Here is a 71911-nt window from a genome sequence, read left to right on the forward strand (position 1 = left end):
GGTTAGGGTTACAGTTAGGGTACGGGTTAGGGTACGGGTTAAGGATAGTGTTAGGGTTAGTGTTAGGATATGGGTTAGCAATAGGATTTGGGTAAGGGTTAGGTATAGTGTACGGGTTAGGGTTAGGGTTAGGGTACCTTTTAGGTTAGGGTTAGGGTAAGGCTACTGGGTAGGTTTAGGGTTACGGTTACGGTACGGGTTAGGGTTAAGGTTAGGGTACTGGTTAGGATTAGGGTTAGGGTACTGGTTAGGATTAGGGTACAGGTTAGGGTTAGGGTGAGTGTACGGGTTAGGTGTAGGGTTAGGTTTAGTGTTAGTTACAGTTGGGGTTTGGGCTGGGTACGGGATAGGGTACGGGTTACGGTATTGGTTAGGGTTAGGGTACGGGTTAGGGTTAGGGTTAGTGTTAGGGTAAGGGTTAGGGTGGGGTTAGGGTTAGGGTACTGGTTAGGGTTAGGGTTAGGGTACGGGTTAGGGTTAGGGTACGGTTAGGGTTAGGGTTAGGTTACGGGTTACGGTTAGGGTTAGGGTTAGGTTTAGGGTACGGTTTCGGGTGTTACGGTACTGGTTTGGTTTAGGTGAAGGGTAAGGGTACGCATTATGGTTAAGGTTAGGGTACGGGTTAAGGTACAGGTTAGGGTTTGGTTACTGGGTTAGTGTGAGGGTTAGGGTAGGGTTTAGGGTATTGGTTAGGGTTAGGTTTAGGGTACGTGTTAGGTTTAAGGTTAGGGTTAGGGTTAGGGTCAGGGTTAGGGTACGGGTTAGGGTACGGGTTAGGGTTAGGGTTAGGTACGTGTTACGGATAGGGTTAGGGTACGGGTTACGGTACCGGTAAAGGTTAGGATTAGGGTTAGGTTACGGGTTAGGGTTAGGGTACGGGTTAGCGTTAGGGTACGGTTTAGGGTTAGGGTGAGTGTATGGGTTAGGGGTATGGTACGGGTTAGGGTTAGGTTACGGGTTAGGGTTAGGGTTAGTGTTAAGGTTAGGGTTAGGGTCCGGGTGAGGGTTAGGGTTAGGGTACGGGTTAGGGTTAGGGTTAGGTATGTGTTAGGTATAGGGTTAGGGAACGGGTTACGGTACCGGTAAAGGTTAGGATTAGGGTTAGGTTATGGGTTAGGGTTAGGGTACGGGTTAGCGTTAGGGTACGGTTTAGTGTTAGGGTGAGTGTACGGGTTAGGGGTATGGTACGGGTTAGGGTTAGGTTACGGGTTAGGGTTAGTGTTAAGGTTAGGGTTAGGGTACGGGTAAGGGTTAGGGTTAGGGTAAGGGTATGGGTTAGGGTTAGGGTTAGGGTTAAGGATAGGGTTAGGGTTAAGGTACTGGCCAGGGTTCGGGTTAGGGTACAGGTTAGGGTTAGAGTAAGGGTTAGTGTTAGGGTACGCGTTAGGGTTAGGGTACTGGTTAGGGTTAGGGTGAGTGTCCGGGTTTGGGGTAGGTTTAGGGTTAGGGTTAGGTTACGGGTTAGGGTTAGGGCTGGGAACGAGTTAGGGTTAGGTTTAGGGTAAGGTTATGGGTTCGGGTTAGTGTAAAGGTTAGGGTTAGGGTACGGGTTAGGGTAAGAGTACGGCTTAGGGTAAGGGTGAGGGTATGGGATAGGTATAGTGTTAAGGTGAGGGTTAGGGTACGGATTAGGGTTAGAGTTTGTTTTACGTTACGGTTTAGGGTTAGGTTAGGGTATTGGTTACGGTACTGGTTAGGGTTAGGTTAAGGTTACGGGTTAGGGTTAGGATACGGGTTTCGGTACGGGTTAGGGTTAGGTTTAAGGAAATGGTTAGGGTTAGGTTTAGGGTACGGATTAGGGTTAGTGTTATGGTTAGGGTACGGGTTAGGATTAGGGTTAGGGTTATGGTTAGGGTTAGGGTTAGCGTTAGGGTCCCGTACAAGTTAGGGTTAGGGTTATGGTTAGGGTGAGGGAGAGGGTACGGGTTAGGGTTAGTTATAGGTTACGGGTTAGTGTTACGGTTAGGGTTAGGGTACGGTTTAGGGTTAGGGTTAGGTTTAGTGTTAGGGTACAGGTTTGGTTTACGTTTAGGGTAAAGGTGCGCATTAGTGTTAGGGTTAGGGTACGGGTTAGGGTTAGGTTTAGGGTTAGGGTACTGGTTAGGGTTAGGGTTAGGATAGGGGTTAGGGTTAGGGTTAGGGTTAAGTTTAGGGTATGGGTTAGGGTTAAGTTTAGGGTTAGGGTTAGGGTTAGCGTTAGGGTACACGGAAGGGTTACGGTTAGGGTACGGGTCAGGGTACGGGTCAGGTTACGGGTTAGGGTTAGTGGTAGGGTTAGGGTTAGGGTACGGGTTACCAATAGTGTTAGCGTTAGAGTTAGGTTTAGTGTACGGGTTTGGTTTAGGGTTAGGTTATGGTAGGGTTAGGGTTAGGGTAAGGTTACGGGTTAGGGTTAGGGTTAGGGTACTGGTTAGGGTTAAGGTAAGGGTACTGGTTAGGTTTAGTGTTAGAGTACGGGTTAGGGTTAGAGTAAGGGTTAGGGTTAGGGTACGTGTTAGGGTTAGGGTACGGGTTAGGGTTAGGGTGAGTGTACAGGTGAGGGGTAGGGTTAGTGTTAGGGTAAGGTTACGGGTTAGGTTTAGGCCTGGGTATGGGTTAGGGTTAGGTTTAGGGTAAGTGTACGGGAAAGGGTTAGGGTATGGGTTAGGGTTAGGGTACGGGTTAGGGTTAGGGTACGCGTTAGGGTTAGTGTAAGGGATAGGGTTAGGGTATGGGTAAGGGTTAGGGTAAGGTTTAGGGTTAAGGTTAGGTTTAGGGTTAGCTTTAGGGTTAGCGTTAGGGTACGGATAAGGGTTATGGTTAGGGTACGGGTTACGGTACGGTTTAGGGTTAGTGTTAGGTTACGGTTTAGCAATAGGGTTAGTGTTAGAGTTAGGTTTAGTGTAAGGGTTAGTGTTAGGTTTAGGGCACCGGTTAGGGTTACGGTTAGGGTAAGGGTACGGGTTAGGGTTAAGGTTAGGCTTATGGTTAGGGTACGGGTTAGGGTTATGTTTAGGGTTATGTTAGGGTACTGGTTAGGGTTAGGGTATGTGTTAGGGTTAGAGTAAGGGTTAGGGTTAAGGAACGGGTTGGGGTTGGGTACTGGTTAGGGTTCTGGTAAGTGTACGGGTTAGCAGTAGGGTTAGGGTTAGGGTTAGGTTACGGGTTAGGGTTAGGGCTGGGTACGGTTTAGGGTACAGGTTAGGGTACGTGTTATGGTTAGGGTATGGGTTAGGGTTGGGGTTAGGGTTAGGTTATGGGTTAGGGTTAGGATTAGGGTACGGGTAAGTGTTAGGGTTAGGGTTAGGGTACTGGTTAGGGTTAAGGTTAGGGTTAGGCTACGGGTTAGGGTTACGGTTAGTGTTAGGGTATGGGTTACGTTTAGGGTTAGGTTATGGGTTAGTGTTAGGGTTACGGTTAGGGTTACGGTTTGGATATGGTTTAAGATTAGGGTAGGGTTAGGGTTAGGGTACTGGTTTCATTTAGGGTTAGGGTTAGGGTTAGGTTTAGGTTCGGGTTAGGGTACGGGTTAGGGTTAGGGTTAGTGTACTGCTTAGGGTATGGGTTAGGGTCCGGGTAAGGTAGTGTTAGGGTTAGGTTTAGGGTACGGGTTAGCAATAGGGTGAGGGTTATGGTGAGTGAACGGGTTAGGGGTAAGGTTAGGGTTAGGGTTAGGTTGTGGGTTAGGGTTAGGGCTGGGTACTGGTTAGGGTATGGGTTAGGGTACGGGTCAGGGTTAGGGTACGGGTTAGGTTTAGTATTAGGCTTAGGGTACGGACTAGGGTTAGGGTTAGGGTTAGGGTACGGGTTAGGGCTAGGGTTAGGGTAGAACCCTGTGAAGAAGAGCTGAAATTTACATTACTTCAGTTACAGGAAAAAAACATGTGGTTACAGCTTAATATCCTAGAAAGCTCCACAATAGAATAAAAAGTGAGCCCAGGCCAAGGGCAGGAAGCCCCGAGGAGAATGAGAACAGAGTTCAATGCCCTTGTAGGCCCCATATAAAATGTAAACAGTACTTGGGGAATTGGGATCCCTGGGAGGTGCAGCGGTTTGGTGCCTGCCTCTGGCCCTAGGCGTTATGTGGGAGACTAGAGTTAGAATCCCACATCGGGCTCCTGGTGAATGGAGCCTGCTTCTCCCTCTCCCTATGTCTCTGCCTCTATCTCTCTCTCTCTGAGTATCATTAAAAAAATTAAAAAATTAGATAAAATAAATACGTAAAAAAAAAGACCTTGAGGAATTGCTCCAGCCCTTCTGGAGGTCTCTGAGACCAGCCCTTAAAACTAAGCTAAAACCTACCCCGGGGTCCAAGTCCCTGCTCCGCAGTGTCGGGTATACTTGGACACAAGCTCGAGCTTGCAAATAATCCCTCATGTGTTTGCATGCGTGTCGGCTTCTCGGTGGTTTCTCAGATTTGCAATCCTGGGTACAACAGTCTGAGATAAAAACACAAAACCAATAGAAGTACAGATGCAGGTAGAGTGACAGGGTTCTGAGAGAAGCGGTGGAGACCGGGAGGTTTGGGGGCTCTTATGTGGAGGTTCCTGCAGACTGGGGGGCGGGATGCTCAGCCCCAGAGCCAGAGGACCAGGCTTACCCACCTGCATCCCGCCCCTCAGCAGGGAATCTGAAGGAGTAGCACAGCGCCGCCCGCTGGAGACCAGAGGTGCTGATGCCCACCCGCCTCTGAACCCATAGGTGCACCTCCCAGGAAGATATGCACCTGACAATCAGCGCCAAGGCCCATCCCCAGACCCCGCACGGACACCTCGCTGCCATGAAGTTGTCGGACCACATAGGCTGCAGAGCTTCAGCTCTGCCTGGAAAGTAGGGTCTAGCTTCCTTTGTACTTTGTGCTTTATTTTCATTTATTTTCTTTGATTCTTTTTTTATTAATTGCCTTATTTAATTTTTAGGTATGTACCTAATATATTTCTTATTTTTACTTTCATGGCACATTGACTGTGTTTCTTAATTTGAGATTTCGAATTTTTTAACAAGCAGCCCAAAATAATCTGGTGCTTTTTTGGGGTGGGGGCAATTGTTATTGTTTTTCTTGGTTTTTCTTTTTTATTTTCCTTCTTTCTTTTCTTGAAAAAATAATGAGTTGGAGTAATTGACCTCCATAAAATAACATGAGGTAGTACTCACAGCCAGGAAGTTCATCAATACACATATATGAAGTCTAACTACAGTTTAAAACAATGATTATAAATATAGCAGCTGGGCTGGAAAAAGAGCACAGAAGAAAACTAGAGAATCCCTTACTGTAGAAATAAAAGGACTAAACTTGTCAGGCCAACGTTAAAAATGCAATAAGTGAGATGCAGTCCCAAGTGGAAGCCTCAAAACAAGAAATTTTAAGGACCACAGAGGCAGACTTAGGGAATGCAGCCACTTACTAAAACAATAACATTCATATCATAAGGGACTCAGAAGATGAAGGAGAGAAAAGGTGGGACTTGCTCAGCCATTAGAAATGGCAAATACCCACTATTTGCTTCAACGTGGATGGAAATGATAGGTATTATGCTTAGTGAAGTAAGTCATTCAGAGAGGAACAAACATTGTATGTTCTCATTCATTTGGGGAATACAGACAATAGTGAAACGGAATATAAGGTAAGGGAGAAGAAATGTGTGGGAAATATCCGAAAGGGAGACAGAACATAAAGACTCCTAATCCTGGGATAGGAACTAGGAGTGAAGGAATGGGAGGAGGGCAGGGGTGTTGGTGAATGGGTGGCCATCAATGAGGGGGTCACTTGATGGAATGAGCACTGGGTGTTATTCTGTATGTTGGCAAATTGAACACCAAAAAAAAAAATAAATTTATTATTAAAAAAAAGAACGAAAGGAAGAGAGAAGAAAGAAGAAAGGGTGACACCTGGGTGGCTCAGTCAGTTAAGATTCTGCCTTAGGCTCATATCACGAACCATGTCCCTAGGCAGGCTCCCTGTTCTCCCTCTCCCTCTGCCCCCCTCGCTCATGCTTTTTCTCTCCTCTCTCTCTCTCTCAAATACATAAATGACATTTTTGAAAAAGAAACAACCAAACAAACCAGAAGAACGAGAAATCTCCCATGTACAAGAATTTCAAACAATTTGTGCAGACATTCCACCCTCAAGTTCATGAGCATAGCTGCCCACTCTTATGTGTGGAATACACAAGGTAACTTACTTCTACAAAATATATTATGAAAAACATAAAATAATAATGATAATATAATAATAATAATAATAATAATAATAATAATAATAATAAACTATCACTTTAGCACGTAGAAAGCTGACCAACACTACCTCAACAAGATGATCGGATCGATACCAAGACTGATAAATTATGCTGATAGTATCTATCCTTTATATGTTATAATAAAAATGGCAGGATATCTCTCTCTATATTCCACAGAAACTATTCAATCATGAGATGAACAACAGACATGTCCCAACTGAGCGATATTTTACAAAATACTCTACTTCTCTAAGTGTTCCAGTTCAACACCAACAAGGAAAGCCTGAAAGACTCTCACAATCCAGAGTAGCCTAAGAAAACATGAGGACAAATGGAATGTGATATGAGGGATGGTAACTTAGCAAAAACTAAGGAAATCTGAATAAAGTATGGTCTTTGGTTAATGCGAATATTTTAGTATCAATTCATTAGCTAATATTTGTACCGTACTCATATAAGATATGAATAATTAGAGAAATTGATTGCAAGTGCATGAGAATTCTCTGTACTATCTTCTCAGTTTCCCTATAAATCTTTGGTTTTTTTCTAGCAAATAAGATTTATTTTGCAAATTGACTTCAATGAATCAGGTTCCAAGTGTGAAGACATTTAAAGAATAGTTGAATTAACTTTTGCCTTATTCTTAAAGAGTTCCTCCGATGGGAACAAAGTAAGAATTTTATATCAGAAGGAAAGAAAAACACTTATGAGCACGTATAATGCCTCCTCAACCTGAAAATCAGGAAAGGATAATAAATAGCAAAAATCAGATAAAAATACTTCTATTATAATAGACACCATATTGCAAGTGCATTTGAATTAGCAATGCCTAACATTTATTTCCTTGACACTTGTCTTCCAAAGAAATCACAGTGCTCAGTGTCAGTTAAAACAGGGGAAGAATCTCAGGGAAGAATACTTCATATTATAATAGGACCATTGCTGATAATGTCTCTCAGTTCTTTTGAAATCCATAAAGATGCATTTCCTGATGAGTGACTGAGCTGTGAAGAAAGAGATGAGAAACCCTCATCCCTCTGATAACTTGTGTCACAATATTTTAACCATAGTACTACAGAAGTAAATTATCTTATTAACAGGAAACACATCACAGATTGGAATCTGAGTAATCAGATGGGCAGGAAAAAAAATGCTTTGACTCGCTCTTCATCTTTTAAAGACAAAGGAGCGCATTTCTATGTACAGAGTCAGTTGTCAAGATAGTCTTAGGGAATAAGATTCTGCAGCAGAGAATCCCGCTGCACAGGCTGGATGCCGGGGCTCCCTGTCTTTCTGAACCCAAATCCCGGGGCGTGTCCCCCATCATAGGCTGCCACGCTGAAGTTATTTGCAATTGCTCTCTACAGAGCTCCGGGGAAGGGGGAAGGAGCTAGATAGGATGGGACGGGACGCGTGGAGGCTGAGAAAATTATGGCCATTCCACTTTAAGTTCAGAGTTAGCACACATCCAGCAATCCCACGCCCCTGTAAAGAAGAGCCGAAATTTACATTACTTCAGTTACAGGAAAAAAATAAAAGTTCACAGCTTAATTTCCTAGAAAGCCCAACAATAGAATAAAAACTGAGCGCAGTCCAAGGGCAGGAAGTCCCTATTCGGATGAGAACAGTGCTCAATGCCCTTGAAGGCCCCATATCAATATGTAAACAGAACCTGAGGAATTGCTCCAGTATTTCTGGAGGTCCCTGAGACAAGCCCTTTCAAATTGTTTGAAATTGTCCCTGAGACAAGATGAGTAAGGGGGGCGAAGTAAGGGGAGGAGGGCAGGGGGTGTCGGTGATTGAGTGACGGTCAATGAGGGCTTCAATTGACGGTCAATTGAGGGATTCAAAGCTAAAACTCACCTCGGGGTCCAAATCTCTGCTCCGCTGAGTTGGGTATACTTGGACACAAACTTGAGCTTGTAAATAAACCCTCGTGTGTTTGCACAGGTGTCGGCTTCTCGGTGGACTTTCGGATTTGCAATCTTGGGTACAACACTCTGAGATAAAAACACAAAACCAAAAGAAGCTCAGACACAGGCAGAGTGAAAGCAGGGTTGTGAGAGAAGCGGTGGAGACCCGGGGGCATGGGGGCTCTTCTGTGGAGGTTACTGCAGCCTGGGGGGCGGGATGCTGAGCGCCAGAGGCAGAGGACCAAGCATTCCCACCTGCATTCCGCCCATCAGCGCGGAATCTCAGGGAGCAGCACAGCACCGCCAGCTGGAGGCCAGAGGCACTGATGCACACCCTGCCTCTGACCCACAGGTGCATCTTCCAGGCAGATGTGCACCTGACAATCAGCACCAAGACCCATCACCAGACCCCACACAGAACACTCGCTGCCACAAAGTTATCGGACCACATAGGCTGCAGAGCTTCAGCTCTGCCTGAAAAGTTGGGTGTTGCTTCTTTTGTACTTTGTGCTTAATTTTCATTTAGTTTCTTTGATTCTTTTTTATTAATTGCCTTATTTTAATTTTTATGTATGTACCTAATATATTTCTTATTTTTACCTTCATGGTACTTTGATGGTGTTTCTTTTTTAAAATTTTTTTTAAACTTATTTATGATAGTCACAGAGAGAGAGAAAGAGAGGCATAGACACAGGCGGAGGGAGAAGCAGGCTCCAGGCACCGGGAGCCCAATGTGGGATTCGATCCCGGGTCTCCAGGATCGCGCCCCGGGCCAAAAGCAGGCACCAAACCGCTGCGCCACCCAGGGATCCCTTTGATGGTGTTTCTTAATTTGAGAATTCGAATCTTAAACAAGCAGCCCAAAATAATCTGGTGGGTTTTTGGGGGAGGCCAGTTGTTATTGTTTTCCTTGGTATTTCATTTTCTTCCTTCTTTCTTTTCTAGAAAAAATAATGAGTTGGAGAAAATGAACTCCATAAAATAACATGAGGTAGTACTCACAGCCAGGAAGTTCATCAATACACATAAATGTTGTCTAACTACAGTTTAAAACAATGATTATAAAGATAGCATTTGGGCTAGAAAAAGAGAACAGAAGAAAACTAGAGAATCCCTTACTGTAGAAAAAAAAGAACTAAAATCTGGTCAGGCCAATGTTAAAAATGCTATAAGTGAGATGCAGTCCCACAGGGAAGCCTTGAAAACAAGAAATTTTATGGACCAGAGGCCGACTTAGGGAACTCAGCCCTTATTAAAACAATAACATTCATATCGTAGGAGACTCAGAAGATGAAGGAGAGAAAAGTCGGGGCTTGCTAACCTGTTAGGAACGACAAATACCCACTATTTGCTTCAACGTGGATGGAACTGGAAGGTATTATGCTGAGTGAAGTAAGTCAATCAGAGAAGGATAAACATTGTATGTTCTCACTCATTTGGGGAATATAGATAATAGTGAAAGGGAATATAAGGGAAGGGAGAAGAAATGTGTGGGAAATATCATAAAGGGAGAGAGAACATAAAGACTCCTAACTCTGGGAAATGAACTAGGGGCGAAGTAAGGGGAGGAGGGCAGGGGGTGTGGGTGATTGAGTGACGGTCAATGAGGGCTTCAATTGACGGAATGAGCACTGGGTGTTATTCTGTATTTTGGCAAATTGAACACCAATAAACTAAATGTATTATTAAAAGAAAGAAAGAAAGAAAGAAAGAAAAGAAAGACATAAAAAGATTCACACCTGAGTGGCTCAGTCAATTAAGCTTCTACCTTAGGCTCAGATCATGATCCATGTCCCTAGGCAGGCTCCCTGTTCAGCAGGGAACCTGCTTCTCCCTCTCCCTCTGCCTCTGCCCCTCTCGCTCATGCTTTTTCTCTCCTGTCTCTCAAATAAATAAATAACATCTTGGAAAAAGAAACAACCAAACAAACCCAGATGGAAGAGATATGTAGAAGACATGTAGAAGAATTTCAAACAATTTGTGCAGACTTTCCACCCTAAGTTGATGAGCATAGTGTCCCACTCTTATGTGTGCAATACACAAAGTAACTTCCTTGTACAAAATATATTATGAAAAACGTAAAATAATAATGATAATATAATAATAATAATGATGATGATAATGATAATAATAATAATAAAGAATCAATTTGTTACGGAGAAACCTGACAAACACTACCTCAGCAAGATGATCACATCGATACCAAGACTGATAAATCATGCTGAGAGTATCTATCCCAATATGATATAATAAAAATGGCAGTATATCTCCGTATATAATCCACAGAAACTGTTCAATCATGAGATACACAACAGACATGTCCCAACTGAGCGACATTTTACAAAACACTCTACTTCTCAAAGTGTTCCAGTTCAACAACAATGCTGAAAGGCTAAAAGACTGTTACAATCCAGAGGAGCCTAAGAAAACATGAAGACAAATGGAATTTGATATGAGGGATGGTGACTTAGCAAAAACTAAGGAAATCTGAATAAACTATGGTCTTTGGTTAATGCGAATATTTTAATATCGACTCATTAGCTAATATTTGTACAGTACTAATATAAGATATCAATAATTGGAGAAATTGAGTGAAAGTGCATGAGAATTCTCTGTACTATCTTCTCATTTTCCCTATAAATCTTTGGTTTTTTTCTAGTAAATAAGATTTATTTTAAATTTGACTTAAATGAATCAGGCTACAAGTGTGAAGACATTTTAAGAATAGTTTAATTAACTTTTGTCTTATTCTTAAAGAGTTCCTTCGATGGGAACAAAGTAAGAATTTTATATCAGAAGGAAACAAAAACATGTATAAGGTCTTATAATGCCTCCTCAAGCTGAAAAGCCGGAAAGGATAATAAATAGCAAAAATCAGATAAAAATACTTGTATTATAATAGACACCATATTGCAAGTGCACTTGAAATTAGCAATGCCTAACATTTATTTCCTTGATATTTGTCTTCCAAAGAGTTCACAGTGCTTCAGTGTCAGTTGAAAAAGTGGAAGAATCCCAGTGAAGAATACTTCACATCATAATAGGACCATTGGTGATAATGCCTCCCAGTTCTTTTGAAATCCATAAAGATGCATTTCCTGATGAGTGACTGAGCTGTGAATAAAGAGATGAGAAACCCTCATCCCTCTGGTTACTTGTCTCAGATATTTTAACCATAATACTACAGATAGTAAATTATCGTTATTCACAGGAAATACATCTCAGATTGGAATCTGAGTAATCAGATGGTCAGGGAAAAAACACTTTGTCTCCTCATCTTTTAAAGACAAGGGAGGGATCCCTGGGTGGCGCAGCGGTTTGGCGCCTGCCTTTGGCCCGGGGCACGATCCTGGAGACCCGGGATCGAATCCCATGTCGGGCTCCCGGTGCATGGAGCCTGCTTCTCCCTCTGCCTGTGTCTCTGCCTCTCTGTCTCTCTCTGTGTGACTATCATGAATAAATAAATAAAATCTTAAAAAAAAATTTAAAGACAAGGGAGAGCATTTCTATGTACAGAGTCAGTTGTCAAGATACCCTTAGGGAATAAGAGTCTGCAGCATCGAATCCCACTCCACAGCCAGGACGCCCGCACTCCAGGTCTTTGTGAACCCACATCTCTGGGCCTGTCTCTCAAAACAGGGTGCCAGGCTGAAGTCATTTGCAATTGCTCTCTTAGGAGCTCCAGGGAAGGGGGAAGGAGCTAGATAGGATGGGAAGGGACAAGTGGAGGCCGAGAAAACTAGGCCATTCCACTTTAAGTTCAGCGTTAGCTCATGTCCAGCAATCCCAGGCCCCTGCGAAGAAGAGCTGAAATGTACTTTCCTTCAGTTACAGGAAAAAAAAACAAAAGTTTACAGCTTAATTTCCTAGAAAGCCCCACAAGAGAAGAAAAACTGAGCCCAGGCCAAGGGCAGGAAGTACCTATTAGAATGAGAAGAGAGCTCAATGCCCTTGAAGGCCCCATATCAATATGTAAACAGAACTTGAGGAATTGCTCCAGCCCCTCAGGAAGTCCTTGAGACCAGCCCTTAAAATAAGCTAAAACCCACCTCGGGGTCCAAGTCCCTGCTCTGCTGTGTTGGGTATATTTGGACACAAACTCGAGTTTGGAAATAAACCCTCATGTGTTTGCATGGGTGTCGGCTTCTCGGTGGTTTCTCGGATTCGCAATCTTGGGTACAACACTCAGATAAAAACACAGAACCAAAAGAATCTCAGATGCAGGCAGAGTGAACGCAGGATTCTGAGAGAGGTGGCAGAGACCCAGGGGCTTGGGGGCTCTTCTGTGGTGGTTCCAGCAGACTGGGGGGTGGGATGCTCAGCCCCAGAGCCAGAGGACCAGGCATAAGGACCCGCATCCCGCCCATCAGTGCTGAATCTCAGGGAACAGCACAGCGCCGCCTGCTGGAGGCCATAGGCGCTGACGCCCACCCCACCTCTGAATCCTCAGGTGCATCTCCCAGGCACATGTGCACCTGACAATCAGCACCAAGGCCCATTCCCAGACCCCGCACAGACCACCCGCTGCCAACAAGTTATCGGACCACAGAGGCTGCAGAGCTTCAGTGGTGCCTGGAAAGTAGGGTCTAGCTTCCTTTGTTCTTTGTGTTTTAGTTTCATTTATTTTCTTTGATTATTTTTATTAATTGTCTTATTTTAATTTTTATGTATGTACCTAATATATTTCTTATTTTTACTCTCATGGTACTTTGATGTTTTTCTTAATTTGAGATTTCGAATCTTTTGACAAGAAGGCCAAAATAATCTTGTGGGTTTTTTTGGGGAGGCCAGTTGTTATTGCCTTTCTTGTTTTTTTTTTTTCCTTCCTTCTTTCTTTTCTAGAAAAAATAATGAGTTGGAGAAATTGACCTCCAAAAAATAACATGAGGTAGTACTCACAGCCAGGAAGTTCATCAATACACATATATGAAGTTTAAAACAGTAGTTAGACAATGATTATAACGATAGCAGCTGGGCTGGAAAAAGAGCACTGAAGAAAACTAGAGAATCCCTTACTGTAGAACTAAAAGAACTAAAGTCTTGTCAGGCCAAAGTTAAAAATGCTATAAGTGAGATGCAGTCCCACATGGAAGCCTTGAAAACAAGAAATTTTATGGACCACAGAGGCAGACTTAGGGAACTCAGCCACTTATCAAAACAATAACATTCATATGATAGGAGATTCAGGAGATGAAGGATAGAAAAGTTGGGACTTGCTGAGCCATTAGAAATGACAAATACCGGGGATCCCTGGGTGGCGCAGCGGTTCGGCGCCTGCCTTTGGCCCAGGGCGCGATCCTGGAGACCTGGGATCGAATCCCACATCAGGCTCCCGGTGCATGGAGCCTGCTTCTCCCTCTGCCTGTGTCTCTGCCTCTCTCTCTCTCTCTGTGACTATCATAAATAAATAATAAAAAAATTAAAAAAAAACATTTAAAAAAGAAATGACAAATACCCACTATTTGCTTTAACGTGGATGGAACTGGAAGGTATTATGCTGAGAGAAGTAAGTCAATCAGAGAAGGACAAACGTTGTATGTTCTCATTCATTTGGGGAATACAGATAATATTGAAAGGGAATATAAGGGAAGGGAGAAGAAATATGTGGGAAATATCAGAAAGGGAGATACAACATACAGTCTCCTAACTCCGGGAAATGAACAAGGGGTGATGGAATGGGAGGAGGGCAGGGGGATGGGGTGATTGGATGAACGTCAATGAGGGTGTCACTTGACGGAATGAGCACTGGGTGTGATCCTGTATGTTGGCAAATTGAGCACCAATAAAATATAAATTCATTATTAAAATAAAGAACGAAAGAAAGAAAGAAGAAAGAAAGAAAGAAAGAAAGAAAGAAAGAAGAAAGAAAGAAAGAAAGAAAGAAAGAAAGAAAGAAAGAAAGAAAGAAAGGGTGGCACCTGGGTGGCTCAGTCAGTTAAGCTTATGCCTTAGGCTCAGTTCATGTTCCATGTCCCAAGGCAGGCTCCCTGTTCAGCAGGGAATGTGCTTCTCCCTCTCCCTCTGCCCCTCTCGCTCATGCTTTTTCTCTTCTCTCTGTTCTCAAATAAATAAATGACATCTTTGAAAAAGAAACAAGCAAACAATCCAGAAGGAAGAGAAATCTCCCATGTAGAAGAATTTCAAGGAATCGTGCAGACATTCCACCCTCATGTCGATGAGCATAGCTTCCCACTCTTATGTGTGGAATACTATCAGTAAATTCCTTCTCAAAATATATTATGAAAAACATAAAATAATAATTATAATATAATAATAATAATGTTAATAATAATCATAATCATAATAAAGAATCACTTTACAACAGAGAAAGCTAACAAACACTACCTCAACAAGATGATCACAGCGATACCAAGACTGATAAATCATGCTGATAGTATCGATCCTTAATATGATATAATAAAAATGGCAGTATATCTCCGTATGTACTCTACAGAAACTGTTCAATCATGAGATAAACAACAGACATGTCCCAACTGAGCGACATTTTAGAAAATACTCTACATCTCAAAGTGTTCCAGTTCAACAACAACAAGGAAAGCCTGAAAGACTGTCACAATCAAGAGGAGCCTCAGAAAACATGAGTACAAATGGAATGTGCTATGAAGGATGGTAACTTAAGAAAAATTATGGAAATCTGAATAAAGTATGGTCTTTGGTTAATGTGAATATTTTAGTATCGATTCATTAGCTAATATTTGTACCGTACTAATATAAGATATCAATAATTGGAGAAATTGAGTGCAAGTGCATGAGAATTCTCTGTACTATCTTCTCAATTTCCCTAGAAATCTTTGTTTTTTTCTAGTAAATAAGATTTATTTTGAAAATTGACTTAAATGAATCAGACTCCAAGTGTGAGGACATTTTAAGAAGGGTTTAATTAACCTTTGCCTACTTCTTAACGAGTGCCTTCGCTGGGAACCAAGTAAGAATTTTATATCAGAGGGAAAGAAAAACACTTATGAGTGCGTAAAATGCCTCCTCAACCTGAAAAGCAGGAAAGCATAATAAATAGCAAAAATCAGATAAAAATACTTGTATTATAACAGACACCATTATGCAAGTGCATTTGAAATTAGCAATGCCTAACATTTATTTCCTTGACTTTTGTCTTCCAAAGAGTTCACTGTTTCAGTGTCAGTTGAAACAGGGGAAGAATCTCAGGGAAGAATCCTTCACATAATACTAGGACCATTGGTGATAATGTCTCTCAGTTCTTTTGAAATCCATAAAGATGCATTTCCTGATGAGTGACTGAGCTGTGAAGAAAGAGATGAGAAACCCTCATCCCTCTGATTACTTGTGTCAGAATATTTTAACCACACTACTACGGATAGTAAATTTTCCTTATTAAGAGGAAGTAAATCTCAGATTGGAATATGAGTAATCAGATGTCCCGGGAAAAAACGCTTTGACTCACTCTTCATCTTTTAAAGACAAAGGAGAGCATTTCTATGTACAGAGGCAGTTGTCAAGATAGCCTTAGGAATAAGAGTCTGCAGCATAGAATCCCGCTGCACAGATGGGACGCCTGGGCACCACGTCTTCCTGATCCCAAATCCCTGGGCCTGTTCCCCAACATAGGATGACACGCTATGGTCTTTTGCAATTGCTCTCTTAGGAGCTCTGGGGAAGGGGGAAGGAGCTAGATAGGATGGGACGGGATGCGTGGAGGTCGAGAAAATTAAGGCCATTCCACTTTAAGTTCAGCATTAGCACATGTCCAGCAATCCCATGCCCCTGCGAAGAAGAGCTGAAATGTACATTACATCAGTTACACGAAAAAAAACAAACTTTACAGCTTAATTTTCTAGAAAGCCCCACAATAGGATAAAAATTGAGCCCTGGCCAAGGGCAGGAAGCACCTATTAGAATGAGAACACAGCTCAATGCCCTTGAAGGCCCCATTTCAATATGGAAACAACATTTGAGGAATTGCTCTAGCCCCTCTGGAGGTCGCTGAGTCCAGCCCTAAAATCTACACTAAAACCCAACTCAGGGTCCAAGTCCCTGCTCCGCTGTGTCAGCTATACTTGGACCCAAGCTCGAGTTTGTAAATCAACCCTCCTGTCCTTGCTTTGGTGTGGACTCCTTAGTTGTTTCTCAGATTTGCAATCTTTGGCACAAAACCCCCATGTCCCCTCCCCACCTGGGCTGACCCCCTGTGCCCTCCCTCCCAGGCAGACTCTCAGTCACCTCCCCGTCCACAGGAGCTGGTCAACGACCTCACAAAAGTCCCACAGGCATGTTGGGCACTCCCGCAGTCCCCGGCCGCCCAGGAAAAGGAAGGTTGTTTTCGCTGGACACACTCCCATGGTGGCCCGAGTGCTCCCTGCCCAGGATGGCAGCTGGTGACAGGTCGGGGTCAATGTCCCAGATGCGTGGGTCCTCGTCCCGGTTTTCTCGCAGAAAATGAAGGAGGAGGCACTGGTCTCCACCAGGGTCATCACGCAGATAGACCTTGATGTACAAAGGACATTTGGCAGCCACATTATGTTTTGGGACTACTACGGGGTCGGGTGAGGCTGAGGGGCCGGGGGGATCGGGCCATGTGAGAGGCCCGGGGACGTCTGGGTAGGGAACACGGGGCTTCTGAGCCTGAAGGAAGCAACAGCAGCCAACAACACCCCGCTATATGGTAAGATGCTGGTGATGACCCCCGTGCCCCCACCCCTCGGGCCTCGGGGATGAGGAGGCCACTAGGATCGGGCCTCCAGGGGTTGCCATGTGAGCTGAACCCCAGAGGGATGAGGGACGGCCCAATGAAAAGCAGGGGGCTGTGGTGGGGGCCGTCGGGGCAGTAAGGGGAAGTTCGGGCCAGACAGCATGTCCCTGGCTGCAGCAGGACACACATCGATCCGATAAGGGTCAGACGGGTCACGGTGACACCCACACGTGGTGCTTTATATATTTCGCCATTCTATGCATTGAATTTCTGACAATTTGCGATTTTAAACATACATCTTATGATGACCCCCAGATAATGCCCCTACTTCAGCCAGGGACATGCAATAATCATTAGGACCCCAGGGGCAAGTCTCACAGCAAACCCCAGACTGGGGTTGCCTTTATCTGTTGACGTCTCCGTGTGCATCTTAAAGAAAGGGGATGCCCTGTGTCCGCAGGACCCCCAGGCCATCCCCCTCATTCCCCACCCCCACACCACCCCCTACATCATATCCCCCAATGCATCACCCAACTCCATCCCCCTCACACCCACACTCCCCCACACAATCTCCACCAACACTATACCCCAACACCATCCTACCTACACCATCCCCCACTCACCACCACCATCATAACCCTGCCCCACAACATCCACCCCCACACCATCGCCCCCCAGAAATGAACTGGTACAGCTATCCCCTGTGGGACATGCTCAGCCTCCCCAGGCTTCTCTGAAAAACCTGCTCCCCTCAGAAGCACGGGTGTCCCATAGAGTACCCAGGGGTTGCAGAGAGGAGGCAAGGCAGGGAATCCCAGTCACGGTGGGTGCAGGTGATTGTTGCTGAGGACCCACTGTGCACAGTCTCCGCCACCTGTCTCTCCTGGAGGGTGGCACATCATGCACAGGACACCAGCCCCTAACCCAGGTGGACCTGGGCTGGCCTGGCCCCGGGCTCTGTGGGTGTTGGGGTGATTTGAGCCCCCCCCATGTCCAACACGAAGACTATTGGGATCCAGTCCCCCATGGCCCTGGCCAAACCTAGATTCTGGCCACGTGCTAAGTGAGCCCTCTCACAGCTGGATGTGGCCTCCTGGGCCCTGGGCGTGCCCCACAGATCCAGGTCGCTGACCTCGGGCAGCCCTGGGGCTCCTGGGACACCCCAGGGTGGGGAGATCAAGGATAGGCTGGGGGGCCCACCCTCACACACACCAGGAGGCAGGCTACAAATGGTGTTGGGGTGCCAGAGGGCCCTAGCACGGGGTCCAGTGCCCTGCGGGGGCTCAGTGCAGGAGCCCATGTGCTCAGGTCCAGGTCATCTCTGCTGTCCTCAGAACCATCTCTCAGGCTCAAACCTCAGGACACACGCCCTCACCCGGAGTCCACACATGCTCCCAGGTGGGGGACTCCAACACCCGACCCCCCACCCCGTGTGATTCTTGCTCTCCCCTAAAGGACAGAAAGTTCTCCCTTCCCAGGGGAAGGCGGGTACCCACGGCACTGAGACCCGTTTGCTGTAGAAAGTCAATAAGGGTTTGTGGTGTGAAAATGCACAACCAGTCGGTTTCTGTGTCTCCCAGAAGTCTGTGCAGAGGCCATGGAGAGAATCCCAGAGAGGAGGAGGGGGCCACCCAGGCCCCAACCTCGCCCTGCAGGGGTGCTGCCAGGCACACACAGCTGACGTCAAAACGTGCCTTCAAGGGGTGTTCAGACGTTAGGTTCAGGACACCACAGACTTTACTGGGACTCAGCCTTTGCACCACGGGCAAGGAGGGGCTCGGACAGAGTGATAGCCAGGGAGCCTCAAGTAACTAGGGTGTGCAAAGTGACCTGGGAAGTCTGTGCTCCATCTGTCCATAGGGCCGGGGCTGACCAGGTTCCGGGGCACATCCTCCCCTCCACGCATTCCCACGCCTGTGTGCCTGGTGCACAGAGGGCCTGTGGGGCGGCCAGTGTGGCCCTGAAAGCTATGTCAGGACAGCAGGCCCTTGTGTTGTTTCCAAGATTGCGAATCCGAGTAACCACCAAGGAGCCCATACCAATGAAATCTCCCAAGAGTTTCTACACAAGCTGGAGCTTGAGTCTAAGTGCACCCGACACAGCGGAGCAGGGACTTGGACCCCGAGACTAAGAGGCCTAGCAGCATTATAGGGGCCAGTGGCCCATGAGATATGTAGAAACTTGCACAGTCATGTCGGTCCACATGCAGGTGGCTGAGTGAATTATACCTTACCCTATAGTATGCACTGGAGCTGCCCTATTACTTTGGTCAGAATCGGCGTGCAGTTTTGGCGGGCACAAAGCAGGGTTACATTGTTATGAGCCGATTTCCCATTAAGGTGTGCCCAGCGGCCTGTCTAGGGTGGGGCAGCGCCATAAGCCATAAGCAGGTCATGTGTGAGTCATAGGGGAGGTGGCGGGTGTAGCACAAAATGGAATCAGTCCTGCTCAGCTTGTCATGGAGGAGCGGATTTTTGTTAAATTTCCTGGGTCCCACAGTTGCATCTCATGCACCAGGGCCACCCTCACGAGGTGCACTCAGTGTGCACACCTTGGGGTGTTGGAACTCTCACACCAGCGTGTGGAGGGACCCTTCTCGCCCAATGAGTAGGGGCTGGGTGAGCATTGGGCTCGGCCTGAAGGCCAGGCAGCACAGGGGACTGAGAAACCCAGCCCCGTTCCCAACATGATTCTCACACACAGGCAGCCCTAGGACTCCCCGCCATGGGCACCCGGCTCCACAAGAGCTCCCCCAAGGGCGGACCCGAGGTCTCGCTCCCTGCTGGATGGGCACTGGGGAGAAGAGACGCAGCCGGAGTTCGACAGAACCCACTGACAGACATGGGAATGTTGTCGAGCGGCACCTTCCATCTCAGCTGACACTCCAGCAGAAAGTCACTGCTCGAGCGAGCCCTGGGTCGGCCAGGAGAGCCGAGCCAGCTGCCCAGTGCCAGCACCAGAAATGATGTTGTGCCAACCATTTCGGCATTTGGGTGACCCAGCCAGAGAATCAGATAGCTGCACGTGATAGCTGCATGTGATAGACACACACACACCCCAAAACCATCAAAAGACGGAATACCCCCAATGTTGTCAAACAGCAGCCAGATGGTTACATACACAACGCGGTGGTCCCCAATAGGATACATGGAAGACGCTATAAACCACGACTGCACAGGTGCTCAACGCACCATGATGTGCCTGCTGGGTTCCAACAAGGAGCTCAGAGAGGTAGGAAGCATCCTACGAAGGGGGCGCCCCTCCTAGGAAAGGACACCAGGTCCCTTTGAAGGCTACGGATGGTGAAATCTGTCTTCCTCTCTTTCAGCTTCTGCTTTTCTTCCTAAAGGCCATTTTCCTCAATCATAATAGCAAACATTGATTTTATGTGTGTAAATTTCTTTTTATTGGAGTCCAATTTCTATGAATTCTTTCTTCAGCAAGAGTGTCATACAGTATAGAAGGAGAGTAAAGAGTTTCACAGACAGGCAAAATATAAAGGAGTTCATGACCACTAAACCAGTCCAGTAAGGAATTTTAAGCGGAACTCTTCTAGTGGGGGAAAAAAAGAGACCAAAAGCAACAAAGAATAGAAAGTACCAGAGAACGTCACCAGAAAAAACACCACTACCAGTAACACAAAGGAACTAAGTTCATATCTTTCAATAATCACTCTGAATGCTGATAGACTAAATGCTCCAATCAAAAGATATAGGGTATCAGAACGGCTTAAAAAACAGGATCCGGAATGCCTGGGTGGTTCAGGGGTTGAGCCTCTAACTTTGACTCAGGGCATGATCCTGGAGTTTGGGATCGAGTCCCATATTGAGCACCTGGTGAGGAGCCTGCTTCTCCCTCAGCCTAATTTTCTGCTTCTCTCTCTCTCTCTCTCTCTCTCTCTCTCTCTCTCTCATAAATAAAATCATTATTGAAAAACAACATCTAACTGTATGCTGCTCAAGATGCTCACCTAAGACCTATAGACACCAGCAGATTGAAAGTCAGGAGATGGAAAATCATCTATCACGCTAATGGATATCAAAAGAAAGCTGGAAGACCCATGCTTATATTAGACAAACAAGAGTTGAAACCAAATCCTGGGGGACACCTGGTGGCACAGTGGTTGAGCATCACCCTTCGGCCCAGGGTGTGATCCTGGGATCCCAGAATCAAGTCCCACATCGGCCTCACTTTGGGGAGCCTGCCTCTCCCTCTGCCTATGTTTATGCCTCAGCTTCTTTTTTTTTTTAATTTCTATTTATTTATGATAGTCACAGAGAGAGAGAGAGGCAGAGACACAGGCGGAGGGAAAAGCAGGCTCCATGCACCGAGAGCCTGATATGGGATTCGATCCCGGGTCTCCAGGATCTTGCCCTGGGCCAAAGGCAGGCGCCAAACCGCTGTGCCACCCAGGGATCCCTGCCTCTGCTTCTCTGTGTATCTCTCATGAATAAATAAATAAAATTTTGAAATTTCAAAACAAAAGAACAAATACTGAAAGAGGAGATGAAGAAGGGTATTATTTCATAATTAAAAAGATGCTCTATCAAGATAAAGCAACTAAATAATTTATGCTACCAACATGGGAGTACCTAAATATAGTAACCAATTAAACAATCGTACAGGAACTCACTGATTATAATACAATGACTGGGGATTTTCACACCCACTTATGACAATGGACCGATCGTCAATGCAGAAAATCAACAGTGGAACAGTATCCTTGACTAACTGGACCACAGGGACTCAACAGATATAGTCTGAACATTTCTTCCTAAAGCAAAATACACATTCTTTTCCAGGGCACATGGGACTTTCTCCAGAACAGATCATATCATGGGCCAAAAATCAGCCCTCAACAGGTACAAGAGGTACAATAAGGTTGACATCACACCCTGTACATTTTCAGACCACGATGCTATGAAACTCCAAGTCGACAGGAAGAAAAAATTTGGACAGACCAAAAAAAGTGGAGATGATGAACATCCTACGAGAGAATAAATGGAGCATCCAGGAAATTAAAGAGAAAATTTAAAACATATGAAAATGAAAACATGTTTCTCCAAACCTGTGGAATGTAGCAAAGGCAGACCTAAGAGGGAAGTACATAGCAATACAGGCCTACCTCAAGAAACAAGAAGTCTCCAATTCACATCCTAATCCTACACTTAAAGGAGCAGGAAAAGGAATAGCAAACAAAGCCTAATGCCTACAGAAGAAGGGAAAAAATAAAGATGAGTGCAGAAATAAACAATACAGAAACCACAAAACAGTCGAATGGAATAATGAAACTAAGAGCTCGTTCTTTAAAATAATTAATTAAATGGATCAAGCCCTAGCCAGCCTTATCAATGAGAAAAGAGAAAAGACCTAAATAAATAAACTCGCAAATGACAGAAGACAGATCACAAACAACACGAGAAAAAAATAAGACATAAATAAGGCAATACTATGAAAGATTATACGCTAACAAACTGGGAGACCTGGAAGAAATGGACAAATCTGCAAAGTGAAGGAAGCAACCAAAGCTAAAAGGCAACATACAAATTGAGAGGAGATATTTGTAAACAACACATCCAATAAAGAGTTAGTATCCAAAATACATAAAGCAAAAATAATCTCAGCATCCTAACACAAATTATCCAACTGCAGAGGGGCAGAAGACATGAATGGACTTTGTCTCTGACAAGACATCCAGATGGCTGCTAGACACACGAAAAGATACTCAGGGTCACCCATCATCAGGGAAATGCAAACCAAAAGCACAATGAGATGTCACCTGACAGCCATCAGAATGGCTAAAATTAACAACACAAGAAACAACAGGTGTCAGTGAGTCAATGGAAAAGGAGGAGCCCCCTTACACTCCTGGTGGGCATGCGAACAGGTGCAGCCACTGTGAAAAACATTGTGGAGGGTCCTCAGGAAGAAAAAATTAGGGGATCTCTGGGTGGCGCAGCGGTTTGGCGCCTGCCTTTGGCCCAAGGCACGATCCTGGAGACCCGGGATCCAATCCCATGTCGGGCTCCCCGTGCATGGAGCCTGCTTCTCCCCCTTCCTGTGTCTCTGCCTCTCTCTCTGTGAGTAACATAAAAAAAATGAAAAAAAATGAAGTTAAAAATAGAGCTACCCAACGATTCCAAAATTGCACAGCTTGGTATTTACCCCGAGGATACACAAGTAGTTTAGTAGATTCGAAGAGGGACACGCAGCCCAGTGTTTGTACAGCATTATCAAAAACAGCCAAACTGTGGATACAGCCCAGATGTCCATTGACAGATGAATGGGCAGAGACAATGTGGTAAATATACACACTGCGACATCACTCGGTCATCAGAAGGGATGAAATGAAGCCATTTACAACGACGTGGGAGAAGTGGAAAGGACTTATGCTAAAGGAACTCAGTCAAAGATACCAAATACCATACAATTGCATTCACATGTGTATTTTAAGATACCAAACAAACTGGCAAAGGGGAGGATGGGGGGATGAGAGAAGCAAACCAAGAAACACACTCCTCACCACAGAGAATAAACTAATAAATAGCAGAGGAAGGTCGGGGGGGATGGGGACTCATGGGATGGCGATAGTGGAGGGAACCTGTGACCAGTACCAGGCGTTGTATCCAAGGGTTGAGTCACTATGTGGTAAACCTGAAACTATATCATACTGTGGTTCCAAACAGGAATTTAAGTAAAACGTTAAAATAATAATTGGTAGTATTGATGAAACATGCGAGCCCACATCTTCCTGAAGCCTCACCGTGTGTCCCTAGGAGACCGGAGCTCCTGTCAGCGTGAACCCAGGCCAAGGTCCCCCTGAAGACTCCCCGCAGGTCCTGAGAAGGCTGTCCCTCATCAGCGTGGAGGTGTCTCCATGTCCTCCTCATGCCTCCCCAGCAAAGGCGGGCTCAGGTTAGTGCAGGCAGGGGAGGCCCACTGTGAATTCCTGCCCCCTGGGCGGGGCCTGGGCTCAGGGGCCAAATGCAGGAAGCTCAGGCACTGCAGGAGGCAATGCAGGAGGAGGCGTGCCCTAGCCTGGGACCACACCTGCCTCCTAACAGCCTCCAGCTGAGGCCTGTTAGCTTCGGAAACCTCTCACTGAAACGGAGGCAACACAGGGCTTCCCCAGAAACACTTAAGGACAAGGAATTGGAGCCCACAAGACGCGAAGTGAAATTTGGACCAGACTTTTACCACATCCTGCAAAACTCACTCAACCCTCTTCCACTGTGGGTGGGACAGTGGGCTGGTGCAGCTGCCCTGGAAACAGTGTGGAGGCTCCTCAGGACGTTACAAATAGAGCCGCCCTGCGACCAGCTGGTGTATGGCCTGGAGCTCATTCCGAAGATACAGATGCAGTGAGACTTGGGACACATGCACCCCAATGTCCACAGCAGCCAGGTCCAAAGTAGCCACACTGTGGGAGGAGCCTCAGTGCTCTTGGGCAGATGATGAATAAAGAGGATGGGAGACAGGTGATGGTCATAGAGACAGGAATGGTACTCAGCTATCAAAGAGAAGGAAATCTTGCCATTTGCAATGAGGTGGATAGAACTAGAGGGGTCATGTTAAGTGAAATAGGTCAGTCGGGAAAGAGAATGACCATGTGGTGTCATTCATAAGTGGAATAAAGAAGCAAAGAAGATGAACATCTATGAAGGGAAGGAAAAACAAATAAGATGAAAACAGATGCAGGAAATACAGACTCTTAATGATGGGAAACAAAGTGAGGGTCGCTGGAGGGGAGGGGCGGGGGAAGGGGATAACAGGGGACCTGCATGAAGGAGGGCACGTGATGTCAGGAGCACTGCTGTTATCTCCAACTGGTGAATCCCTGAATTCTTCCTTTGGAAATATAATACACTATACGTTAATTAAATGTGTTTAAATTAAATAAAGTTTAAAAAAATCAGGTGTATCAGAGCACATTTTTATTCTGGACTCTCTGTTCTGCTCCTTCAGCTTATGCCGGGACCAGCCCCCTTGCGTCTGGTTTGTTGAAGTATGCCCCATGCCTCGTCCATGGCCCAGCCCAGGGCTAGAACTCACGACGCCGAGATCAGGACCAGAGGGGTGGTCAGCAGTTGGATGCTTAACGGACGGAGCCAGCCGGGGGCCCAAGAAACACACTGCTTTATCCTGTGTCTGTGTGACATCGTTTGAAATAGGAAAGTGCGACGAACCACTCTGTCCTGCTACTCCATACTGATTAGATGTCCGGCGTCATTTGAGGGGGCGGATGGATGTTACGGTTTTTTTTTTTTTTCGTATATCTAAGATCTGCCACCATGATATTGATAGGAATGACATTGAATCTGAGGGCGGCTTGAGGAACTGCGGACATTTTCACAAGATGAGGCTCCCACCCCACAAACTCAGGACAGCCACCCAGAGCCTGGTATGGCTCATTGCACACATCTTGTGTTCCTTGGGTTCAGTCTCATTATTTATTTTCTGTGAGGCTCCTGAAAAGGGAATCACGTCATTCATTTCCTTCCTGTGCTGATGGTCGGGACACAGCAAGACGACTCTGCTCTGTCGGGTCAGTTTGTGTCCTGTGACCTTATTGAACTCACTCCTTAGTTCTATCAGATTTTGGTGGAGGCTCTCAGGTTTCCTGTTTCTAGTACCGAGTCTTCAGCAAATAGGGACAGTATGACTTCGCCCGTTCAGGTGTGGAACCTTAGTTATTTACAGCTTAATGTCCCAGAATGCCCCACAATAGAATAAAAACTGAGCCCAGGCCAAGCGCAGGGAGCCCCTATTAGAATGAGAACAGAGCTCAATGCCCTTGAAGGCCCCATATCAGAATGTAAACAGAAGTGGAGGAATTGCTCCAGCCCTTCTGGAGGTCCCCCACACCAGCCCTTAAAACGAAGCTAAAACCCACCTCCGAGTCCAACTCCCTATTCACTCTTTCGGTATACTTGGACACAAGCTCGAGCTTGTAAATAAACACTCGTGTGTTTGCAAGGGTGTCACCTCTCGGTGATCTCTCGGATTGGGAATCGTGGGTACAAAACTCTGAGGTAACAACACAAAACCAAAAGAAGCTCAGACGCAGGCAGAATGAACGCAGGTTTCTGAGAGAAGTGGTGGAGACCCGGGGGCTTGGGGGCTCTTCTGTGGAGGACCTGCAGACTGGGGGGCGTGATGCTCAGCCCCAAAGCCAGAGGACCCAGGGTCCCCTCCCACATCCTGCCCACCAGCACTGAATCTCAGGGATCAGCACAGCGGCGCCCGCTGGAGGCCAGAGTCACTGACGCCCACCCCAAATCTGACCCTGCAGGTGCGTCTACCAGGCAGATGAGCACCTGAAAATCAGTGCCAGGGTCCATACCCAGACCATGCACAGACCACTCGCTGCGACCAACTTGTTGAACCACGGAGGCTGCACAGCTTCAGCTCTGCCTGGATAGTAGGGTCTAGCTTCCTTTGTACTTTCTGCTTTATTTTCATTTATTTTCTTTGATTCTTTTTTATTAATTGCCTTGTTTTATTTTTTATGTATGTACCTAATATATTTCTAATTTTTACTTTCATGGTACTTTGATTGTGTTTCTTAATTTGAGATTTCTAGTCTTTTAACAAGCAGGCCAAAATAATCTGATGGTTTTTTGGTGGGGAGGGCAGTTGTTATTGTTTTTCTTGGTTTTCCTTTTCCTTCCTTCCTTCTTTTCTAGAAAATATAATGAGTTGGGGAAATTGACCTCCATAAAATAACATGAGGTAGTACCCACAGACAGGAAGATCATCAATACACATATTTGATATCTAGCTACAGTTTAAAACAATGATTATGAAGATAGCAGCTGGGCTAGAAAAGGAGCACAGAAGAAAACTAGAGAATCCCTTCCTGTAGAAATAAAAGAACTAAAATCCGGTCAGACCAACGTTACAAATGGTATAAGTCAGAGGCAGTCCCACATGGAGGCCTTAAAAACAAGAAATTTTATGGACCACAGAGGCCGTCTTAGGGAACTCAGGCACTTACTAAAACAATAACATTCATATCATAGGGGACTCAGAAGATGAAGGAGAGAAAATATGGACCTTGCTCGGCCATTAGAAATGACAAATACCCACTATTTGCTTCAACGTGAATGGAACTAGAAGGTATTATGCTGAGTGAAGTAAGTCAATCGGAGAAGGACAAACATTGTATGTTCTGATTAATTTGGGGAATATAGATAATAATGAAAGGGAATATAAGGGAAGGGGAAGAAATGTCTGGGAAATATCAGAAAGGGAGACAGAACATAAAGACTCCTAACTCTAGGAAACGAACTAGGGGTGAAGGAAGGGGAAGAGTGCATGGGGATGGGGTGTATGTGTGACCGTCAATGAGGGGGTTACTTGATGGAATGAGCACTGGGTGTCATTCTGTATGTTGGCAAATTGAACACCTATAAAAAATAAATTTATTATTAAAATGAAGAACAAAAGAAAGAAAGAAGAAAGAAAGAAAGAAAAGTTGGCACCTGGGAGGCTCAGTCAGTTAAGATTCTGCCTTAGGCTCAGATCATGATCCAGGTCCCTAAGGCAGGCTATCTGTTCAGCAGGGAACCTGCTTCTCCCTCTCCCTCTGCCCCTCTGCCCCTCTGGCTAATGCTTTTTCTCTCCTCTCTCTCTCAAATACATAAATGAGATCTTTGAAAAAGAAACAAACAAACAAACCCAGAAGGAAAAGAAATCTCCCATGTAGAAGAATTTCAAACAATTGGTGCAGACATTCCCCACTCATGTTGATGAGTATAGCGTCCCACTCCTATGTGTGGAATACACATAGTAACTTCTTCTACAAAATATATTATGAAAAACTTAAAAGAGTAATGATAATATAATAATAGTAATAATGATAATAATAATAATCACCTTAGTACAGAGCAAGCTGACCAACACTACCTTCAGCAAGATGATCAGATCGATACCAAGACTGATGAATCATGCTGAGAGTATGTATCCTTTATATGATATAATAAAAATGGCAGTATATCTCTACATATAATCCACAAAACTGTTCAATCATGAGATAAACAATAGACATATCCCAACTGAGCAACATTTTACAAAATACTCTACTTCTAAATGTGTTCCAGTAAAACAAGAATATGGAAATCCTGAAACACTGTCACAATCCAGAGGAGCCTCAGAAAAATTGAGGAAATGGAACGTGATATGAGGGATGGTAACTTAGGAAAAACTAAGGAAATCTGAATAAAGTATTGGCTTTGGTTAATGCGAATATTTCAATATGGATTCATTACCCAATATTTGTACCGTACTAATATAAGATATCAATAATTGGAGAAATTGAGTGCAAGTGCATGAGAATTCTCTGTACTATCTTCTCAATTTCCCTAGAAGTCTTTCTTTTCTTCTAGTACATAAGATTTATTTTCAAAATTGACGTAAATGAATTAGGCTCCAACTGTGAAGACATTTTAAGTATAGTTGAATTAAATTTGCCTTACTCTTAAAGACTTCCTTCGACGGGAACAAAGTAAGCTTTTATATCAGAAGGAAAGAAAAACACTTATGAGTGCGTAAAATGCCTCCTCAACCTGAAAAGCAGGAAAGGATAATAAATAGCAAAAACAAAACAAAAATACTTGTATTATAACAGACACCATACTGCAAGTGCATTTGAAATTAGCAATGCCTAACATTTTTTCCCTTGACATTTGTCTTCCAACGATTTCACAGTGCTTCAGGGTCAGTTGAAACAGGGGAAGAATCTCAGGCAAGAATCCTTCACATCATAATAGGACCATTGGTGATAATGTCTCTCAGTTCCTTCCAAATGCATAAAGCTACATTTCCTGATGAGTGATTGACCTGTGAAGAAAGAGATGAGAGACCCTCATCCCTCTGATTACTTTTGTCAGAATATTTTAACCATAGTATGACAGATAGCAAATTATCTTATTAATAGGAAATACATCTCAGATTGGAATCTGAGTAATCAGATGGGGAGAGAAAACTCGCTCTTCGTCTTTTAAAGACAAAGGAGAGCATTTCTATATACAGAGTCAGTTGTCAAGATAGCCTTAGGGAATAAGAGTCTGCAGCATGGAATCCCCCTGCACAGCCAGGACACCTGCACTCCAGGTCTTCCTGACAGCACATCCCTGGCCTGTGTCTCAAAACATGGTGCCACGCTGAGGTCATTTGCAATTGCTCTCTTTGAAGCTCCTGGGAAGAGGGAAGGAGCTAGATATGATGGGACTGGATGCGTGGAGGCTGAGAAAATTAAGGCCATTCTACTTTAAGTTCAGTGTTAGCACAGGTCCAGCCACGCCAGGCCCCTGGGAAGAAGACCTGAAATTTACTTTACTTCAGTTACAGGAAAAAAAACAAAAGTTTACAGCTTAATTTCCTAGAAAGCCCCAGGATAGAATAAACATTGAGCCCAGGCCAAGGGCAGGAAGCCCCTATTAGAATGAGAACAGAGCTCAATTCCCTTGAAGGCCCCATATCAATATGTAAACAGAACATGAGGAATTGCTCCAGCCCTCCTGGAGGTCCTGGTGACCAGCCCTTATAACTAAGCTAAAACCCACGTCAGGGTCCAAGTCCCTCTTCTACTGTGTCGCATATACTTGGACACAAACTCAAGCTTGTAAATAAACCCTCCTGTGTTTACATGAGTGTCGGCTTCTCCTTGGTTTCTGGGATTTGCAATCTTGGTACAACACTCTGAGGTAAAAACACAAAACCAAAAGAAGCTCAGACGCAGGCCGAGTGAACACAGGGTTCTGAGAGAAGCAGAGGAGACCTTGGGGCTTGGGTGCTCTTCTGTGGAGGTTCCTGCACACTGGGGGGCGGGATTTTCAGCCTGAGAATGAGAGGACAAAGTGTCTCCACCCACATCGCACCCATCAGCACTGAATCTCAGGGAGCAGCAGAGCGCCACCCGCTGGAGGCCACAGGTGCTGACGCCCACCGAACATCTGAACCCACAGGTGCATCTCCCAGGCAGCTGGCCACCTGACAATCGGTGCCACAGCCCATCCCCAGACGACGCACAGACCACTCGCTGACACCAACTTGTCGGACCACAGAGGCTGAAGAGCTTCAGCTCTGCCTGGAAAGTAAGGCCTTGATTCCTTTGTCCTTTGTGTTTTATTTTCATTTAATTTCTTTAATTCTTTTTAATTATTTGCCTTATTTTAATTTTTATTTATGTACCTAATATATTTCTTATTTTTATTTCATGGTATTTGATTGTGTTTCTTAATTTGAGATTTCGAACCTTTTAACAAGCAGGCCAAAATAATCTGATGTGTTTTTTTTTTTGTTTGTTTTTTTTTTTTTTTTTTTTTTTTGGAGGGCAGTTGTTATTGTTTTTCTTGGTTATTCTTTTTCCTCCAACTTTATTTTCTACAAAAAATAATGAGTTGGAGAAATTGACCTCCATAAAATAACATGAGGTAGTACTCACAGCCAGGAAGTTCATCAATACACATATATGATGTCTAATGACAGTTTAAAAAAATGAATATAAAGATAGCAGCAGGGCTGGAAAATGAGCACAGAAGAATGCTAGAGAATCCCTTACTGTAGAAATAAAAGAACTAAAGTCTTGGACGCGGCCAATGTTAAAAATGCTATAAGTGAGATGCAGCCCAAGTGGAAGCCTTAAAAAGAAGAAATTTTATGGACCAAAGGGGAGACTTAGGGAACGCAGCCACTTGCCAAAACAATAACATTCATATCATAGCGGACTCAGAAGATGAAGGAGAGAAAAGGTGGGGCTTGCTCAGCCATTAGAAACGAGAAATACCCACTATTTGCTTCAACGTGGATGGAACTGGAAGGTATTATGTTTAGTGAAGTAAGTCAATCGGAGAAGGACAAACATTGTATGTTCTCATTCATTTGTGGAATATAGATAATAGTGAAAGGGAATATAAGGGAAGGGAGAAGAAATGTGTGGGAAATATCAGAAAGGGAGACAGGACCTAAAGACTCCAAACAATGGGAAATGAACTAGGGGTGAAGGAAGGGGAGGAGTGCATGGGGATGGAGTGTATGGGTGACCGTCAATGAGGGGGTCACTTGATGGAATGAGCACTGGGTGTTATTCTGTATGTTGGCAAATTGAACACCTATAAAAAAATAAATTTATTATTAAAATGAAGAAAGAAAGAAAGAAAGAAAGAAAGAAAGAAAGAAAGAAAGAAAGAAAAGTTGGCACCTGGGAGGCTCAGTCAGTTAAGATTCTGCCTTAGGCTCAGATCATGATCCAGGTCCCTAAGGCAGGCTATCTGTTCAGCAGGGAACCTGCTTCTCCCTCTCCCTCTGCCCCTCTGCCCCTCTGGCTAATGCTTTTTCTCTCCTCTCTCTCTCAAATACATAAATGAGATCTTTGAAAAAGAAACAAACAAACAAACCCAGAAGGAAAAGAAATCTCCCATGTAGAAGAATTTCAAACAATTGGTCCAGACATTCTCCACTCATGTTGATGAGCATAGCGTCCCACTCCTATGTGTGGAATACACATAGTAACTTCCTCTACAAAATATATTATGAAAAACTTAAAATTATAATGATAATATAATAATAGTAATAATGATAATAATAATAATCACCTTAGTACGGAGAAAGCTGACCAACACTACCTTCAGCAAGATGATCAGATCGATCCCAAGACTGATAAATCATGCTGAGAGTATGTATCCTTTATATGATATAATAAAAATGGCAGTATATCTCTACATATAATCCACAAAACTGTTCAATCATGAGATAAACAATAGACATATCCCAACTGAGCAACATTTTACAAAATACTCTACTTCTAAATGTGTTCCAGTAAAACAAGAATATAGAAATCCTGAACGACTGTCACAATCCAGAGGAGCCTCAGAAAACTTGAGGAAATGGAACGTGATATGAGGGATGGTAACTTAGGAAAAACTAAGGAAATCTGAATAAAGTATTGGCTTTGGTTAATGCGAATATTTTAATATCGATTCTTTATCCAATATTTGTACCATTCTAATATAAGATATCAATAATTGGAGAATTTGAGTGCAAGTGCATGAGAATTCTCTGTACTATCTTCTCAATTTCCCTATAAATCTTTGCATTTTTTCTAGTAAATAAGATTTACTTGGAAAATTGATGTAAATGAATCAGGCTCCAATGTGAAGATATTTTAAGTATAGTTTAATTAACTTTTGCCTTATTCTTAAAGAGTTCCTTCGATGAGAATAAAGAAAGAGTTTTATATCTGAAGGATAGAAAAACACTTATGAGCACGTGTAATGTCTCCTCAACCTGAAAATCAGGAAAGGATAATAAATAGCAAAGATCAGATAAAAATACTTCTATTATAATGGACACCATATTGCAAGTGCATTTGAAATTAGCAAGGCCTAACATTTATTTCCTTGACATTTTCTTCCAAAGAAATCACAGTACTTCAGTGTCAGTTGAAACAGGGGAAGAATCTCAGGGAAGAATCCTTCACATCATAATAGGACCATTGATGATAATGTCTCTCATTTCTCTCCAAATCCATCAAGATGCATTTCCTGATGAGTGACTGAGCTGTGAAGAAAGAGTTGAGAAACCCTCATCCCTCTGATTACTTGTGTCAGAATATTTTAACCATATTACTACGCATATTAAATATCCTATTAACAGGAAATACATCTCTGATTGGATTCTGAGTAATCAGATGGGCAGGGAAATATCGTTTGACTCACTCTTCATCTTTTAGAGACAAAGGAGAGCATTTCTATGTACAGAGACAGTCGTCAAGATAGCCTTAGGGAATAAGAGTCTGCAGCATGGAATCCAGCTGCACAGGCGGTACGCCTGGGCTCCAGGTTTTCCTGATCCTAAATCCCTGGGCCTGTCCCCCAACATGGGCTGCCACGCTGAGGTCTTTTGCAATTGCTCTCTTAGGAGCTCTGGGGAAGGGGGAAGGAGCTAGATAGGATGGGACTGGACGTGTGGAAGCTGAGAAAATTAAGGCCATTCCACTTTAAGTTCAGTGTTAGAGCATGTCCAGCCATCCCAGGCCCCTGTGAAGAAGAGCTGAAATTTACATTACTTCAGTTACAGGAAAAAAACAAAAGTTTATGGCTTAATTTCCAAGAAAGCCCCACAGTAGAATAAAAACTGAACCCAGGCCAAGGGCAGGAAACCCCTATTAGAATGAGAACAGAGGTCAATGCCTTTGAAGGCCACATATCAAAATGTAAACAGAACTTGAGGAATTGCTCTAGCCCCTCTGGAGGTCCTTGAGTCCAGCCCTAAAATCTAAACTAAAACGCACCTCGTGGTCCAAGTCCCTCCTCCGCTGTGTCGGGTATACTTGGACACAAGCTCGAGTTTGTAAATCAACACTCATATCCTTGTATTGGTGTGGACTCCTTAGTGGTTTCCGGATTTGCAATCTTTGGCACAACACCCGCATGTCCCCTCCCGACATGGGCAGACCCCCTGTGCCCTCCCTCCCAGGCTGACCCTCCGTCACCTCCCCGTCCTCAGCAGCTGGGCAAGGTCCTCACAAAGTTCCCACAGGCACGGTGGACACTCCCACCATCCCCAGTCCCAGGAAAAGGAAGGTTGTTTTGGTAGGACACACTGCCATGTTGGCTGAAGTGATCCCTGCCCAGGATGGCAGCTGGTGACAGGTCGGGGTCAGTGTCCCTGATGCATGGGTCCTCCTCCCGGTTTTCCCACAAGAAACGAAGGAGGAGGCACTCGTCTCCACCAGGGACATGACGCAGATACACCTTGATGTCAACAGGATATTCGGCAGCCACATCATATTTTGGGACTACTCCGGGGTTAGGTGAGGCTGAGGGGCCGGGGGGATCGGGCCCTGTGAGAGGCCCGGGGACTTCTGGGTAGGGAACACGGGGCTTCTGAGCCAGGAGGACGCAACAGCAGCCAACAACACACCGCTATATGGTAGGATGCTGGGGATGACCCCCATGCCCCTACCCCGGGGCATCGGGGATGAGGAGGCCACTAGGATGGAGCCTGCAGGGTTTACCATGTGAGCTGAAACTCAACGGGGTGAGGGATGGCACAAAGAAAAGCAGGGGGCTATGGTGGGGACCGTCGGGCAGTAAGGGGACCTGCGGGCCAGGCAGCATGGCCGTGGCTACAGTAGGACACACATCGATCCGATGAGGGTCAGACGGGTCACGGTGACAGCCACCCTTGGTGCTTTATATATTTCTACATTCTATGCATTTAATTTCTGACAATTTGCAATTTGTAAACATACATCGTATTATAACCCCCAGATAATGCCCCCGCTCCAGCAAGGGAACTGCACTGACCATTAGGGCCCCAGGGACATGTGTCACAGCAATCCCCAGACTGGGGTCGCCTTTATCTGGTGACGTCTCCATGTGCATCTTAGAGAAAGGGGATGCCCTGTGTCCAGAGGCCCCCCAGGCCATCCCCATCTTTCCCCACCCCCACACCATCCCCCTACATCATATCCCCCTTTGCATCCCCACTACACCAACCCCCTCAAACCCACACCCCCCCACACAATCCCCACGCACACTATACCCCAACACCATCCCCCCATACCATCCCCCACACTCCACAACCATCATAACCCTGCCCCCACAACATCCACCACCACTCCATTGGCCCCGAGAAAAGAACTGGTGCAGCTGTCCCCTGTGGGACATGCTCAGCCTCCCTGGGGTTCTCTGAAAAACCTGCTCCCCTCAGGAGCACGCGAGTCCCATGGAGTACCCAGGGGTTGCAGGGAGGAGGGAAGGCAGGGAATCCCAGTCAGTGTGGGTGCAGGTGATTGGTGAAGAGGACCCACTGTGCACAGTCTCCGCCCACTGTCCCTCCTGTATGGTAGCACATCCTGCACAGGACACCAGACCCTAACCCAGGTGGACCTTGGCTGGCCTGGCCCCGGGCTCTGTGGGTGCTGGGGTGATTTGAGCCCTCCCATGCCCAACACAAAGACTAATGGGATCCAGCCCCCCATGGCCCTGGCCAAGCCTAGACTCTGTCCCCGTGCTAAGTGAGCCCTCTCACAGCTGGATGTGGCCTCCTGGGCCCTGGGCATGCCCCACAGATACAGGTCCCTGAACTAGGGAAGCCCTGGGGATTCTGGGACACTCCAGGGTGGGGCAATCAGGGGTAGCCTGGGGGACACACCCTCACACAAACCAGGAGGCAGGCTCCTCCATGTGATGGGGCTCCAGAGGGCCCAAGGTCTGGGTCCAGGTGCCCTGTGTTGGCCCAGCCCAGAAGCCCATGTGCTGCAGGTCCAGGTCATCTCTGCTGTCCTCAGAACCATCTCTCAGGCTGAAACCTCAGGACACACGCCCCCACCACGAGTCCACACATGCTCCCAGGTGGGGAACTCCAGCACCTGCCCCGCCACCCCGTGTGATTCTTGCCCTCCCCTAAAGGACAGAAAGGTCTTCCTCCCCAGGGGAAGGCGGGTACCCTCGGCTCTGAGCCCCGTTAGCTGTAGAAAGTCAATAAAGTGTTGTGGTGCGAAAATGCACAGCCAGTCCATTTCGGTGTCTCCCAGAAGTCTTTGCAGCAGGCAGGGAGAGACCCCCAGAGAGGAGGAAGGGCACCAATGAGGCCCCAACCAGGCCATGCAGGGGCGTCGCCAGGCACACACAGCTGACGTCAAAACGTGACTTCAAGGGGCGGACTGATGGCAGGGTCAGGACCCCACAGAATTTACTGGGACTCAGGCTTTGCACCTCAGGCCAGGAGGGGCTGGGACAGAGTAACAGCCAGGGAGCCTCAGGAAACCAGGGTCTGTGCAAAGCGACCTGAGAAGGCTGTGTTCCATCTGCCCAGGGGGCCGGGGCTGGCCGGGTTCCGGGGCACTTCCTCCCCTCCACGCATCCCCACGCCTGTGTGCCTGGTGCACAGAGGGCCTGCAGTGTGATCAGCGTGGCCCTGAAAGCTATGTCAGGACAGCAGACCTTTGTGTTGTGCCCAAGATTACGAATCCGAGAAACCACCAAGGAGCTCACACCCATGCAAACTCCCAAGGGTTTCTACACAAGCTGGAGCGTGGGTCTAAGTGCACCCCACACAGAGGAGCAGGGACTTTGACCCCGAGGCTAAGAGGTGTAGCAGCTTTATAGGATCCAGTGGCCCATGGGATACATAGAAAGTTGCACAGTCATGTCGGTCCACATGCAGGTGGCCGAATGAATTACACCTTTCCCTATAGTATCCACTTGAGCTGGCCTATTACTTTGGTCAGAATCGGCATGCAGTTTTGGCGGGCACAAACAGGGTTACAATGTTTTGAGCCGATTTCTGATTAGGGTGTGCCCAGCAGCCTGACAAGGGTGGGGCAGCTCCATCAGCCACAAGCAGGTCATATGGGGGTCATAGGTGAGGTGGCAGGTGTAGCGGCTGCCTTTGGCTCAGGGTGTGATCCTGGAGTCCCGCATGGGTCTCTCCCTGCAGAGCCTGCTTCTCCCTCTGCCTGTGTCTCTGCGTCTCTCTCTCTCATTGTGTCTCTCGTGAATAACTAAATAAAATCTTTAAAAAACAAAAACAAAGAAACCAGTCATCATTGTCTTTCGCTCTTTTCAGTTCCATGTTGTTCCTTTTAGTTCTTTTTTTTTAAGATTTTGTTCATGTATGAGAGAGAGAGATAGAGAGAGAGAGAGAGAGAGAAACAGGCTCCATGCAGGGAGCCTGATGCGGGACTCCATCTGGGGACTCCGGGGTCACGCCCTAAGCCCAAGGCAGAGGCTCCACTGCTGAGCCACCCAGGCGTCCCTGGTTTTGTTCTGGGCAAATGCAGCTATTTCACTAGTTCTGGCAATTCATACTGTTGTTTGATGATCTTGGGGTGACCAGAAACTGAGATGTGTCAAAAGTCCTTTGCGTGGTTCTTCTGGAATCTGGGAAAAATAAATAAATAAATAAATAAATAAATAAATAAATAAATGTGTGTGTGTGTTGTTTGTTTGTTTTTGCAAGAGCATCAGAACACCTGTACATGACATGGCGGTCACCGGTGGACGTGGTTACAGACCCGAGGAGAGTTGGCTAGAGTGCAGTCGAGAAGAAAAACGGATTATGATTTGTCACACACAGCATTTTAACAATGTACCAGGGCACGTTACCACTTTACGACTTTATGTCGCTTTTGGAACACCCACAGCATTCACACAACCAATATAATCTAAGAGGGCTTATAATTCTTTGTCTGACGCTGCTTCTCACGTGCCTTCACATAGCAGGTAAACGACCTATGTTAGTCAAGAGACTCAACTTAGGGCTAGACTTTTCTGGGATCCGCTGAAAATCCATGAATGAACGGATGAAGGAACCAGCAAACAGCTGAGCAGCCAGCCGGCCAGCCAGATACACAATCCATCCATCCATCCATCCAACCAACCAACATCTCAGAAGCTTTCAAGGCCCAGGCCTATAAAGGATCATGGGTCATTACAAAACTGAAAACAACATCAGTATCTGTTTCGCCAGGGTGGCCCTAGGAGATTCCACAGGAGCTTATAGAGTTGTCCCCAAAATGTAGCTCCTTTAATATTGAGAAGTTTTCACTCTCTCACGGAGGTAATTCGTGGATAAAAAGGAATATAAAAACCTGGCTGGTCTGGAGAGGGAAAATAATAACATATTTTTTTCTTCTCCGTTCACAATCCCTTGCCGTGATTAGACTACCAACGCAAGGAAATCTCTTCATTTTAACAGAGACAAGAGCCGAGTCTTAATGCTATACCAGTGTACTAGTAAAGCTCACTTCTTCCAATCTCAGTCTGTCCTGAGCATGCATACAATTCCTTTTCAAAAAAATCTGCTTCCAGGACGCCTGGGTGTTTCAGTGTTTGAACCTCTGCCTTTGGCTCATGGTGTGATCCCGGGGGGGCCAGGGATCCAGTCCCACAGTGGGCTCCCTGCGTGGATCCCACTTCTCTCTGCTCCCGTGTCTCTGCACCTCTGTCTCTGTGTCTCTCTCTGTGAGTCTCTCACGAATACATAAATAAAAACTTTAAAGAAATTCCCTAGTTGTTTCCTTCAGAAACCCCTTCTACAATGGTCTTTTTTGTTCAGATTCAGCCTTAAGTGTTCTTTGTCTAAAGAAGCAGGCTCTGGGATGCCTGGTGGCTGGTCGTCATTTGAGCATCTGGCTTTGGCTCAGGACGTGATCCCGGACTCCTGGGATCGGGTCCCATACCCGGCTCCTTGGATGGAGCCTTCTTTTCCCTCTCTCTGCCTCCCTCTGTCCCTCCCTCCCTCCCTCCCTATTAAGTAAATAAAATCTTTTTTTTTTAAGATTTTATTTATTTATTCTTGAGAGATAGAAGGAGAGACAGAGCCAGAGACACAGGCAGAGGGAGAAGCAGGCTCCATGCACCGGGAGCCCGACGTTGGATTCGATCCCGGGTCTCCAGGATCGCGCCCTGGGCCAAAGGCAGGCGCCAAACCGCTGCGCCACCCAGGGATCCCAAGTAAATAAAATCTTAATAATAAAAAAAAAAGCCAGGCTCATTATTTCAGGACAGAATTATTTTCTTTTCCCTCACCAAAACATGTATTCTCACGCCTTGTACGTTTCCTACACGTCTCCTACTTGTCACACACGGAGTTGTTTTCCTTATCGTTCTCCAGAAGTCTCCATTCCATTGGCAGGCTTTTGCAAAATTGTAATATATTAGCTTTCTTTCAGAGAGAGAGCACTGTGTGAAGTGGGGAAGGGGGAGGAGGAGGAGGGAGAGGGAGAGAGTGCGAGACCGACCGAGCATCTTTCCTTTTTTAAACTATTTTGTTTCTTTATTCCCGTGTGAGAGAGAGAGACAGAGACAGAGACAGAGACATGGGCAGAAGCAGGTCCCCGCAAGGAGACAGATGCAGGAAAGGATCCCGGACCCGCATGATCGGGCCCTGAGATGAAGGCAGACGCTTAACCGCTGAGAAACCGGGGGTCCCGAACGAACGAACGAATGGACGGACGGACAGACGGATGGACGGACGAACGAACGAACGAACGAACGAACAGAACTTCATCCCAGATCGTGGGAACTTGTGAAATATTGTCACCTGTCCTTATCTCTCCGAGCTGTCCTGTTCCCGATTTTTACCCGCGCCGGCCTTTGAACTCCTAAGCTACAGTTCCTTTACAAAGGGATGTCAGCAATATAGCATCCGGAGGTAGAGGAAACCTCTCCCTCGTAGAACCCATAGGGACACGTAGACACAGACGAGATGCCAACAAAGTATATAGCCTTGGTCTCACTCCTATCTGTGGAGAGGTCACGAAAGACCCGATGTTCCGATCTCCCCGCTGGCTGGGTGACAACAACTCCAGTGGCCAGCGAGCGTGACCGCGTCCGGACCCCATCCATCCTTTGGTTTCCATTTCGAAAGAGAAGAGGCCGGTTTCCTGCAAAGATACCCAAAGCCGCAGCAACAACCCAACCCGAAGAAGACCAGAGCGTCTGTCTCCCCGAGCCAGCCGAGCACTGGTTCCTCACCAACAGTCGGGACATTACTGATGAAGCCAGAGGGATTTTTAGGTTAGGTTCTGGTCCCTGGGCTGGCCTCATTGCCAGCTTTCTCTAATCGTGGAGAGCATAGCATTCAGGCATGAGCAAACCACCCCATTCACCCGGTTTGGGCCATCTGAGCCTCAGGTTCCCCTTCCACGTGTCCCAGGTCAGTGAGCACTTGCAAGTAAGTATAGGCCCCCTAAGCAGCCCAGGGGTAGCCTGCCAGAGTTTCCTGTGGCTGGCGGGGTGTGTGTGCGTGTGTGTGTGTGTGTGTGTGTGTCTCGTGTGCTCAACCTTCGCTGCAGGGTTCTCTAGGGTCTGGTTCGGTTCGCCCCGCTTTTCTGCGTGCGCGTGCACGTGCGTGTGCATGCTCCATAAGGAGCTGGGGTGTCCTCGGGAGGAGGGACGCCGTAGAGAGTGGACAGTTTATTCTCTGCTCTTGGTACGGGCAAGGCTGTAGGGCTTGAACTCTGTGGGAATCAGGAAGGTTTTCTTCCGTTTTCTCATCGTCAGTTTTGGCAGGTTGCCTTTTAGTGATCGATCGATCCGATCGAAACAAAACAAAACAAAACAAAACAAAACAACACAACTTTTTTTTTCCTTTTTGTAAAGATTCTGTTTATTTTCTCCTGAGACACAGTGAGTGAGAGAGTCGGACACACAGGCAGAGGGAGAAGCAGGCTCCATGCTTGGAACCCGACGTGGGACTCTGATGCCGGGCCTCCAGGATCAGGCCCCGGGCTGAAGGCGGCGCTCAACCGCCGAGCCACCCGGGCTGCCCACCTTTTTCTTTTTCTTTTTTCCTTTTAATTTTTTTTTTTTATTTTCAGAAGATTTTAGGTGTATGCGATGTTTACACCCAGGTTAGGGCTCATCCTCGCAACCGAGAAATATAGAGTCCCACACTCCCCCGACAGTGCCAGCCAGCAGTCACGCACCCCTTCATCGATTTCATTTGTTCATTTGCTTGCTTGCTTGCTTGCTTGCTTCCTGGCTTGCTTATGTATACATTCATTCAGCCGGTCAGTCGGTCAGCCGATCAGTTCAGTCAGTCAGTCAGTCAGTCAGTCCTTTTAATGAATCATTCATTCTTTCCTGTTTTAGAGGTGTTCTTTATTTATCCATGAGAGACACACAGAGACAGGCATTGACAGACGCAGAGAGAAGCAGGCTCCCCGCGGGGAGCCCCAAGTGGGAGCCGGGGCCCCAGGACCCCAGGATGATGACCTGACCCCAAGGCAGATGCTGAACACGGAGCTACCCAGGCGTCCCCGTTGCTTGACTTTTCAGGGGAGGCAGACAGGCAACGTGCATTCAGTGGCACGGAAATAGAGCCCAACTAGTGCTGAGTTTTCTGTGAGCCGTTTGGCCCTGGGTCAGTGTGAAAGCCAATGGAGCAGGGCCCAGAAACGTTCAAGGCTGAGAATTTCCTTCCTCCATAATCATTTCACAGACGCTTAATTGAAAGTGGTATCTACCTATCGTATGGCAAACGTCTTTCTCTGTTTGGGTTCTAGCCAAGACCCAGAGAGTCGAAGCCCCCAACCTCAGGGACTGAAAGTCGCCAGTTGGATGCAGAGATAGTTAGGCAGGCAGGCAGGCAGGCAGGCAGGCAGAGCCGGAAAGGCAGGCGCCACACCGGTGAGTCCAGGTGTGAGGAATGTGGGATCGCAGGGCAGCTGGGTCGCAGCCTGGTCCGGATCCGCCCGGGTCAGTAGCGTTTCCTGACACAGGACGGCAGGACGGGGCGCCAAAGAGGGGCCTTGGGGTGGCTTTCCTCCTCCGCCTCCTTGGGATGGGGACGTCTGCCCCACTCGGGGCATGTCCCCCACCCGCCCACGCGCCCACCCCCACACGCTGGCCACCGGTCGGTCCTGCAGGCGCCTGCCTTCCGAACCACCCAGGCTGCACCGGTTCCATGTCCGGTTCCGGTTCCGGTTCCGGCCCAGGCTCCGGCCCCAGGCAAGGGCGCACTTGCAAATATCATCCATGGGAGGCTTCCTGCTGCCCTCACTCCTACAGATCCGGGACACCGGAGGGTGGGGGGGGGGTGGGAGCGGTTCCCAGATGGGATGTAGAAATGTCCGCCAACCGAAACCCGTCCTTCCCGCGTCATCTCCCCACGACGTGACGCGACACCCTGTGCGGTGTGTGGAGAGAGACCCTTTGTCTCGCCGCCACCGCTACAGCAACCGAGGACAGTCCTCAAACAGGAGCACGGTCCCATGAGCATCGGTCCCATCTGAACCTATTCCCTAGTTGGGGATCCTAGGGTGTGTCTAGGGATAGACCTGGAGCACGAGGTCCTGTGTGTGGGAACCAGATGAACGAACGCGCAAGACCGTGGGTGGCGGTGGGAAGGAAGAGGTGCGGACGAGGTGTGCCCGGGTGGCATACCCGCGTTTGAGCGGCTGCCTTCCACTCGGCTCCCGGCATCATCACAGCGTTTTGGGGATCCAGCACCGCACCGGGCTCCCCGCGTGGAGCCTGCTTCTCCCTCTGCCTGCCTCCCGGCCTCCTTCTGTGTGTCTCCCTTGAATAAATACAGTTTATTTATTCATTTATTTGTTAAAGATTTTATTTATGTATGTATGTATGTATGTATTTATTTATTTATTTATTTATTTATTTATTTATTTATGAGAGAGAGAGAGAGAGAGAGAGAGAGAGAGAGGCAGAGATCCCATGCCCGATCAATACAGTTTAAGAAATTAAACTTAAGGGATCCCTGGGTGGCGCAGCGGTTTGGCGCCGCCTGCAGCCTGTGGTGTGATCCTGGAGACCCGGGATCCAGTCCCACATCGGGCTCCCTGCATGGAGCCTGCTTCTCCCTCTGTCTGTGTCTCTGCCTCTCTCTCTCTCTCTCTCTCTCTCTCTCTCTCTCTCTCCCTGACTAAAAAAAAATCCTTAAAAATAATGAATGAATGAATGAATAAATAAATAAATAAATAGATAAATAAATAGATAAATAAATAAATAAAATTTTAAAAATTAAAAAAAAGAGAGTTAAAAAATGGAATGGACAGATAACTTGGCGAGGAGGATGTGTGAAGGTATGTAATGCCGCTGAGCGACTCTAGGCTTAGAAAGGGTTACAAGGTTCCACCGTAGGTGACGCCTGTCTTTTGGACCACAACCGAAACACAAAACAAGACCCCCTGTCCCTGGCTCAGAGTAAGGGAGTTCCTGGGTCAGGCTGGAGGGGGTTCCTGTGGTCCGCAGAGTGCAGAACCCCGGTTCAGCCATCTGGACTCTTTTCTTCCTGTCCTCGGAGACAGGCGTGGTCGCAGACGGCACACGCCTGTAAAGGCAAGGCCAGAAGGAAGAACTTCAGCATCCCTTTGGCTCTTCTTTTCTGTTCTTCCGGTTGTTGTGGTTCCGGTGTTGTTGAGCCTCAGCATTTCCAAGCACCTTGGAGGGGCAACCTGGGAGGCTCGCTGAGGTTAAGCAGCTGACTCTCGGTTTCGTCCGCCAGGAGGTGGCACTCTTGACTCGCCCAGTGAGGCCGTGGCGACCTCTGGAAGGAAGGTATCAGGCTCAGGGTTTCCGAGGGGCTCGGCTGGCTCCCCGAGAAGTGGATCTGAGTGTCTCCAGGCTGTCTGATCCTATCTGAGTCTTAGGATGCGATTCCAGGGGCCCGTGGCCCGCTCGGTCAGTAGAGAGCACGGCTCTTGACCTCCAGGTCCTGAGTGCGAGCCCTACCTTGGGAGTAGAGATCACTTTGACAAATGGACCCCGGAGGGGGGGGGGGCGGGGGGGGAGAGGGGAGGGGAGGGGGGAGGGGAGGGAGGAGGGGAGGGCGGCGTGGGGACTGGGGGAGGTCGAAAGAAAGAGAAACAGACGCCATTCTACTCAGGGAAGGCCTTGGTGATACAGGGGATCCTTCCAACGGTGTCTGGTTACAATGAGAACGGATTCCCACCGACCTTCTGAAGAGGATTTAACAATCGCCAAAAAAAAAAAAGGAAGATGATTCACTGAGAGTTTCTGAACTCTGTTCAGGGTTTCGTGGAACTCATTCAGTTCCACGTTGTTCCTTTCTGTTCGGCTTCCATACAGCTTTTTCATGAGTTCCGGCAACTCCTACTGTATGTAGTTGGACGATCTCAGGATGACCAGACACCGGGATTCGTCCAGAGTGCTTTCCGCGAATCTTCTGAAAGGCGGACCATATCGTTGCAAGACCTTCCGAACAACACCTGCACGTGACAGGGAGGTCACCCACGGACGGACGTGCCTAAAGACCCGATGAGAATTCATTATAATGCAGTCGAGAGGAAAATCCGACCAGTTTCTGTCACACACACACACACACACACACACACACACACTCACACACAACACACGCAGGCACGCACGCAGAGCATTTAACCAGTTCGAATGTGGAGTGATGGCACTCTACCAGGACACGTTACAAGTTTAGGAATTTCATTTCGTGTTTGGAACACCGGCAGCATTCACCCACGCAATATAATCTAAGAGGGCTTATGATTCTTTGTCTGACAGTGCTTCTCATGGTCCTTCCCATAACAGGTAAACGACCTATAGTAGTCAAGAGACTCTATTTAGGGTTTGGCATTCTGGGAACCGCCGAGAATCCACGAACGGATGAAGGAACCAGTAGACAGACAGCCAGGCAGCCAACCAGCCAACCAAAAACATCTCAGAAGTTTTCAAGGCACATGCCTACAAAGGATCACGGATCATAACAAAGTGGAAATCTTCATTGTCTCTTTCGCCAAGGTGGCCCCTAGGAGATTCTACAGGTGCTCTTAGAGTTGTCCCCCAAAATGAAGCTCCTTTAACGTGGAGAAGTGTTCACTCTTACGTAGGGGAAGACCGGATAAAAACGAATCCAAAAAATAAAATAAATAAGTATATAACAGAAAAAGTTAAACAACAACAACAACAACAACCAAAAAAAAAAAAAGGAATCTAAAAACCTTGCTGTTCTTGGCAGGTAAAGGGAGAAACACACACACACACACACACACACACACACCCAAAAACAAACAAACAAAAAAACCCCAACCAAACCAAACCAAACCAAGCCAAGCCAAGCCAAGCCAAGCCAAACAAACAAACAAACAAACAAGCACATTGTCTTTGTCTTTTCTTCTCTGTTCACACTCTTATCAAGAGTAGACTACCAATGCAAGAGAATCTCGTCATTTTAGCAGAGAGAAGAGCCAAATCTCAGTTGTACACCAGTATACTAGTAAAACCCACTTCTCCCAATCTCAGTCCTTCCTGACCACGCCTACAATTACTTTTCAAAGAGTCTGCTTCTGGGACTCCTTGGGTGGCTCAGCGGTGGTGGAAGGTCTGCCTTTGGCTCAGGGCCTGATCCCAGGGGTCCTGGGATCCAGACCCGCATCAGGCTCCCCAGTGGAGCCTACTTCTTCCCCTGCCTGTCTCTCTCTCTCTCTCTCTCTCTCTCTCTCCCTGTCTCTCTCTCTTTCTCTGTCTCTGTCTCACTTTCTCCGTCTCTGTCTCTCTTTATCTCTCTGTCTCTCTCTGTCTCTCTGTGTCTGTCTCTCTTTATCTCTCTGCCTCTCTTTTCTCTGCCTGTCTCTCTCTGTGTCTCTCTCCCCTTCTCTCTGTCTCTGTCTCTCTTCCTTTCTCTCTGTCTCTCTCTCTCTCTGTCTCTCTCTATCTCTCTGTCTGTCTCTGTCTCTCTTTGTCTGTCTCTGTCTCTTTCTCTCTCTGTCTCTCTCTCTCTCCCATGAATACATAAGTAAAATCAAAAAAAAAAAAAAAAAGAAAACCAAAAACAAATCGCAAAAATCTCCTTCAGAAATCCCTTCTATAATTTCTTTTTCCGTTCCGTCAGTCTTTTTTTTTTTAATTATTTATTTTTGATAGTCATACAGAGAGAGAGAGAGAGGCAGAGACAGAGGCAGAGGGAGACGCAGGCTCCATGCACCAGGAGCCCGACGTGGGATTCCGATCCGGGGCCTCCAGGATCGCGCCCTGGGCCAAAGGCAGGCGCCAAACCGCTGCGCCACCCAGGGATCCCCGGTTCCGTGAGTCTTAAGTGTTCTTTCTCTAAATAGCTGGGCTTTGGGACGCCCGTGTGCCTCAGCCTTTGATTGTCTGGCTTGGGCTCAGGGCGTGATCCCAGACTCCTGGGACTGAGTCCCATATCAGGGTCCTCGCATGGAGCCTGCTTCCCTTGTGTCTGCCTGTCCCTGTGTCTCTCATCTCATGAATAAGTAAATAAAATCTTAAAAAAAAAAAAAAGCCAGAGTCATTTCAGGACAGATTCATTTTCTTTAACCACCACCACCACCACCACCACCCACATTTTCTACATGTCTCCTACTATCTCACACACAGAGGTTGTTTTCCTTGTCGTTAACCAGTAGTCTCGATTCCATGTGGCAGATTTTTAAAAATTGTACTTATTTTACACTTTTTGAGCGAGGAGAGAGGAGAGAGGAGAGAGAGAGAGAGAGAGAGCACTTTGTGAAGGGGGAAGGGAGAGAGAGAGACAGAGACAGAGACATAGGCAGAAGCAGGCTCCCCACAGGGAGCCAGATGTGGAAATGGGTCCGGACTCGGACACTCCCCCCCCCGCCGCCCCAGAATTGGGCCCTGACCCAAAGGCCGATGCTCAACCCCTCAACCACTGAGCCACCCAGGCGGCAGACTGTTAACTCCTAGAAACCTCAGTCTCTGGTGAAAAGCCAGTAGGAACCACGGGCACATTGCCTATCATACCAGAAATCCTTAGATTGTCAAATGGATGAATACATGTGATAGTTTTAGAAACACGTGTGTGTGTGTGTGTGTGTGTGTGTGTGTGCGTATGTATTGTTGGGCTGGCTGAGAGACAGGGGCACCCAAAATGGCGGACATCTAAACTGGGTCAAAATGGCTGATCTTCCCGTCAAAGCAGCAGCCCTGACCACCACATCATCTCCAGTAAGTCGAAGCCTAGATTGGAAACCGAAACTTTCCATCCAGGACTTTCCAGCCAGGAACCACCCCCACCCCCCCAGCCAATCACCTAAGGACACAGTGTTCCCTTGTCTAATTTGGCAAGGGACCCACCCGGATCCAGAGCCGGAACCAAGAAGGCTTAAAAACCCCCACAGTCCCCAACCCCGCGCGACTTCCCTGTCTCTGGCCACCTCTCCGAGTCATGGAACCTCGCCCAGGAGCGCTCCCCATGAAGCACTCTCGAACCTACTGCCTGGCTCTGCTGGTTTTCTGTTATTTCTCCGCTGTTCATTTTGTAAAAACCTAACATGTAGGACACAATTTTTTTTTTTTTTTAAGATTTGGTGTGTGTGTGTGTGTGTGTGTGTGTGAGAGAGAGAGAGAGAGAGAGAGAGAGAGAGAGAGAGAGAGGGGCAAAGACACAGAGGGAGAAGCAGGCTCCAATGCAGGGAGCCTGACTTGGGACTCGATCCCGGGACTCCAGGATCACGCCCCTGGCTGAAGGTGGCACTAAAACGCTGAGCCACACGGGCTGCCCTGTATGATACAATTGTTAAGGAATCACGAAACAAGGGATCCCTGGGTGGCTCAGCGGTTTAGCACCTGCCTTCAGCCCAGGGCGTGATCCTGGAGTCCCTTAATCGAGTCCTACATCGGGGGTTCCTGCAGGGAGCCCGCTTCTCCCTCTGCCTGTGTCTCTGCCTGTGTGTGTGTGTGTGTGTGTGTGTGTGTATGTATGTCTCATGAATTGTGAATTAAAATTTAAAAAAAAGAGGAAGGAAAAAAGAAACAAACAAACCTGAAACACGTTTACTAACACACCCAGGTATCGGCAGGTTTCCTGAATCAGACAAAAGAGAAACACAAAAACTGAGGTGGGGGGAGGGGGGGAAGGAAGAAAGGGCAAGGGGTGGAGGAGGAAAACACAACACCACCAAACAAAAAAAACCACCTTGGGTGTCTCATTGACTCACACTCTAGTATTTTACCTTCTGTTGGAAAGACAGACGCCAGGTATCCGGTGAACTGAACCCAATTTATCAATTAAGCTAGTTACACCTTCAAAGTTCCAGGTCACCAAAGATTTGGGAAGGTATTGTAAAAGTTTAACCTACACACCTTTTTTCATCTTTTTCTTTCTTTCTTTCTCTCTTTCTTTCTTTCTTTCTTTCTTTCTTTCTTTCTTTCTTTTACCTGCTTGCTCGTAACAAGGAAAAGTACACGAGACAGACAAAATCGATCATTTGGAGTAGTTTCTGTGGACAAATCCTCAGAGGCACAACTTAACTAATCCGTTGAGTTCACAGCAAAAGTTGAGTGCGCCCGTCCCTCGGGGCCTGGAACCTCGGGCATCCATCCGGGTCGGTCCCGGTGGAACAAGGGGATAAGTAGTTCTCCTTTTCTTTGCTGTGCCTGTGGGGGCTAACAAGACACCACAGTGTCTTGTTTCTTTGTAAAGAGGTGGTGGAGGGGTGTATCTCGATCACCACCATTCCAGGGCCCACAAACTGTGACGGGAGCACAGCGCATCCCACCGCCCACCCCAACCCGAACGGCGGCGGGGGTGGGGGTGGGTGGGGGCAAAGCTGGTCATCCGTATGAAGTGTGACGGTGATAGCTCCCAGGACACGTCTTTTTACAGGAAACCCACAGGGACCGCGGATACGCAGAGATGACTGAGGCCGATGTAAATCCGAAGGCCTACCCCGTGGCAGATGCCCACCTCACCAAGAAACTCCTGGACGCTTGTTCAGCAGTCCTGTAACTACAAGCAGCTTCGGAAAGGAGCTCACGGAGCCACCAAAACCCTCCACGGAGGCATCCCTGAGTTCATCCTGATGGCTGGCTGCAGACGCCGAGCCCCTGGAGGTCATCCCGCACCTTCCGCTGCCTGCCGCGCCGCCCCGCGCCGCGTGAAGAGAAGAACGTGCCCTACGTGTGTTCCTGCGCTCCAAGCAGGCCCTCGGGCGGGCCTGCGGGGTGTCCGGGTGTCCTAGTGTCATTTGCCAATACGCTCCTGCCGTCTGCTTCCGTAACGTGACGTCGTTCCCCTTCCCCCCCCAAATCCCAACCCATGCCCCTGAGGGTGGCAGGGCAGCAGCCTACCACAGAGATGTGCTGCAGAATTCGAGGCTACCTGGGTGAGTCAGACAGGCGGCAGCTGACGTAAGGAGTTGAGAAGTGGCTAGGGAAAAAAAAGAAAAGAAAAAGAAAGAAAGAAAGAAAGAAAGAAAGTAAGAAAGAAAGAGAGGGTCCACTGATGATGCCGGAATGAAGTCTGAGCAAGTCACGGAGACGTGACCGGAAGCTACAGCAGAGACGTCGGAATCAAGGAAACATGCTCTCTGGTGAATGGAGTCGTCTTTCACGGTCGCTCGGTACCAGGTCTGAGAGGCCTTACGCCTGTTTCCTGCCAGAATCGGATCAGATGTATGTATCCTTTATCACATCAGACGGACAGTGCCAGCCTGTCATTCTGGTGAGCATCCTAATAAAGAAATATCTTCAAACTCCACCGCACCCCCCCTCCAAAAAATAAAGGAAACCAACAACCATGCATTGGCTCCAAAGGCGTAGATGTCGCCCCAGCCGCCCCCCCCCGCCGCCCCTCCGCCCCGCCGCCCCGCGTCCTCTAAAAACTCAATCTATGTGTTCCCCACTCCCACTGTCAGGCTCCCGTGGTGGCCCAATGGCTCGGGTGATTTTTGCTCCTTACAGGGGGGCGGCGGGATGAGGAGGGGGGGCGGCGATGGCGTTGGAGGCACCCGGGATGATGGCAGAGGAGTTGACCACTCCATCCACAGGAGTGTTGCAGAAACGGGGGGGGGGGGTGCGGGGGCCGCGGGGGAGGCGGAGGCGCAGAGGCGGAAAGGCAGTCCCCGCCCCCGCCAGGACTGAGACAGATTTAAAGGTTTTTATTTTATTCCTTTTTTTTTTTAAGGATTTCTTTATTTACTCCTGAGAGACACAGAGAGAGGCAGACAGAGACACAAGCAGAGGGAGAAGCAGGCTCCTGCAGGCAGGGAACCGTATGTGGGCACAGGACCCCAGGGTATCCCTTCCACCTCCCCAACCCCCCCCCCCCCGCATCACACCCTGAGAGGAAGGCAGCCGCCCAACCACTGAGCCACCCAGGTGTCCACCCGTCCCTCTTGTCCCTCTTTTCCTTTCTCTATCCGTCAACCATCCAGCCTTCCGCCTCCAACGCCGCCTGTTCCTTCATGTCGGCTTCCTCCTGGAAAACAGGCCTTGTCCGTGGTTGCCTTTCAGACCTCTGAAAGAGGTGGAGGCGCAGGCAGTGGGTTGGGCATCGGTTCTGGTGCTCGTGCGTGCGTGCGTGCGTGCGGACTTCGGATTTCTGGCGTCTGCCTGCCTGGCCTGCTTTCCCCGTCTTCTTCATGATTTGGACTCATGGGAAGTGTGTGTGTGTGTGGGGGGGGGAGTCGGGTCCTTATTTCTCTGGACCACCTCTTGGGTCCCATCCCACGAGGCATCTTTCTGATGGGGTGACCTGGAAGTCCGAACGTAGGAAATTTTCTTTTCTTTCTTTCTTTCTTTCTTTCTTTCTTTCTTTCTTTCTTTCTTTCTTTCTTTCTTTCTTTCTTTCTTTCCTTTCTATTTTTACTGGATTTTGAGAGAGAGAGAGAGAGAAAGGGGCAGAGACCTAAGCAGAGGGAGAAGCAGGCTCCAATGCAAGGAGCTCGATGTGGGGCTGGATCCCCGGATCCTGTGATCACGACGTGCCCCTAAGGCAGATGCTCCACACGGAGCCACCCAGGCGTCCCCGTTTCTGTATTATAAGGGAGACAGACAGGCAACGTGTGTTCAGAGGGACGGAAACAGAGCCTGTGTGCTGAGGTTTCTCGGAGCCCTTTGGACCTTTGGCCAGTGCGAAAGCCAAGGGAGCGGGGCCCAGAAACGTTCAAGGCTGAGAATTCCCTTGCTCAATATTCATTTCGCAGATGCCTGATTGCAAGTGGTATGGTATGGAATGGAATGGAATGGAATGGAATGGAATGGAATGGCATGGCATGGCATGGCATGGCATGGCATGGCAAAGGTGTCTGTCTGTTTGGGTTACTAGCAGGACCCAGAGAGCCGAAGTTCTCGACCTCAGGGACTTGAAGTTGCAAGTTGGATGCCAGAGATAGAGAGGTAGGCTCAGGCAGGCAGGGCCAGAAAGCTGGCTCGCCCGCCCGGGGAGTCCAGGTGTGAGGCATATGGGATCGCAGGGCAGCTGGGACACAGCCTGGTCCGGATCCACCCAGGTCCAGTAGCGTTTCCCGACTCAGGAAAACGTCGGGCGCCCAAGCGGGGCCTTCCTTAGGGATGTTTCGCTCCCCCTCCCCCTCCCCGGGACGGGGACATCTGCACCGCTAGGGGGCGCACCAGCCGCCGGCGGCGGCGGCAGCGTCTTCCGAACTACCCATGCCGCCCCGGTTCCGGTTCCGGTTCCGGTTCCAGCCCCCGGGAAGGGCGCACTTGGAAACGTCATCCGAGGCGTCCTGGAGCCCTCACCCCCAAAGATCCGGGACACCGGACGGCGGGCGTCGTTCCCGATCGGTTGTAGAAATGTCCGCAAGGGGATCCCTGGGTGGCTCAGCGGTTTAGCGCCTGCTTTTGGCCCAGAGCGCGATCCTGGAGTCCCGGGATCGAGTCCTACATCGGGGGTTCCTGCAGGGAGCCCGCTTCTCCCTCTGCCTGTGTCTCTGCCTGTGTGTGTGTGTGTGTGTGTGTGTGTGTGTGTGTATGTATGTCTCATGAATTGTGAATTAAAATTTAAAAAACAGAGGAAGGAAAAAAGAAACAAACAAACCTGAAACACGTTTACTAACACACCCAGGTATCGGCAGGTTTCCTGAATCAGACAAAAGAGAAACACAAAAACTGAGGTGGGGGGAGGGGGGGAAGGAAGAAAAGGGCAAGGGGTGGATGAGGAAAACACAACACCACCAAACAAAAAAAACCACCTTGGGTGTCTCATTGACTCACACTCTAGTATTTTACCTTCTGTTGGAAAGACAGACGCCAGGTATCCGGTGAACTGAACCCAATTTATCAATTAAGCTAGTTACACCTTCACAGTTCCAGGTCACCAAAGATTTGGGAAGGTATTGTAAAAGTTTAACCTATAGACCTTTTTTCATCTCTTTCTTTCTTTCTTTCTTTCTTTCTTTCTTTCTTTCTTTCTTTCTTTCTTTCTTTCTTTTACCTGCTTGCTCGTAACAAGGAAAAGTACACGAGACAGACAAAATCGATCATTTGGAGTAGTTTCCGTGGACAAATCCTCAGAGGCACAACTTAACTAATCCTTGAGTTCACAGCAAAAGTTGAGTGCGCCCGTCCCTCGGGGCCTGGACCCTCGGGCATCCATCCGGGTCGGTCCTGGTGGAACAAGGGGATAAGTAGTTCTCCTTTTCTTTGCTGTGCCTGTGGGGTCTAACAAGACACCACAGTGTCTTGTTTCTTTGTAATGAGGTGGCGGAGGGGTGTATCTCGATCACCACCATTCCAGGGCCCACAAACTGTGACGGGAGCACAGCGCATCCCACCGCCCACCCCAACCCCAACGGCGGTGGGGGTGGGGGTGGGGGTGGGTGGGGGCAAAGCTGGTCATCCGTATGAAGTGTGACGGTGATAGCTCCCAGGACACGTCTTTTGACAGGAAACCCACAGGGACCGCGGATACGCAGAGATGACTGAGGCCGATGTAAATCCGAAGGCCTACCACGTGGCAGATGCCCACCTCACCATGAAACTCCTGGACACTTGTTCAGCAGTTCTGTAACTACAAGCAGCTTCGGAAAGGAGCTCACGGAGCCACCAAAACCCTCCACGGAGGCATCCCTGAGTTCATCCTGATGGCTGGCTGCAGACGCCGAGCCCCTGGAGGTCATCCCGCACCTTCCGCTGCCTGCCGCGCCGCGCCGCGTGAAGAAAAGAACGTGCCCTACGTGTGTTCGTGCGGTCCAAGCAGGCCCTCGGGCGGGCCTGCGGGGTGTCCGGGTGTCCTAGTGTCATTTGCCAATACGCTCCTGCCGTCTGCTTCGGTAACGTGACGTCGTTCCCCTTCCCCCCCCAAATCCCAACCCATGCCCCTGAGGGTGGCAGTGCAGCAGCCTACCACAGAGATGTGCTGCAGAATTCGAGGCTACCTGGGTGAGTCAGACAGGCGGCAGCTGACGTAAGGAGTTGAGAAGTGGCTAGGGAAAAAAAAGAAAAGAAAAAGAAAGAAAGAAAGAAAGAAAGAAAGAAAGAAAGAAAGTAAGAAAGAAAGAGAGGGTCCACTGATGATGCCGGAATGAAGTCTGAGCAAGTCACGGAGACGTGACCGGAAGCTACAGCAGAGACGTCGGAATCAAGGAAACATGCTCTCTGGTGAATGGAGTCGTCTTTCACGGACGCTCGGTACCAGGTCTGAGAGGCCTTACGCCTGTTTCCTGCCAGAATCGGATCAGATGTATGTATCCTTTATCACATCAGACGGACAGTGCCAGCCTGTCATTCTGGTGAGCATCCTAATAAAGAAATATCTTCAAACTCCACCGCACCCCCCCTCCAAAAAATAAAGGAAACCAACAACCATGCATTGGCTCCAAAGGCGTAGATGTCGCCCCCGCCCCCCCCCCCGCCGCACCTCCGCCCCGCCGCCCCGCGTCCTCTAAAAACTCAATCTATGTGTTCCCCACTCCCACTGTCAGGCTCCCGTGGTGGCCCAATGGCTCGGGTGATTTTTGCTCGTTACAGGGGGGCGGCGGGATGAGGAGGGGGGGCGGCGATGGCGTTGGAGGCACCCGGGATGATGGCAGAGGAGTTGACCACTCCATCCACAGGAGTGTTGCAGAAACGGGGGGGGGGGGGGTGCGGGGGCCGCAGGGGAGGCGGAGGCGCAGACGCGGAAAGGCAGTCCCCGCCCCCGCCAGGACTGAGACAGATTTAAAGGTTTTTATTTTATTCCTTTTTTTTTTTAAGGATTTCTTTATTTACTCCTGAGAGACACAGAGAGAGGCAGACAGAGACACAAGCAGAGGGAGAAGCAGGCTCCTGCAGGCAGGGAACCGGATGTGGGCACAGGACCCCAGGGTATCCCTTCCACCTCCCCAACCCCCCCCCCCCGCATCACACCCTGAGAGGAAGGCAGCCGCCCAACCACTGAGCCACACAGGTGTCCACCCGTCCCTCTTGTCCCTCTTTTCCTTTCTCTATCCGTCAACCATCCAGCCTTCCGCCTCCAACGCCGCCTGTTCCTTCATGTCGGCTTCCTCCTGGAAAACAGGCCTTGTCCGTGGTTGCCTTTCAGACCTCTGAAAGAGGTGGAGGTGCAGGCAGTGGGTTGGGCATCGATTCTGGTGCTTGTGCGTACGTGCGGACTTCGGATTTCTGGCGTCTGCCTGCCTGGCCTGCTTTCCCCGTCTTCTTCATGATTTGGACTCATGGGAAGTGTGTGTGTGTGTGTGGGGGGGAGTCGGGTCCTTATTTCTCTGGACCACCTCTTGGGTCCCATCCCACGAGGCATCTTTCTGATGGGGTGACCTGGAAGTCCGAACGTAGGGAATTTTCTTTTTTTTTTTTTTCTTTCTTTCTTTCTTTCTTTCTTTCTTTCTTTCTTTCTTTCTTTCTTTCTTTCTTTCCTTTCTATTTTTACTGGATTTTGAGAGAGAGAGAGAGAGAAAGGGGCAGAGACCTAAGCAGAGGGAGAAGCAGGCTCCAATGCAAGGAGCTCGATGTGGGGCTGGATCCCCGGATCCTGTGATCACGACGTGCCCCTAAGGCAGATGCTCCACACGGAGCCACCCAGGCGTCCCCGTTTCTGTATTATAAGGGAGACAGACAGGCAACGTGTGTTCAGAGGGACGGAAACAGAGCCTGTGTGCTGAGGTTTCTCGGAGCCCTTTGGACCTTTGGCCAGTGCGAAAGCCAAGGGAGCGGGGCCCAGAAACGTTCAAGGCTGAGAATTCCCTTGCTCAATATTCATTTCGCAGATGCCTGATTGCAAGTGGTATGGTATGGAATGGAATGGAATGGAATGGAATGGAATGGCATGGCATGGCATGGCATGGCATGGCATGGCATGGCAAAGGTGTCTGTCTGTTTGGGTTACTAGCAGGACCCAGAGAGCCGAAGTTCTCGACCTCAGGGACTTGAAGTTGCAAGTTGGATGCCAGAGATAGAGAGGTAGGCTCAGGCAGGCAGGGCCAGAAAGCTGGCTCGCCCGCCCGGGGAGTCCAGGTGTGAGGCATATGGGATCGCAGGGCAGCTGGGACACAGCCTGGTCCGGATCCACCCAGGTCCAGTAGCGTTTCCCGACTCAGGAAAACGTCGGGCGCCCAAGCGGGGCCTTCCTTAGGGATGTTTCGCTCCCCCTCCCCCTCCCCGTGACGGGGACATCTGCACCGCTAGGGCGCGCACCGGCCGCCGCTGGCGGCGGCAGCGTCTTCCGAACTACCCATGCCGCCCCGGTTCCGGTTACGGTTCCGGTTCCAGCCCCCGGGAAGGGCGCACTTGGAAACGTCATCCGAGGCGTCCTGGAGCCCTCACCCCCAAAGATCCGGGACAGCGGACGGCGGGCGTCGTTCCCGATCGGTTGTAGAAATGTCCGCAAGGGGATCCCTGGGTGGCTCAGCGGTTTAGCACCTGCTTTTGGCCCAGAGCGCGATCCTGGAGTCCCGGGATCGAGTCCTACATCGGGGGTTCCTGCAGGGAGCCCGCTTCTCCCTCTGCCTGTGTCTCTGCCTGTGTGTGTGTGTGTGTGTGTGTATGTGTGTGTGTGTGTATGTATGTCTCATGAATTGTGAATTAAAATTTAAAAAACAGAGGAAGGAAAAAAGAAACAAACAAACCTGAAACACGTTTACTAACACACCCAGGTATCGGCAGGTTTCCTGAATCAGACAAAAGAGAAACACAAAAACTGAGGTGGGGGGAGGGGGGGAAGGAAGAAAAGGGCAAGGGGTGGATGAGGAAAACACAACACCACCAAACAAAAAAAACCACCTTGGGTGTCTCATTGACTCACACTCTAGTATTTTACCTTCTGTTGGAAAGACAGACGCCAGGTATCCGGTGAACTGAACCCAATTTATCAATTAAGCTAGTTACACCTTCACAGTTCCAGGTCACCAAAGATTTGGGAAGGTATTGTAAAAGTTTAACATATAGACCTTTTTTCATCTCTTTCTTTCTTTCTTTCTTTTTTTTTTTTTTTTTATATTTTTTTAAGTTTATTTATGATAGTCACACACAGAGAGAGAGGCAGAGAAGCAGGCTCCATGCACCGGAAGCCCGACGTGGGATTCGATCCCGGGTCTCCAGGATCGTGCCCTGGGCCAAAGGCAGGCGCCAAACCGCTGCGCCACCCAGGGATCCCTCTTTCTTTCTTTCTTTTACCTGCTTGCTCGTAACAAGGAAAAGTACACGAGACAGACAAAATCGATCATTTGGAGTAGTTTCCGTGGACAAATCCTCAGAGGCACAACTTAAGTAATCCGTTGAGTTTACAGCAAAAGTTGAGTACGCCCGTCCCTCGGGGCCTGGACCCTCGGGCATCCATCCGGGTCGGTCCCGGTGGAACAAGGGGATAAGTAGTTCTCCTTTTCTTTGCTGTGCCTGTGGGGTCTAGCAAGACACCACAGTGTCTTGTTTCTTTGTAATGAGGTGGCGGAGGGGTGTATCTCGATCACCACCATTCCAGGGCCCACAAACTGTGACGGGAGCACAGCGCATCCCACCGCCCACCCCAACCCCAAGGTCGGCGGGGGTGGGGGTGGGTGGGGGCAAAGCTGGTCATCCGTATGAAGTGTGACGGTGATAGCTCCCAGGACACGTCTTTTTACAGGAAACCCACAGGGACCGCGGATACGCAGAGATGACTGAGGCCGATGTAAATCCGAAGGCCTACCCCGTGGCAGATGCCCACCTCACCAAGAAACTCCTGGACGCTTGTTCAGCAGTCCTGTAACTACAAGCAGCTTCGGAAAGGAGCTCACGGAGCCACCAAAACCCTCCACGGAGGCATCCCTGAGTTCATCCTGATGGCTGGCTGCAGACGCCGAGCCCCTGGAGGTCATCCCGCACCTTCCGCTGCCTGCCGCGCCGCGCCGCGTGAAGAGAAGAACGTGCCCTACGTGTGTTCCTGCGCTCCAAGCAGGCCCTCGGGCGGGCCTGCGGGGTGTCCGGGTGTCCTAGTGTCATTTGCCAATACGCTCCTGCCGTCTGCTTCCGTAACGTGACGTCGTTCCCCTTCCCCCCCCAAATCCCAACCCATGCCCCTGAGGGTGGCAGGGCAGCAGCCTACCACAGAGATGTGCTGCAGAATTCGAGGCTACCTGGGTGAGTCAGACAGGCGGCAGCTGACGTAAGGAGTTGAGAAGTGGCTAGGGTAAAAAAAGAAAAGAAAAAGAAAGAAAGAAAGGAAGAAAGAAAGAAAGAAAGAAAGAAAGAAAGAAAGAGAGGGTCCACTGATGATGCCGGAATGAAGTCTGAGCAAGTCACGGGACGTGACCGGAAACTACAGCAGAGACCTCGGAATGAAGGAAACATGCTCTCTGGTGAATGGAGTCGTCTTTCACGGACGCTCGGTACCAGGTCTGAGAGGCCTTACGCCTGTTTCCTGCCAGAATCGGATCAGATGTATGTATCCTTTATCACATCAGACGGACAGTGCCAGCCTGTCATTCTGGTGAGCATCCTAATAAAGAAATATCTTCAAACTCCACCGCACCCCCCCTCCAAAAAATAAAGGAAACCAACAACCATGCATTGGCTCCAAAGGCGTAGATGTCGCCCCAGCCGCCCCCCCCCCCGCCCCTCCGCCCCGCCGCCCCGCGTCCTCTAAAAACTCAATCTATGTGTTCCCCACTCCCACTGTCAGGCTCCCGTGGTGGCCCAATGGCTCGGGTGATTTTTGCTCCTTACAGGGGGGCGGCGGGATGAGGAGGGGGGGCGGCGATGGCGTTGGAGGCACCCGGGATGATGGCAGAGGAGTTGACCACTCCATCCACAGGAGTGTTGCAGAAACGGGGGGGGGGTGCGGGGGCCGCGGGGGAGGCTGAGGCGCAGAGGCGGCAAGGCAGTCCCCGCCCCCGCCAGGACTGAGACAGATTTAAAGGTTTTTATTTTATTCCTTTTTTTTTTTTAAGGATTTCTTTATTTACTCCTGAGAGACACAGAGAGAGGCAGACGGAGACACAGGCAGAGGGAGAAGCAGGCTCCACGCAGGCAGGGAACCGGATGCGGGCACAGGACCCCAGGGTATCCCTTCCACCTCCCCAACCCCCCGCCCCCCCCGCATCACACCCTGAGAGGAAGGCAGCCGCCCAACCACTGAGCCACCCAAGTGTCCACCCGTCCCTCTTGTCCCTCTTTTCCTTTCTCTATCCGTCAACCTTCCAGCCTTCCGCCTCCAACGCCGCCTGTTCCTTCAAGTCGGCTTCCTCCTGGAAAACAGGCCTTGTCCGTGGTTGCCTTTCAGCCCTCTGAGAGAGGTGGAGACGCAGGAAGTGGGTTGGGCATCGGTTCTGGTGCTCGTGCGTGCGTGCGTGCGTGCGGACTTCGGATTTCTGGTGTCTGCCTGCCTGGCCTGCTTTCCCCGTCTTCTTCATGATTTGGACTCATGGGAAGTGTGTGTGTGTGTGGGGGGGAGTCGGGTCCTTATTTCTCTGGACCACCTCTTGGGTCCCATCCACGAGGCATCTTTCTGATGGGGTGACCTGGATGTCCGAACGTAGGGAATTTTCTTTTCTTTCTTTCTTTCTTTCTTTCTTTCTTTCTTTCTTTCTTTCTTTCTTCTTTCTTTCTTTCTTTCTTTCCTTTCTATTTTTACCGGATTTTGAGAGAGAGAGAGAGAGAGAGAGAGAGAGAGAGAAAGGGGCAGAGACCTAGGCAGAGGGAGAAGCAGGCTCCAATGCAAGGAGCTCGATGTGGGCCTGGATCCCCGGATCCTGTGATCACGACGTGCCCCTAAGGCAGATGCTCCACACGGAGCCACCCAAGCGTCCCCGTTTCTGTATTATAAGGGAGACAGACAGGCAACGTGTGTTCAGAGGGACGGAAACAGAGCCCGTGTGCTGAGGTTTCTCGGAGCCCTTTGGACCTTTGGCCGGTGCGAAAGCCAAGGGAGCGGGGCCCAGAAACGTTCAAGGCTGAGAATTCCCTTGCTCAATATTCATTTCGCAGATGCCTGATTGCAAGTGGTATGGTATGGAATGGAATGGAATGGAATGGAATGGCATGGCATGGCATGGCATGGCATGGCATGGCAAACGTGTCTGTCTGTTTGGGTTACTAGCAGGACCCAGAGAGCCGAAGGTCTCGACCTCAGGGACTTGAAGTTGCAAGTTGGATGCCAGAGATAGAGAGGTAGGCTCAGGCAGGCAGGGCCAGAAAGCTGGCTCGCCCGCCCGGGGAGTCCAGGTGTGAGGCATATGGGATCGCAGGGCAGCTGGGACACAGCCTGGTCCGGATCCACCCAGGTCCAGTAGCGTTTCCCGACTCAGGAAAACGTCGGGCGCCCAAGCGGGGCCTTCCTTAGGGATGTTTCGCTCCCCCTCCCCCTCCCCGGGACGGGGACATCTGCACCGCTAGGGGGCGCACCGGCCGCCGCCGGCGGCGGCAGCGTCTTCCGAACTACCCATGCCGCCCCGGTTCCGGTTCCGGTTCCGGTTCCAGCCCCCGGGAAGGGCGCACTTGGAAACGTCATCCGAGGCGTCCTGGAGCCCTCACCCCCAAAGATCCGGGACACCGGACGGCGGGCGTCCTTCCCGATCGGTTGTAGAAATGTCCGCAAGGGGATCCCTGGGTGGCTCAGCGGTTTAGCGCCTGCTTTTGGCCCAGAGCGCGATCCTGGAGTCCCGGGATCGAGTCCTACATCGGGGGTTCCTGCAGGGAGCCCGCTTCTCCCTCTGCCTGTGTCTCTTCCTGTGTGTGTGTGTGTGTGTGTGTGTGTATGTATGTCTCATGAATTGTGAATTAAAATTTAAAAAAAAGAGGAAGGAAAAAAGAAACAAACAAACCTGAAACACGTTTACTAACACACCCAGGTATCGGCAGGTTTCCTGAATCAGACAAAAGAGAAACACAAAAACTGAGGTGGGGGGAGGGGGGGAAGGAAGAAAAGGGCAAGGGGTGGAGGAGGAAAACACAACACCACCGAACAAAAAAAACCACCTTGGGTGTCTCATTGACTCACACTCTAGTATTTTACCTTCTGTTGGAAAGACAGACGCCAGGTATCCGGTGAACTGAACCCAATTTATCAATTAAGCTAGTTACACCTTCAAAGTTCCAGGTCACCAAAGATTTGGGAAGGTATTGTAAAAGTTTAACCTATAGACCTTTTTTCATCTTTTTCTTTCTTTCTTTCTTTCTCTCTTTCTTTCTTTCTTTCTCTCTTTCTTTCTTTCTTTCTTTCTTTCTTTCTTTCTTTCTTTCTTTCTTTCTTTCTTTCTTTCTTTCTTTTACCTGCTTGCTCGTAACAAGGAAAAGTACACGAGACAGACAAAATCGATCATTTTGAGTAGTTTCCGTGGACAAATCCTCAGAGGCACAACTTAACTAATCCGTTGAGTTTACAGCAAAAGTTGAGTACGCCCGTCCCTCGGGGCCTGGACCCTCGGGCATCCATCCGGGTCGGTCCCGGTGGAACAAGGGGATAAGTAGTTCTCCTTTTCTTTGCTGTGCCTGTGGGGTCTAGCAAGACACCACAGTGTCTTGTTTCTTTGTAATGAGGTGGCGGAGGGGTGTATCTCGATCACCACCATTCCAGGGCCCACAAACTGTGACGGGAGCACAGCGCATCCCACCGCCCACCCCAACCCCAAGGGCGGCGGGGGTGGGGGTGGGTGGGGGCAAAGCTGGTCATCCGTATGAAGTGTGACGGTGATAGCTCCCAGGACACGTCTTTTTACAGGAAACCCACAGGGACCGCGGATACGCAGAGATGACTGAGGCCGATGTAAATCCGAAGGCCTACCCCGTGGCAGATGCCCACCTCACCAAGAAACTCCTGGACGCTTGTTCAGCAGTCCTGTAACTACAAGCAGCTTCGGAAAGGAGCTCACGGAGCCACCAAAACCCTCCACGGAGGCATCCCTGAGTTCATCCTGATGGCTGGCTGCAGACGCCGAGCCCCTGGAGGTCATCCCGCACCTTCCGCTGCCTGCCGCGCCGCGCCGCGCCGCGTGAAGAGAAGAACGTGCCCTACGTGTGTTCGTGCGCTCCAAGCAGGCCCTCGGGCGGGCCTGCGGGGTGTCCGGGTGTCCTAGTGTCATTTGCCAATACGCTCCTGCCGTCTGCTTCGGTAACGTGACGTCGTTCCCCTTCCCCCCCCAAATCCCAACCCATGCCCCTGAGGGTGGCAGGGCAGCAGCCTACCAAAGAGATGTGCTGCAGAATTCGAGGCTACCTGGGTGAGTCAGACAGGCGGCAGCTGACGTAAGGAGTTGAGAAGTGGCTAGGGTAAAAAAAGAAAAGAAAAAGAAAGAAAGAAAGGAAGAAAGAAAGAAAGAAAGAAAGAAAGAAAGAAAGAAAGAGAGGGTCCACTGATGATGCCGGAATGAAGTCTGAGCAAGTCACGGGACGTGACCGGAAGCTACAGCAGAGACCTCGGAATGAAGGAAACATGCTCTCTGGTGAATGGAGTCGTCTTTCACGGACGCTCGGTACCAGGTCTGAGAGGCCTTACGCCTGTTTCCTGCCAGAATCGGATCAGATGTATGTATCCTTTATCACATCAGACGGACAGTGCCAGCCTGTCATTCTGGTGAGCATCCTAATAAAGAAATATCTTCAAACTCCACCGCACCCCCCCTCCAAAAAATAAAGGAAACCAACAACCATGCATTGGCTCCAAAGGCGTAGATGTCGCCCCAGCCGCCCCCCCCCCGCCGCCCCGCCGCCCCGCCGCCCCGCGTCCTCTAAAAACTCAATCTATGTGTTCCCCACTCCCACTGTCAGGCTCCCGTGGTGGCCCAATGGCTCGGGTGATTTTTGCTCCTTACAGGGGGGCGGCGGGATGAGGAGGGGGGGCGGCGATGGCGTTGGAGGCACCCGGGATGATGGCAGAGGAGTTGACCACTCCATCCACAGGAGTGTTGCAGAAACGGGGGGGGGGTGCGGGGGCCGCGGGGGAGGCTGAGGCGCAGAGGCGGCAAGGCAGTCCCCGCCCCCGCCAGGACTGAGACAGATTTAAAGGTTTTTATTTTATTCCTTTTTTTTTTTTAAGGATTTCTTTATTTACTCCTGAGAGACACAGAGAGAGGCAGACGGAGACACAGGCAGAGGGAGAAGCAGGCTCCACGCAGGCAGGGAACCGGATGCGGGCACAGGACCCCAGGGTATCCCTTCCACCTCCCCAACCCCCCGCCCCCCCCGCATCACACCCTGAGAGGAAGGCAGCCGCCCAACCACTGAGCCACCCAAGTGTCCACCCGTCCCTCTTGTCCCTCTTTTCCTTTCTCTATCTGTCAACCTTCCAGCCTTCCGCCTCCAACGCCGCCTGTTCCTTCAAGTCGGCTTCCTCCTGGAAAACAGGCCTTGTCCGTGGTTGCCTTTCAGCCCTCTGAGAGAGGTGGAGACGCAGGCAGTGGGTTGGGCATCGGTTCTGGTGCTCGTGCGTGCGTGCGTGCGTGCGGACTTCGGATTTCTGGTGTCTGCCTGCCTGGCCTGCTTTCCCCGTCTTCTTCATGATTTGGACTCATGGGAAGTGTGTGTGTGTGTGTGGGGGAGTCGGGTCCTTATTTCTCTGGACCACCTCTTGGGTCCCATCCACGAGGCATCTTTCTGATGGGGTGACCTGGATGTCCGAACGTAGGGAATTTTCTTTTCTTTCTTTCTTTCTTTCTTTCTTTCTTTCTTTCTTTCTTTCTTTCTTCTTTCTTTCTTTCTTTCTTTCCTTTCTATTTTTACCGGATTTTGAGAGAGAGAGAGAGAGAGAGAGAGAGAGAGAGAAAGGGGCAGAGACCTAGGCAGAGGGAGAAGCAGGCTCCAATGCAAGGAGCTCGATGTGGGCCTGGATCCCCGGATCCTGTGATCACGACGTGCCCCTAAGGCAGATGCTCCACACGGAGCCACCCAAGCGTCCCCGTTTCTGTATTATAAGGGAGACAGACAGGCAACGTGTGTTCAGAGGGACGGAAACAGAGCCCGTGTGCTGAGGTTTCTCGGAGCCCTTTGGACCTTTGGCCGGTGCGAAAGCCAAGGGAGCGGGGCCCAGAAACGTTCAAGGCTGAGAATTCCCTTGCTCAATATTCATTTCGCAGATGCCTGATTGCAAGTGGTATGGTATGGAATGGAATGGAATGGCATGGCATGGCATGGCATGGCATGGCATGGCATGGCAAACGTGTCTGTCTGTTTGGGTTACTAGCAGGACCCAGAGAGCCGAAGGTCTCGACCTCAGGGACTTGAAGTTGCAAGTTGGATGCCAGAGATAGAGAGGTAGGCTCAGGCAGGCAGGGCCAGAAAGCTGGCTCGCCCGCCCGGGGAGTCCAGGTGTGAGGCATATGGGATCGCAGGGCAGCTGGGACACAGCCTGGTCCGGATCCACCCAGGTCCAGTAGCGTTTCCCGACTCAGGAAAACGTCGGGCGCCCAAGCGGGGCCTTCCTTAGGGATGTTTCGCTCCCCCTCCCCCTCCCCGGGACGGGGACATCTGCACCGCTAGGGGGCGCACCGGCCGCCGCCGGCGGCGGCAGCGTCTTCCGAACTACCCATGCCGCCCCGGTTCCGGTTCCGGTTCCGGTTCCAGCCCCCGGGAAGGGCGCACTTGGAAACGTCATCCGAGGCGTCCTGGAGCCCTCACCCCCAAAGATCCGGGACACCGGACGGCGGGCGTCCTTCCCGATCGGTTGTAGAAATGTCCGCAAGGGGATCCCTGGGTGGCTCAGCGGTTTAGCGCCTGCTTTTGGCCCAGAGCGCGATCCTGGAGTCCCGGGATCGAGTCCTACATCGGGGGTTCCTGCAGGAAGCCCGCTTCTCCCTCTGCCTGTGTCTCTGCCTGTGTGTGTGTGTGTGTGTGTGTGTGTGTATGTATGTCTCATGAATTGTGAATTAAAATTTAAAAAAAAGAGGAAGGAAAAAAGAAACAAACAAACCTGAAACACGTTTACTAACACACCCAGGTATCGGCAGGTTTCCTGAATCAGACAAAAGAGAAACACAAAAACTGAGGTGGGGGGAGGGGGGGAAGGAAGAAAAGGGCAAGGGGTGGAGGAGGAAAACACAACACCACCGAACAAAAAAAACCACCTTGGGTGTCTCATTGACTCACACTCTAGTATTTTACCTTCTGTTGGAAAGACAGACGCCAGGTATCCGGTGAACTGAACCCAATTTATCAGTTAAGCTAGTTACACTTTCAAAGTTCCAGGTCACCAAAGATTTGGGAAGGTATTGTAAAAGTTTAACCTATAGACCTTTTTTCATCTTTTTCTTTCTTTCTTTCTCTCTTTCTTTCTTTCTTTCTTTCTTTCTTTCTTTCTTTCTTTCTTTCTTTTACCTGCTTGCTCGTAACAAGGAAAAGTACACGAGACAGACAAAATCGATCATTTGGAGTAGTTTCCGTGGACAAATCCTCAGAGGCACAACTTAACTAATCCGTTGAGTTCACAGCAAAAGTTGAGTGCGCCCGTCCCTCGGGGCCTGGAACCTCGGGCATCCATCCGGGTCGGTCCCGGTGGAACAAGGGGATAAGTAGTTCTCCTTTTCTTTGCTGTGCCTGTGGGGTCTAGCAAGACACCACAGTGTCTTGTTTCTTTGTAATGAGGTGGCGGAGGGGTGTATCTCGATCACCACCATTCCAGGGCCCACAAACTGTGACGGGAGCACAGCGCATCCCACCGCCCACCCCAACCCCAAGGTCGGCGGGGGTGGGGGTGGGTGGGGGCAAAGCTGGTCATCCGTATGAAGTGTGACGGTGATAGCTCCCAGGACACGTCTTTTTACAGGAAACCCACAGGGACCGCGGATACGCAGAGATGACTGAGGCCGATGTAAATCCGAAGGCCTACCCCGTGGCAGATGCCCACCTCACCAAGAAACTCCTGGACGCTTGTTCAGCAGTCCTGTAACTACAAGCAGCTTCGGAAAGGAGCTCACGGAGCCACCAAAACCCTCCACGGAGGCATCCCTGAGTTCATCCTGATGGCTGGCTGCAGACGCCGAGCCCCTGGAGGTCATCCCGCACCTTCCGCTGCCTGCCGCGCCGCGCCGCGCCGCGTGAAGAGAAGAACGTGCCCTACGTGTGTTCGTGCGCTCCAAGCAGGCCCTCGGGCGGGCCTGCGGGGTGTCCGGGTGTCCTAGTGTCATTTGCCAATACGCTCCTGCCGTCTGCTTCGGTAACGTGACGTCGTTCCCCTTCCCCCCCCAAATCCCAACCCATGCCCCTGAGGGTGGCAGGGCAGCAGCCTACCAAAGAGATGTGCTGCAGAATTCGAGGCTACCTGGGTGAGTCAGACAGGCGGCAGCTGACGTAAGGAGTTGAGAAGTGGCTAGGGTAAAAAAAGAAAAGAAAAAGAAAGAAAGAAAGGAAGAAAGAAAGAAAGAAAGAAAGAAAGAAAGAGAGGGTCCACTGATGATGCCGGAATGAAGTCTGAGCAAGTCACGGGACGTGACCGGAAGCTACAGCAGAGACCTCGGAATCAAGGAAACATGCTCTCTGGTGAATGGAGTCGTCTTTCACGGACGCTCGGTACCCGGTCTGAGAGGCCTTACGCCTGTTTCCTGCCAGAATCGGATCAGATGTATGTATCCTTTATCACATCAGACGGACAGTGCCAGCCTGTCATTCTGGTGAGCATCCTAATAAAGAAATATCTTCAAACTCCACCGCACCCCCCCTCCAAAAAATAAAGGAAACCAACAACCATGCATTGGCTCCAAAGGCGTAGATGTCGCCCCAGCCGCCCCCCCCCGCCGCCCCTCCGCCCCGCCGCCCCGCGTCCTCTAAAAACTCAATCTATGTGTTCCCCACTCCCACTGTCAGGCTCCCGTGGTGGCCCAATGGCTCGGGTGATTTTTGCTCCTTACAGGGGGGCGGCGGGATGAGGAGGGGGGGCGGCGATGGCGTTGGAGGCACCCGGGATGATGGCAGAGGAGTTGACCACTCCATCCACAGGAGTGTTGCAGAAACGGGGGGGGGGGGGTGCGGGGGCCGCGGGGGAGGCTGAGGCGCAGAGGCGGCAAGGCAGTCCCCGCCCCCGCCAGGACTGAGACAGATTTAAAGGTTTTTATTTTATTCCTTTTTTTTTTTAAGGATTTCTTTATTTACTCCTGAGAGACACAGAGAGAGGCAGACGGAGACACAGGCAGAGGGAGAAGCAGGCTCCACGCAGGCAGGGAACCGGATGCGGGCACAGGACCCCAGGGTATCCCTTCCACCTCCCCAACCCCCCGCCCCCCCCGCATCACACCCTGAGAGGAAGGCAGCCGCCCAACCACTGAGCCACCCAAGTGTCCACCCGTCCCTCTTGTCCCTCTTTTCCTTTCTCTATCCGTCAACCTTCCAGCCTTCCGCCTCCAACGCCGCCTGTTCCTTCAAGTCGGCTTCCTCCTGGAAAACAGGCCTTGTCCGTGGTTGCCTTTCAGCCCTCTGAGAGAGGTGGAGACGCAGGCAGTGGGTTGGGCATCGGTTCTGGTGCTCGTGCGTGCGTGCGTGCGTGCGGACTTCGGATTTCTGGTGTCTGCCTGCCTGGCCTGCTTTCCCCGTCTTCTTCATGATTTGGACTCATGGGAAGTGTGTGTGTGTGTGTGGGGGAGTCGGGTCCTTATTTCTCTGGACCACCTCTTGGGTCCCATCCACGAGGCATCTTTCTGATGGGGTGACCTGGATGTCCGAACGTAGGGAATTTTCTTTTCTTTCTTTCTTTCTTTCTTTCTTTCTTTCTTTCTTTCTTTCTTTCTTTCTTCTTTCTTTCTTTCTTTCTTTCCTTTCTATTTTTACCGGATTTTGAGAGAGAGAGAGAGAGAGAGAGAGAGAGAGAGAGAGAAAGGGGCAGAGACCTAGGCAGAGGGAGAAGCAGGCTCCAATGCAAGGAGCTCGATGTGGGCCTGGATCCCCGGATCCTGTGATCACGACGTGCCCCTAAGGCAGATGCTCCACACGGAGCCACCCAAGCGTCCCCGTTTCTGTATTATAAGGGAGACAGACAGGCAACGTGTGTTCAGAGGGACGGAAACAGAGCCCGTGTGCTGAGGTTTCTCGGAGCCCTTTGGACCTTTGGCCGGTGCGAAAGCCAAGGGAGCGGGGCCCAGAAACGTTCAAGGCTGAGAATTCCCTTGCTCAATATTCATTTCGCAGATGCCTGATTGCAAGTGGTATGGTATGGAATGGAATGGAATGGCATGGCATGGCATGGCATGGCATGGCATGGCATGGCAAACGTGTCTGTCTGTTTGGGTTACTAGCAGGACCCAGAGAGCCGAAGGTCTCGACCTCAGGGACTTGAAGTTGCAAGTTGGATGCCAGAGATAGAGAGGTAGGCTCAGGCAGGCAGGGCCAGAAAGCTGGCTCGCCCGCCCGGGGAGTCCAGGTGTGAGGCATATGGGATCGCAGGGCAGCTGGGACACAGCCTGGTCCGGATCCACCCAGGTCCAGTAGCGTTTCCCGACTCAGGAAAACGTCGGGCGCCCAAGCGGGGCCTTCCTTAGGGATGTTTCGCTCCCCCTCCCCCTCCCCGGGACGGGGACATCTGCACCGCTAGGGGGCGCACCGGCCGCCGCCGGCGGCGGCAGCGTCTTCCGAACTACCCATGCCGCCCCGGTTCCGGTTCCGGTTCCGGTTCCAGCCCCCGGGAAGGGCGCACTTGGAAACGTCATCCGAGGCGTCCTGGAGCCCTCACCCCCAAAGATCCGGGACACCGGACGGTGGGCGTCCTTCCCGATCGGTTGTAGAAATGTCCGCAAGGGGATCCCTGGGTGGCTCAGCGGTTTAGCGCCTGCTTTTGGCCCAGAGCGCGATCCTGGAGTCCCGGGATCGAGTCCTACATCGGGGGTTCCTGCAGGAAGCCCGCTTCTCCCTCTGCCTGTGTCTCTGCCTGTGTGTGTGTGTGTGTGTGTGTGTGTGTATGTATGTCTCATGAATTGTGAATTAAAATTTAAAAAAAAGAGGAAGGAAAAAAGAAACAAACAAACCTGAAACACGTTTACTAACACACCCAGGTATCGGCAGGTTTCCTGAATCAGACAAAAGAGAAACACAAAAACTGAGGTGGGGGGAGGGGGGGAAGGAAGAAAAGGGCAAGGGGTGGAGGAGGAAAACACAACACCACCGAACAAAAAAAACCACCTTGGGTATCTCATTGACTCACACTCTAGTATTTTACCTTCTGTTGGAAAGACAGACGCCAGGTATCCGGTGAACTGAACCCAATTTATCAGTTAAGCTAGTTACACTTTCAAAGTTCCAGGTCACCAAAGATTTGGGAAGGTATTGTAAAAGTTTAACCTATAGACCTTTTTTCATCTTTTTCTTTCTTTCTTTCTCTCTTTCTTTCTTTCTTTCTTTCTTTCTTTCTTTCTTTCTTTCTTTTACCTGCTTGCTCGTAACAAGGAAAAGTACACGAGACAGACAAAATCGATCATTTGGAGTAGTTTCCGTGGACAAATCCTCAGAGGCACAACTTAACTAATCCGTTGAGTTTACAGCAAAAGTTGAGTACGCCCGTCCCTCGGGGCCTGGACCCTCGGGCATCCATCCGGGTCGGTCCCGGTGGAACAAGGGGATAAGTAGTTCTCCTTTTCTTTGCTGTGCCTGTGGGGTCTAGCAAGACACCACAGTGTCTTGTTTCTTTGTAATGAGGTGGCGGAGGGGTGTATCTCGATCACCACCATTCCAGGGCCCACAAACTGTGACGGGAGCACAGCGCATCCCACCGCCCACCCCAACCCCAAGGTCGGCGGGGGTGGGGGTGGGTGGGGGCAAAGCTGGTCATCCGTATGAAGTGTGACGGTGATAGCTCCCAGGACACGTCTTTTTACAGGAAACCCACAGGGACCGCGGATACGCAGAGATGACTGAGGCCGATGTAAATCCGAAGGCCTACCCCGTGGCAGATGCCCACCTCACCAAGAAACTCCTGGACGCTTGTTCAGCAGTCCTGTAACTACAAGCAGCTTCGGAAAGGAGCTCACGGAGCCACCAAAACCCTCCACGGAGGCATCCCTGAGTTCATCCTGATGGCTGGCTGCAGACGCCGAGCCCCTGGAGGTCATCCCGCACCTTCCGCTGCCTGCCGCGCCGCGCCGCGTGAAGAGAAGAACGTGCCCTACGTGTGTTCGTGCGCTCCAAGCAGGCCCTCGGGCGGGCCTGCGGGGTGTCCGGGTGTCCTAGTGTCATTTGCCAATACGCTCCTGCCGTCTGCTTCGGTAACGTGACGTCGTTCCCCTTCCCCCCCCAAATCCCAACCCATGCCCCTGAGGGTGGCAGGGCAGCAGCCTACCAAAGAGATGTGCTGCAGAATTCGAGGCTACCTGGGTGAGTCAGACAGGCGGCAGCTGACGTAAGGAGTTGAGAAGTGGCTAGGGAAAAAAAAGAAAAGAAAAAGAAAGAAAGAAAGAAAGAAAGAAAGAAAGAAAGAAAGAAAGAAAGAGAGGGTCCACTGATGATGCCGGAATGAAGTCTGAGCAAGTCACGGGACGTGACCGGAAGCTACAGCAGAGACCTCGGAATCAAGGAAACATGCTCTCTGGTGAATGGAGTCGTCTTTCACGGACGCTCGGTACCAGGTCTGAGAGGCCTTACGCCTGTTTCCTGCCAGAATCGGATCAGATGTATGTATCCTTTATCACATCAGACGGACAGTGCCAGCCTGTCATTCTGGTGAGCATCCTAATAAAGAAATATCTTCAAACTCCACCGCACCCCCCCTCCAAAAAATAAAGGAAACCAACAACCATGCATTGGCTCCAAAGGCGTAGATGTCGCCCCAGCCGCCCCCCCCGCCGCCCCTCCGCCCCGCCGCCCCGCGTCCTCTAAAAACTCAATCTATGTGTTCCCCACTCCCACTGTCAGGCTCCCGTGGTGGCCCAATGGCTCGGGTGATTTTTGCTCCTTACAGGGGGGCGGCGGGATGAGGAGGGGGGGCGGCGATGGCGTTGGAGGCACCCGGGATGATGGCAGAGGAGTTGACCACTCCATCCACAGGAGTGTTGCAGAAACGGGGGGGGGGGGGTGCGGGGGCCGCGGGGGAGGCTGAGGCGCAGAGGCGGCAAGGCAGTCCCCGCCCCCGCCAGGACTGAGACAGATTTAAAGGTTTTTATTTTATTCCTTTTTTTTTTTTTAAGGATTTCTTATTTACTCCTGAGAGACACAGAGAGAGGCAGACAGAGACACAGGCAGAGGGAGAAGCAGGCTCCACGCAGGCAGGGAACCGGACGCGGGCACAGGACCCCAGGGTATCCCTTCCACCTCCCCAACCCCCCGCCCCCCCCGCATCACACCCTGAGAGGAAGGCAGCCGCCCAACCACTGAGCCACCCAGGTGTCCACCCGTCCCTCTTGTCCCTCTTTTCCTTTCTCTATCCGTCAATCTTCCAGCCTTCCGCCTCCAACGCCGCCTGTTCCTTCAAGTCGGCTTCCTCCTGGAAAACAGGCCTTGTCCGTGGTTGCCTTTCAGCCCTCTGAGAGAGGTGGAGACGCAGGCAGTGGGTTGGGCATCGGTTCTGGTGCTCGTGCGTGCGTGCGTGCGTGCGTGCGGACTTCGGATTTCTGGTGTCTGCCTGCCTGGCCTGCTTTCCCCATCTTCTTCATGATTTGGACTCATAGGAAGTGTGTGTGTGGGGGGGGGGGAGTCGGGTCCTTATTTCTCTGGACCACCTCTTGGGTTCCATCCCACGAGGCATCTTTCTGATGGGGTGACCTGGAAGTCCGAACGTAGGGAATTTTCTTTTCTTTTCTTTCTTTCTTTCTTTCTTTCTTTCTTTCTTTCTTTCTTTCTTTCTTTCTTCTTTCTTTCTTTCTTTCTTTCCTTTCTATTTTTACCGGATTTTGAGAGAGAGAGAGAGAGAGAGAGAGAGAGAAAGGGGCAGAGACCTAGGCAGAGGGAGAAGCAGGCTCCAATGCAAGGAGCTCGATGTGGGCCTGGATCCCCGGATCCTGTGATCACGACGTGCCCCTAAGGCAGATGCTCCACACGGAGCCACCCAAGCGTCCCCGTTTCTGTATTATAAGGGAGACAGACAGGCAACGTGTGTTCAGAGGGACGGAAACAGAGCCCGTGTGCTGAGGTTTCTCGGAGCCCTTTGGACCTTTGGCCGGTGCGAAAGCCAAGGGAGCGGGGCCCAGAAACGTTCAAGGCTGAGAATTCCCTTGCTCAATATTCATTTCGCAGATGCCTGATTGCAAGTGGTATGGTATGGAATGGAATGGAATGGAATGGAATGGCATGGCATGGCATGGCATGGCATGGCATGGCATGGCAAACGTGTCTGTCTGTTTGGGTTACTAGCAGGACCCAGAGAGCCGAAGGTCTCGACCTCAGGGACTTGAAGTTGCAAGTTGGATGCCAGAGATAGAGAGGTAGGCTCAGGCAGGCAGGGCCAGAAAGCTGGCTCGCCCGCCCGGGGAGTCCAGGTGTGAGGCATATGGGATCGCAGGGCAGCTGGGACACAGCCTGGTCCGGATCCACCCAGGTCCAGTAGCGTTTCCCGACTCAGGAAAACGTCGGGCGCCCAAGCGGGGCCTTCCTTAGGGATGTTTCGCTCCCCCTCCCCCTCCCCGGGACGGGGACATCTGCACCGCTAGGGGGCGCACCGGCCGCCGCCGGCGGCGGCAGCGTCTTCCGAACTACCCATGCCGCCCCGGTTCCGGTTCCGGTTCCGGTTCCAGCCCCCGGGAAGGGCGCACTTGGAAACGTCATCCGAGGCGTCCTGGAGCCCTCACCCCCAAAGATCCGGGACACTGGACGGCGGGCGTCGTTCCCGATCGGTTGTAGAAATGTCCGCAAGGGGATCCCTGGGTGGCTCAGCGGTTTAGCGCCTGCTTTTGGCCCAGAGCGCGATCCTGGAGTCCCGGGATCGAGTCCTACATCGGGGGTTCCTGCAGGGAGCCCGCTTCTCCCTCTGCCTGTGTCTCTTCCTGTGTGTGTGTGTGTGTGTGTGTGTGTATATGTATGTCTCATGAATTGTGAATTAAAATTTAAAAAAAAGAGGAAGGAAAAAAGAAACAAACAAACCTGAAACACGTTTACTAACACACCCAGGTATCGGCAGGTTTCCTGAATCAGACAAAAGAGAAACACAAAAACTGAGGTGGGGGGCGGGGGGGAAGGAAGAAAAGGGCAAGGGGTGGAGGAGGTAAACACAACACCACCGAACAAAAAAAACCACCTTGGGTGTCTCATTGACTCACACTCTAGTATTTTACCTTCTGTTGGAAAGACAGATGCCAGGTATCCGGTGAACTGAACCCAATTTATCAATTAAGCTAGTTACACCTTCAAAGTTCCAGGTCACCAAAGATTTGGGAAGGTATTGTAAAAGTTTAACCTATAGACCTTTTTTCATCTTTTTCTTTCTTTCTTTCTCTCTTTCTTTCTTTCTTTCTTTCTTTCTTTCTTTCTTTCTTTCTTTTACCTGCTTGCTCGTAACAAGGAAATGTACACGAGACAGACAAAATCGATCATTTGGAGTAGTTTCCGTGGACAAATCCTCAGAGG

The sequence above is a fragment of the Vulpes vulpes genome, unplaced genomic scaffold (assembly GCF_048418805.1).
Source record: "Vulpes vulpes isolate BD-2025 unplaced genomic scaffold, VulVul3 u000000702, whole genome shotgun sequence".
Taxonomy (NCBI): domain Eukaryota; kingdom Metazoa; phylum Chordata; class Mammalia; order Carnivora; family Canidae; genus Vulpes; species Vulpes vulpes.